Here is a 72089-nt window from a genome sequence, read left to right as displayed (position 1 = left end):
GTTGCAAATCCATCCCCCTACATGTGACATCAAGGCCAGGTGAACAAATTTAGCAACCCTTTTATTACCCAGAGAACACTCTCAACCCATGTCTCTTACACACATACACACACACACACACACACACACACACACACACACACACACACACACACACACACACATGCACGCGCACACACACACACACACACACACACACACACACACACACACACACACACACACACACACTTGCCTAGGCAACATGGTAGTACCCCGCATATTGCCCACTGATAGTAACCATGGTGTGATTCAAGTGAGCTACAGAGGGCATGGCATACTGTCCATCAGTCCAATAGGCACGTACATGCCAACAGTGCACCTTCTCTATGTTGCCTACTGGACACCTGCAACACCTGTGGTGCCATCAAATGTGACCCACAGAGGACATGTCATGCCTGTGAAACATGACCTGTATGGACAGATGTCACTGACACCAGGAAATACTGGTATCATGCTATCAATGTAGGTGCAGGGTCAACCTGCTGTCCATTAACAGTTCCTGCCACATGAGGCCAGGACTGGCACATCTAATGATAACAATCTATGTACACAACATGGGCCAGACACCCCAGGTACAGTTCCACATGTCACTGTACATGCATGTGTGAGGTGTGCACATCCCAGACACCATCCATGTCATGGACTAAGGAACACATATATGGCAAGCAATGCACAGCTTTGGCCACACGCAATAGTTACCCAGGTGACTGGATGGTGAATACAATACTCACCCATGTAGGCCTATCCAGACACTATACCCCTTAGCCACACTGCAGACCATTGTCAAGTTGCCTGATGCCAAAGTATACCCATCACCTAGCCTTGTATAGCCGTCTGGCACAGTCAAGCACTACACACCCATGAAGCAATGCACCCATGTATGTCAGTATTGGCACCCTATGTCTGTGTGTTGTATGATGCCTATGACCACATTGGCACTCAATACAACCACCATTGGCATACTGAAGCAACTGTCTGATGTCAGACACCTCCACATAAAACAAAAAATAAACTTGCAACCAAAAACAAAAACAGGCAGCAAGCTGTAGAATTCCAACCAGTTTATTGTTAGCGCTTTCATTCAGAAAATACATGAACTTCTTCAGACAAAGAAACCCCAAGAGTCCTCAGTTAAAACAATACTATCAATTAAGATGAGATAATTAATTATAAAACCAATTAACATAATTTAAGAAATTTAAACAGCCAGTGTTATACAAGGTAAAATGTATATGTGAATAAATATAAATGTTTTTTTAAAAATCAGCAACGATTTTAAAACCGCAACACCTCAGTGTTATTACTTATTTTCTTATGTGGATAAGTTAATCTAAATATTGTTAAATGCTAGATAACTTAAACAGCTCAAACAAGTGGAAATATAAAATTTGTATAAATGTATAAAGATAAATATGTATAAATAAATATTCATAAATTCATTTAACTAATAGAAAAGTTGTTATTCAACCAAATTTCATCTTGGAAGAACTTTCAATTTCAAAATACATTTTATCAAGTAGTATTCATTAAGCCCTGGTGGAACATGTGCATATGTTTTAATTTGCCAAACAAGTTCCTGTAATTCAAGTTTTAATTTCCTGGCCCACCTCTAATTTTCCTAACTATTTGTTGTAATATTGTAAACTAGAATTTATGTGCGGGGTGTTCTAAAATATGTTTAGCCAAAGCATTTGTGGTATTAATCCTACTAATTTGGTATTGGTGTTCATAAATTCTCTGCTTAAACATTCTTTCACTTTTACCAATATAGTAGCTTTGGCAACATTGGCATAAAGCAGCATATACTACTCCTGCTGTTTCACAGTTACATTTTCCATTAATTATGTAGATTTTATTACATATGCAAGCTTTATTAGTTACCATAATGTGCTGGCATTGCTGACATCTCCCACACTTTCTTATCCCCCAGTTGTTGGGGCATTTTTGATTGTTCCTTTCCAACAAATCTTTAAAATGTAGGCCTCTTCTATAGGTAATATGTGGTCTATCTCCCAATTTCATATTAATAACACTGTCTTCTGATATTATAGCCCAACTTTTATTCATAATATTCTTAATAGCATGTGCACCAATAGAGAAAGTAGTAAGAAAGCTTATTCTACCATCATAATTTCTAATACTATTCTCCCTATGCTCATCAGGGGGAGTCACACCTATTGTTTCTCCATAACCCCTGCATAGAATAGGTTTAGTAACAACTTCATCAAACAATTGTTGAAAAAGCTGTTCTGGGTAGACCCTTTCAGAAAACATGAATTTCAATATGTTACATTCAAACAGAAAGTCAGTCTCTGATGAGACCATTCTGGCTGCCCTAACCAGTTGGCCCTTAATAACCGCCCTTTTCTGGTGGAATGGGTGGCTACTACTAAAGTGTAGAAAAGTGTTTCAGTAAGTAGGTTTCCTGAAAATACTAGCCTTAAATCTATTATTGGCTTTATCTTTAGATAGTGACACATCCAGAAAATTAATGGAGATTGTGTTCAACTCAAAAGTGAAATCTATGAAGACTGTAAATTTGGATATTTCATTAATAAAAGTTGTTAGTGAATCTAGACTTCCTTTCCACATAAAAAAAAAACATGTCATCCTGATATCTAGTGTACCATTTTACATTTTCCTTAAAACTGGGGCTCTGAAATAGAAAATCTATTTCCCAAAATGCCATGACTGAATTTGCAAAACTGCCTCCAAAACTGGGAGCCCATGACTACCCCGTTTTTTTGCAAAAAATATTCTTTGTCAAAAAGCATAAAATTGTTATTCAAAACTAGATTTAACATGGACGCAATTACATTTATCTCTTGCTGGTCTGTTCCTTTCAAAAATAGGACTTCACTAACCCATTCAATGCCAACCTGTTGAGGTATGATGGTATACATTATCTCATCTTAATTGATAGTATGATTTTAACTGAGGACTTTTGGGGTTTCTTTGTCTGAAGAAGTTCATGTATTTTCTGAACGAAAGCACTAACAATAAACTGGTTGGAATTCTTGCTGCCTATTTTTGTTTTTAGACACCTCCACATACCCTTTGACCATATAACCTCCGTGACCCCTGTAGTGCATGTGATACCTGCACAGTACTGTTTTGTGGCAATCTCACTAGTGATGAGTTTTATTCCTGGCCCTACCAAGTGTGTCAATGTGTGTGCGTCCCTGTGAGAGTGTGGCTGTGTTGATGCTGACACCTGTTCATACAGACAGGCACATTTGCTACACCTACCGTATAGCTACCATATCGCTGTTGCAGATGTCACTCAACATCACATATACTTTTGGAGAGCTTCTCGACATGTAACCTATGTGGTGCATCCAATAACTGCATAGACATGTGATAGCACTACATAGTTGTCAGGGTTTGATACCCTGTACTGGTAGGTGTGTGACACAAACATGCTTAAGTTTTACTCTCCCACCCCTCCCTGACTTATCTTTGCCTCTGTCTGCCTCTCTCATTCCCTCTCTGGTGGATATGGAGACTTACACCTGCTTTACTCAGGCAGCAGCATGTGTATTGTAAATGATGCTCAGGATCAGCTGATGGCCTCTGCATGAATTGCAACCTTCCTCTAGCTGATTGCATGTGGAACAGCTGTAGTAACATTCCCATAGTCAATTGCATGGAAACACACTACAATATCTAGGAACATCATGTTGGTGTTGGGCCTTTTCATTTACTGTGAGCAGGAACTTGATCTGTTGTTTGGCAAACAACATCACAGATGGAGTGGGGATTTACCTCTAGCAACATACACTGTGGAAACAGGCCAACACACAGGAGGGGGATGTGCTTGACCTGACTACAGACTGTAAGTGCTGCTATATTGCATTTGGAGTAATGTTGGTTAATAGGGTGTGTGTGGATATGGCTGTCCTACATGTTATAATACCTGTTATGTCAGTGCTAGGTTTATGGGGAAACCCCCATCTGTAGGGTCATCTGTAGACTGGGCAGTGTATGGTGCCTTTTGTTTCATGTGTTACCCACAGAGGACCTATCTGTGAACTGCAGAGGATAGTGTGAGGATTGCAGTCTGTAGATGGTGACAGCCGTGAGAGTTACTAACTTCATATCCCTCACAGGAATTATGTTGCAACAGACCCTGTTACAACAGTAAATGTATGAGGTTATCACAGCAACATGTCAATATTGGCACTGTGTTTGTGCCTCCATCCACAAGTCTGTCAACCTTTGTACATATGTCAGGCAGTAAGAGGTGCATATGTGCTGTACACCATATTTAGTGACATCATATCTGATAACAAGTGTGTGAGATATCAGAATACTACACGTTATGTATAGTAGGGGTTATATGTGATGAAATAACCTGGACATTCTGTGCTTGTGTGTACAGTACTGAGGTCTGTGTACTTGTGGTGATTGTCGACAGTGTGTGTATTGTTAATATGTACCGTGTCCTATGTACAGACTGTGGTAGATGTCATTGTTCTTGGTCCTGTTCTATCGGATGCTACATGCTGCTCCACTGTATGTTACACTATCGGCTTACATGTTTGTAGGGCCAAACACACACATGTCCCATACCACAGACAGGCATTGAACCACACTGTGCAACAGCCCAGTATATGTAGGGTTAGTGTGTGAGTGGCATATATGAGGATGGTGTTGAACAGATAGTCCATATACTGTAATATTACACTAGCTTACCATATGTGGCTGTGGCTGTGTTCACAATGGTTGTGGTTATGCACTTTCACACAGGTGCCTGTTACTCTGTGCTGTGTCATGCCTGTTGAGCCTGCTATATATGCAGGTACATGTGTATTCCCACATAGAAAATGTAGGCCAGTGTTGCGCCAGTCTGCCGGTAGCCTGCACAGGGCTTTGTTACATGCCTAGCAGCTTAGTGTACTTACCCAGTGAGATGTCATGTCCAGATACTTGCCAAATGTACTGCTGCAAGGCCACCATAACAGTCATGTATGTTAGACAAAGCAGTGGGATGCTGCACAGATGTATGTCAATAACAAGTGGATAGTATGTGGCTATGGCACCTCTATACCAGTAGTTATTATGTGTCAGGACAGACAGGGGTGTGTGAATGCATAACCTATGGGGAAAAATGTATACCAGTAGTTACGTGTTATACCCATCTACATGGCTGTTAACATCCACATTCTCAGGCTTGCTCCACGTCTTGTACTAAGGGGTTCTGTGTATACCTCTGGACTGTCCAGAGTGTGTCAGACTGTACACATATATTGGACATATCTCTGCTGAAGTCCACAGGAGCATTACTGTGCTAGCAGTGGTACTGTACTATGATGTCCTTAGGATGTCTGTCAGTAGCCAATGGCGCACATGTTAAAAACAGATTTGACCTCCCACACACACCATGTCTGTGAAGACAATCCCTATTACAGTAGCAATAGTCTACAAATATACCTGCAATACATACTCGACATTACCTTGTACTATGAAGTTGGGATTATAGGGGCTCAGGTAGGGCTCCACTCCATGTTCAGGACATATGGTGAACATATATGTATATATAGTTGTCTAGATATCTATATAGATATATACACATATACATAGCGACATACATAGATGGATATGATATGTACACAGATATACATATAAACACTCAGATATATAAATATACAGAGCAATATATGTCTACACATATACAGATTGAGATACGTATGGATATCTGCATATATATTGACAGTAGTAGGTATATCAGAATAGATATGTATGCACATATAGTTTTAAATATATATATATATATATATATATATATATATATATATATATATATATATATATATATATATATATATATATATATATATACCTACCAACATAACTAACACATAGGATGTGCATACATATATATATATATACATATATATATATATATATATATATACATATATATATATATATATATATATATATAAAATATATATATATATATATATATATATATATAGCTATATATACATATATATATATATATGTATATATATATATATATATATATATATATATATATATATATATATATATATATTGCACTATACAGATGTGTATACAGACATATGTATGAGTATACATGTGTATGTACATGTAGACATATATAGGACTATTATATGTATATAACCATATTCCTGTCATGTGTAAACCTCACGATTGTGTATACTCTCCCAGATGTATCTCACTGTTTGTATCTGCTATGTGTACATTATGATAAAACAACATATGTAATGTAACAGTCATATTAATAACAAGGACTACACAATTTAAGATGTAAAAGCAATTGTTCAATACTACTCCATATGTGTATTGACAGATATTTTGGTAAAACAATAGCTGTCTTCATAGTGGTCATGGTGTAGTAGTTAAGTGTTGTGATTTTAGTGTACAGGGTCCTGGGTTCAAGACCTGCAAGGGCTGTTCATTTTGTTGCCGGGCAGAATAACGGCTGTCAGATACAGAGTGGTTAAGGCAGTTTTGAGCAGCTTTAAGTGGGTTTGCGTGGGGTTTGTGCAAAGCTAAGCAGTGCTAAGCTATGGGTAAACTTAAGGGCGCTTACACAGTGTAGGCTTTGCTTACCAGTGCACAAATCAGCTAAGCTGTTATACTGCAGCAATGCTGATACTTGCTAAGCATGGCTTAGCCCTGGTACCCAGGTCACATCACCCAGTCTGATAACATAGCAGGGTACTGACATCTGTAATATGTGAAAGTAATGCCATGTACAATACATGCACCTATGTGTTGTCATTACAGTAGCAAGGGGTGTGAGTGTCATGTGTGGGACACAGACATATATTAGGCCTGCACAGCACTGTTATTCATGTGAATGTGTTACATACAGGGGTATACATACACTGAGCTAATCAGAAAAAGTCGGAGGAAGGGCTCTGAGCTATATAATCTGTGGGTTTGTTTGTTCTGATTTCCTGCTAGGAATGTATCATATAATTTGCATTCTCTAGAGTCTCCTTGATCCTTTATCTGTTTAAACATTTCTGCAGTTTTTTTTTTCTACTTAGGTAGTGTTGGTAGTGTAGCATTGTCCATATTCAGGCTTGTATTTTGGGCCTAGTTGTTTGTTAGTAGAGGTTGTGTGTCTGAGCACATGTTACAGGCCATCATAGCTTAGCCAAAGCCAGTATAGCATTTCAGTGAGAGTGAATTGTTTGTGGTCATTGGCTGACTGGCATTGTCTGGACTACGCCTTGGAGTAAGCACCTCATTAGTTCTTTCAAGCTTTTTTAAAAGTTGTTTCAGGTTTCAGCTTTGTTACTTAAGAAGTTAACTTGTGAGTGTTTCTGCCATTTCACACTGAGCTAATCAGAGGAAGTCAGTGGAAGGGCTCTGAGCTAACTAATCTGTGATATATAACATTAAGTATCCTGCTTTTTGTTTATTTCTGAGTTATTTATAGCACTTTTATTGTCTGCATATACTTTGCTAGCTAGTTTCACTGTGTGTGAGGAATTAACTAGAATTTTCTACAATTGTTAAGCATCTTGTTGGGTTTATTTGTTCTAATTTTTGTTTACCACCCCCTCCGTATTGGTATCCTGTTTTTATACTTGGTGGCTTTGCAGTTGCCCGCCCCTACTGTAAATTTGATCTAGGACACTCCTCCCAGTCTAGTGTCATTACCTCATTCTACCTAATCCAGGGAGAACATTGGAGAAGGCCAACCCAGTTAGTTTCTGCTCCTCCTTTCCCCTTTCCACTTTACAAAAAAAAATTCTAATCTTGTTTCCTGCCTTTCCTGTAAGTCTAGTCCAGATACAGATTTGCTGTATCCAAGACTGTTTGTAAGCTTCTGAGCCCCCATGCCCTTCTGTGTTGGAGGGGAGCCTTCAAGCTTAATTTTGTTTCTTAAAACTAGCCAGTTTTCTAGTTTCAACACTCAAATCTGTTTCTTTGAGCTCAGCACTTGTTCAGAACTCATTGTAAGCACAAATTACTACAGCAATCAACTTTCCTCACTTGTCTAGAGGAAAACAGTTTTTAGTACTTAATAAATAAGCACCTATCCAGGCATGTCTAAGGGTCAGCTTCCAGTGTTTTCTCCTGTCTACCTGATGAATCTGGGCATCTTGTGGCAATGCAGCAATTGTCTCATGTACATAGACAGCCCTCTCCTCGTACCACCCATCACTACAACCTGTGAGAGATGCACTTATATAGCTAAACTGGAAGCAAAGCTCTCTTCACCCAAGACTGGACTAGACAGTCAAGAGGAGAAGGTAAACACTTGCACCACACCACACTCATCACATAGTCTTTCAAAACCTACACCACTAAAACACACACATAGAAATACAAACACACACCTACATTCGCGGAGGCTCTCAAAAAAAAAAATCTACCCAAGCAACAGGGACCACCAAAGCAGAAACGCAAGAAACCTCCATCCCCCCCCCCCAACACAACCCAAATGACACATAGCCCACAAACTCAGTGTGCCACTTAACCACAGCCCATAAGACATAACAACATACCCAACACTCTAGTCACAGGCGACACTATAGTCAGGTGCACTGATGTTCCACTCAACAGGATAAACAAGGAGAAAGTTACTGTCAGCTGCCTGTCAGGTGCCAGGATCTGCCACATAATGCATGCACTCAGGTCACTCCACAACACGTACAAATATGACTCTGTAATTGTCCATGTTGGTGTGAATGACCTGAGATGTACCTCCCTGGACTACATGAAAAGATACTTGGAGGGGCTGTCCAATCTTATAGCCCAGGCAGGTATGACCCTAGACCTGAGTAGCATGCTGTGTTCACCCAGAATGATACCATAGTACAAGGGCAAAATGATTGACTTCAACAATTGGCTAAGCTTCTGGTGTCATTCTAAGGGGATCCAGAATCTGTCTGCCTGGGATGACATGATTGACAAACCACGATGCTTTGCCAGAGATGGCCTGCACCTGCCACCCTTGGGATTCCGGATACTGGCTAAGGCTCTTGCCACCCCTATAGTGCCTTTTTTAGGCAAGATTCAAATGACAAATTTACCACCATAACAGGTACAAGCAAGCAAAATCTGAGGGTAATGCTACTTAAAGCTAGAAGTCTAAACCTCAAAATGCACTCACTCGAGGCATTCTTTAAAATAGGTTCATAGGTTCATAGGTTCATAGGTTCATAGATTAGTACTAAGCTAACTGCCCTTGCAAGCCATTTTAAGCCTAGCTAATTATCCCTTGTGAGACTCAAATCCTGCACTTTGTGCTTGTAAGGCAAACACCTTAACCATTAGGCCACCCTCCCAACCCACATGTAAAGGTTCACAGGTTCATAGATTAGTTCTAGCATAACTGCCCTTGTAGGCCATTCTAAGCCTAGCCAATTACCCCATGTGAGAATCAAATGCTGCACCTTTTGTCTGTGAAGTAAACATCTTAACCTTTATACAACCTCCAAATGGAGAACATCAACATCTGTGCAGTGACAGAGACCTGGTTCAAGGATCCAGAGAGCACCCCTGCATTACCAGGCTATAATTCATACCACACCATTCGGCCACCTAACATGGACCAAAGCACTAAAGGCGAAGGCGTGTCCATATTCATTAAGGCTATCCATACCTCCAGGCTAGTTGCTTAGCATAATGCATCTGAGATTATCAAAGTGCAACTAACTCTGGGCAAGATGGCAATTCAAATAGTAGCTTGCTACAGATCCCCCACCATGCCCCAGGATTCCCACTCTTCATTTCTTTATACACTGGAAAATATTAGGGTACAACCTAACACCCTATGAATGGGCAATTTCAACTACCCCAACATTAACTGGGAAAAATATTCATGTACCAACTCTTGTGCTCAACATTTTCTGGAATTAATGATTTCCAACACCTTGGATTGACTTATCCACACCCCCACCAGGGGCAGCAATATCCTCGACCTGGTCATTACCAACATGGGCACAGAGGTCAATTCCTCGTTGGTTAGATCCGACCACAAGCAAATCATCCTAGACATCCACATCCCACCCCCCACATTAGGGAAACCATCGTAAAAAATTTCTCCAAAGCCAACTTCATGCTTCTTAAGATAGAAGTGGCAAATTTCACGACACCCATGCTGATGGACAATAGAGATACAGCTGCTGAATCGTATACAATTGCACTTTATAGGCACATACAGGAGTGCATGGATCGTGCAATCCCTAGCAGAACCAAGATGCTTTCCTCCAAAAAAAAGGAAGCCAATCTGGTGGACCCTGCCACAAACAAACTCTACAACAGAAGAAAGAAACTGTTGCAAAAAAGAGTAAATTCCCATAATTGGAGGAACTCCATGGTCAGCCTCAGTAAGAAGTTGAAATCCCTCATAAAATCCTCCAAAGCTAGTTACGAAAACAAAATCGCCACGGATTCTAAAGACAACCACAAAGCATTCTATTGCTATGTCAAGAATCTCAATGGCAACACTCAGATCTGCTCTGAGTTACAGCACAATGGCACTAAATATACAGAACCAACTGATATTGCCAATATCCTGGCAGATAGGTACAGTGCTAACTTTACCCCTCTCTCATCCCCTAAAGGGCCCATCTCTATACCAGAAGACTACAATGTTCCTGTAATCATGGCTGCACAGGTAAAAAACACACTCTCCAAAGCCAAGAACACAGCATCCATGGGACCTGACAACATCCCAGGCTGCATTCTACATGAACTACAGAATGAACTGGCACCCCACCTAAGTACCATGTTCAATCATAGCCTCACCTCAGCGTTGTGCCCACTGAATGGCACACAGCAATGGTTATCCCACTCCACAAAGGGGGAGCCACCACAGACCCCAGGAACTACCACCCCATTAGCATGACGAGCCTGGCCTCCAAGGCTATGGAACTTATCATCATGGAACTTATAAACAATGACATTGGTAATCTCCAAACTCTGGACCCTACCCAGTTCGGGTTTGTAAAAGGCAGATCATGTCTCCTAAACCTGACAGACTTCTTTAAAGCAGTCACCAAAGCCGTAGATGAGGGTAAGGTGGTTCACACAGCCTATCTAGATCTCACCAAGGCTTTTGACACCATCCCCCACTCTGGGAATTATAGATAAACTGAAAAAAAATAGGTATAAATCCCAATGTCACAAGGTGGGTTGCCAACTGGCTCACTGACAGAACCCACCCTGTGAAAGTAGCAGACTCTAAATCCAACTTCAGACCAGTGACTAGTGGAGTACCACAGGGTTCAGTCCTAGGTCCTCTCCTGTTTGATATCTACTTCTCTGAAGTACTGGCTAACACAGAAGGTCTTTGGCTAATGAAGTTCGCAGATGACTGCAAACTAGGAGCCATAATTGAAACTCCTAACGATGTTGACATCCTACAAAAGGGCCTCACTGAGACAGATGCCTGGTATCAAAGCCATGGCTTCAAGCGCAATGTCAAAAAGTGCATTGTTATCCCTTTTGGTAAAAACTCTGTACCCCTGAACTACCACATAGGTGGTTGTCTACTTAACACCGAAAGTGTGGTAAGAGACCTTGGGACGCAGGTGGACAGTTGTCTCTTCTTTGATAATCGCATCGTCACAGTAGTCAGGAAATCCTTCTACATGGCACACCTCACCACAGAAGGTTTCTCATCCAGGATAAAAGAGGTCATTGTTCCCCTCTACTCATCACTCATTAGACCCATTATAGAGTAAAATGCCCCTTTTGGTATGTACCTCACAAGACATATACAACAACTGGAAAAGCCACAGAAATACCTCGCAAAGAGGATTACTGGCCTCAAACAGATGCCCTACACAGACCGTCTCAAAAAACTCCAGCCTTACTCTGTCGCATATCGCCTACTCAGAGGCAATCTCTGCCTAAAATACTAAGCTATGTCAAACCCAGAGCTGTTGGACATGCTCCATTTAAAGAAATCACAATCCATTCAAGCTACACACTCTATTTACATAAACCTTGTCACCACAATAAACAGAACATGCTGGAGGGATAGATTCTTGTCCCAGAGACTTCCCATACTCTGGAACAAGCTACCTATCTATATCAAACAAAGCTTCTCATTAGCACTCTTCAAGAAAAATCTTGATGATTGGATGGGAGAAAGGAAATTCACCCCAGGGATCACTTATGTGGCACTTTTCTTGGGTGGCAAAAAACAGGGTACTGTTTGGCTAGGCTTATATAGGCCCTAGGGCCAATAGCCTAGTACCTACCTATAAACCTATGAACCAATTAGGCCAGGGTATGTGCTGTCACACTGACATGTAGTGTATCATGGCAGTACTACTGTTGACAGTGCATACCCAGGCAAGAGCAGAGTGCTAAATGTAGTACTGACAACAGGCACACCTGCAAGCATAGCTGGACACTGAGGTCTCCCTTTTGTATCCCTGGAATGTGAGCTGTGTAACAGTATATACCCCTTACTGGGTAATGATCCAACATGTGGAATGTAACTGTAGACTACTGTCTGTACAACACATGTTAGTGAGGGCTTCTGTCATGTAGTTATGGCATACATATATTTGTCAAATGTTTATCTGTCAACACACTCATCCTACTGTATAGCTACTTGCCAAGCTGATGACTGTCAGTCCCTGTACAGATGTGCAGATGGCAGGTATCCAACTGGGATATGTACAGGCAACCTAAGCTTGATTGACACTGACATGTCTGCCCAGCTGTGTAAGAACTGGCACATATAGGAGATGTCACCTAGTACACACCAAATGACACGGGTACCTCCACTACACTACCACAATCAACAGAACATGCTTTGGTACAGGTCTCCATTACAGACACTAGCCATGTGTTGTAATGCATGTTGCATATATATCAACTTGATCACCTCAGTGGCCATGTGCAGGAGGCACCTGGAGGATTGGCTGATGCATGTCATTCTCACCCTTAGAGTCACCACAGTAGTGTCTGTTGATAGATTGCCTGCTGCCACCTTGCAGGTGGAAGGATACCACTGTACACACAACCCCTACACAATCCATCTCTTCTTGGACAATAGGTAGGTACACAACTACGACCACCTTCAGTGATGTGCCCCTGTATTGGCACATGTGTACATGTGCATGACTGAGTATAGCAGTGTCTGTGTGTTAGCACACCTGTACTTTGAAATTCCATGAGGGCCTTCACAACCAAAGCAACACCCATTGCCATAGTCAGCTGTGGCTGCTGCTGTATGGGACATTACATGTACCCTGTTAAGCTCCTCCCCATACTAGCTACATGAGCCTTGCTGTACCAGCACAACAGTGTTTTACAAATGGGTTGATAGGCATGGGATATCCATTGTGTCCTGACATGTGTGTGTGTTTGTGCATGTCTGTATATCTGTAGGGTACAGCATTCTGAGGCCACATACTCCTATTACAATATCCATTGCCACACAGTAGTACAGATAGTGTTGTTGCTGCCCATAGGTGAGGCAAGACAATGCAACATCCTACTACATGTGGCATGTGCATTAGATGCATATCCCTGTAGTACAACTGCTGGGGTATACTATGGGTTGTATTGCAGTCATGGTCAATGTGTGATGGTGGGTATGGCAGAGCATCATCATAAATTTTAGGGAGTACAATATCCACTGGGGGATGTGGGTGCTGTGTACACTGTCATTACACCAAGGTACACTCAGTATATGTCCCATGTACCACATTATGGTTACCACTGTCACCATCAACCATACAGGTAACTGATACCACAATCCAAGCCAGTTATGCATGTGCTGTGTGCAGCCTACCTGTAACACACTGGACACACAGTCAAGTTAGTTAGCAGCGATAGGCCCTGGTATCTCAGATGTACGTCTGCCTGTTATGTGTCTGTTAATGTGTATATGAAGGTATGATGTCACACTACATAGTGTCCATATATGCCCATTACATCCCCCATTAGCATGCTGTACATGTCTGGGGATGTTCTGCATGTAACCTGTAACCTGCAACACATCTCACCGTAAATGCTGTGTGGTTTGTGCACTGTAAGCCACACACTTCAGTATCACTACATAGCTAGGTAGGGATCTAATCCCAGTATTGCCAAGTAACAGAGTGCATGTATGTTGATGGGTCTACATCAGGTTGCAGGGTATACACACCTTAGCGGGTCACCTGTTCATGTGGCACAGGCAATAACCATATTAGTAACCTGTGACATGTGTTCAACTGTACCCCAGATATGTCACAGCCATGGTGTCACCACAGTGCCATACCCTGTTGTGGCATATGACTGCAGACCATCCTCGTGCTGACACATGTACACCTACAACACAAATGGCTAACATTATGGAGACCACAATCAACCAGTGTTACTAAGAGCTATAATGCATCATTGCTGGATGGCTACACTACCTGCCATATATGCATTACACTTTACTCCTTACATGTTACACTGTAGTACTGTGGTGCACTGTAGTACAGTCACTGTGTGTGTCAGAACCATATTAGCCTGTCCATGCATTGATGGTATGGATGACAGGGATGTGGCACAGGTATCAGCATATGCACAGGGTGTGATGTTGGTTTGCCAGAGGCTGAGGGTGGGCCATACATTTGACACCATGTGTGTGTGGGTGAGGGGTGTACTGTGGTGAGCTGGGCATGGTGCTATGGTGTGTGTAGGTATGGGGTTGCCCTAGGTGTGTTTGTATAGTGTGTGGGTATGCATGCACACAGTTCTGCTATATGGCTGCCCTACACAGGTGTTTATGGACAGCTGCAGACCATACCTGGCAGGGTGTGCAGTTTAATGTCTCCGGCCACTGACACATGGACTGTGCCTGCCAGGGGTTCCATGGGCATATCCAGGTACAGGCCTCGATGTATTACTCTCACCTGCTGATGACAGATGTCCGCTGGTACAAGGCCCCTCCTGGGACTGGCCAGTGCCATGTTCACGTGGCCTGCTGTGGTGTGGTGTGGACAGCACCCCCCTGCACTGCTGGGGATGGTACTGCCACTACGGGAGCCCCTTGATGTCCTAGCATGTCCATGTTGACTGCCAGCTGTTGGTGTTGCTGGCCTATGTCCACGCAGCCATTGCCACACTCCCACCACACATTCAAGCACAGTCAGACCACGTTGATGAGGGCCGTCATCTGACCTGACCGTATATTCATGAACTCAGTTAATGCACAGATCATACCTGCCAGTTCACAGACATTGTCACTTGCAGATGTGAGAGCAGCCCTCTGCAGCCTTAGGCCCTGTCTGGTGTAGCATTCTATACATGCCTGCACCTCCCTGACAGCCTGAAACATGTGCCTGCTGGTACCAGCTATGTTGCCTCTACCAGGAGCATGATGTCCAGTGACCCTACAATGAGTGCCCTTGGACATCTACTTATGTGGTGCCCTGCCAGACAGCCAGCTATGTCTGCTGTGACCAGACACTGTAGGCATGGTTACCACACTTCCCTGTGCACAGCCACCTAACTCCAGCTGTCTCTCCTTTATGGCCACTGATGATGGGATATGTATAGGCACTGAAACTGTGTGCGAGGGTGGGGTGGTTAAAAGGGGGATGTCAAATGATGGCACTTCTTCGGCCCCTGACAACCCCTCCTTTGCTTCAACAGTACTATCATCATCTTTGGTATCAGTATGGACTCTAACATCAGATTGCATGCAGGAGGGACCCTGACCCACCTCACCACCTGTGGTGGAAAACAATAAACACACTTTAAAACCTGTACAGCATTGCCTAATAGTATATACACACACACACACACACACACACACACACACACACACACACACACACACACACACACACACACACACACACACACACACACACACACACACACACACACACACACACACACACACACACACACTACAATAATACCTACCTGTCTGTGACTTTACAGACAGTCCCACATATATTTCCATCTGTTCCCCATCCTGCATTATGCATGGTAACATACACACAGTGTTACCACTCATTAACATATCAGTCCTCTAAATGCCTAGACAAGTGAGCACAACACAAGACCTGTTACCACATTACCTGCCTGGCCTGTGTGCAGTGGTGTTAGATGGCCTCACTGCTGTCATTCAGTGTTCACCCTTGGTATGTCCGGACATCATGAGCATGGCCCCTATATGTGGGCTACTATGTTCACTCCATAATATCATGCACTGGTGTGGCATGTGTATGTATTGTTCAGTACATGCCAGATATGCTGCTCAATCAGCCTATCATGTGACAACTGTAATTTATGGATACACTCCTGGTGTTGACTAGTACTTCCCCAATGCATCTGTAGTGCTGCATACATGGGTTGTAGGTCACCGCTCTGCTGAATTTGATATTAAGAGTATACCTGATATCTACCTTCCCTCAAAATGCCTGTTCCATGCTACAGGCCTTATTATATTATCAGCTGTCCTGTGATTACATACATGACAAGTATTCCTGGTGTGTAATGTGGCAGTCCATTTACATGTACTGCACGGTCCCAAAGGGAGGTATTGCTGCATGAACAACTCATATTCACACATGTGCATACATGGCCACCCACACAAACACACACACACATGCACACATGCATCCTACATGCATCAGCCTCCCTCCACTTCACCAGAGTGACCCTACAGACAAACTAACTAACCACCAGGATGTACACACACATACAGGTGAGGTTGCACAATGATAGTACACTAAGTCCTCCTATTACCCATCTGTCAACATGGAGAACATATGGTACACAACAGCATGCAGTGCAGCTATAGTCAGTCTATGCTAGTAACAGTATACATGTGTGTGATGCATGTGCTGTGTCACTAGGTGATGTTCCTTCCCCTGGATACCACTGCACACATGTATGCATTATTGCTGTGCTCCTATTCTGCACCCTGCCATGTACTGAGCACCACACCTCACAGGTGTACAACCCATTGTGTAATGTGTAGTACTGTGTCAGTTATGTCAGCTTTAATGCTCAAAGCCTCTATGTTTTTCAGCAACACATACCTGAGATGAAATGTGGACAGATGCCATTTGTGAATGGCTGATGTCTGATTTACAGCTCTCAACAGCAGCAGAGCCTGTATGACCAATCCAATACTCTTACACTAACAACCATCAGAGTATACAGTGGCTATGGGGGTGGGGGTGCACACACCCTTCTTGATATGATGCACCCATCCGTGATCTGCATTGGGACCACATCACTGCATATCTTAACAGTACATGAGCCCAATATGTGACATATGTATTGTACTTTCACATGCAGTGTCTATGGAATGTGTTAGGTGTGTGGATGCTGACTGTGATGCATACACTCCGTGTGGGCATATGTGTGCTTTGATGGTTTGTCGCACCTCTTGTTGTGAGTGCTAGAGCAGTCACTACTCCTGGCGGGGCTATACCAATGTGTGCCATCTGCAATTGCCAGTGCATGTTCAGTCTGCCCTACACATGTCCCTTAATCTGCATGATTGCAAGGTCTACTCATGTGCATATCCCTTGGTGTTCACACACTGCTATCACTATTGCTGTGGGGGTAAGGTTATGTCTGCCACAGGTCCTGAACCTGACTATGTGCAGATACAGTCATTCTTAGCATCCTTAGGATCCCTGCTGCAGTGCACTGGTGTGTCATGCTGACAACCTCCCCCTCCTTCGGCCTTTTTGCAGATGCATGACAAGTAAGCCCTACACATGTATGTCACTTTGCAGTGTCCCATACACTGAACACCACATTTTACAGCCTACTCCCAGCTGATAATGTAGACTACTGTAATGTTTTATGCCATAGTGTATCTCTGCAGCAGTTGCCATTATCCTACAGGTATATACACTGGTGTTGTACTGTATATGGGTGTTGTTCCAAACATGTCCCTACTGTAGGCCATGTCTCCCACCATTATGTTACTCCCTGTGGACACCTTCCACAATGAAAAGGATGTTAGTTAACATGCAGGTGTCTGACATACCCTTCCAATACCCCATCATGGTCACCCCTGTGATGCCGTGCATTTCACAGCAACAATGCCTGCACATATACAGCATGCATTCTGCATAAGTGTGTTATATGTGTGCATGAAATATACCATCACCATTACATGCCCGATGTGTTGGCAAGCATCTACATAAACCATACTCACCAGCTACAGGCTGCTGACTTGGTGGTATCGCAGAGGGACCTACATAAGAGGGTGAGAGATGCTATGTCAGTGGTCACACCTGTGGCAGTGCTACAGGGTGGGTGCAGTATTACAATACATCAATGGTACATTTCCACAATACTACCACATATGGACATCTGTTTACCACTACTATGCAGCAACACAATATATCTACGACATGTCAGATATGCATGATCTACCTGTACCAATGTGGATGCATATGTAACAGTGGTCTACTGATGTGCTCTGTGGACTTACCTGCATGCTCCATGGTGGGTGTGTGGGTGGCACCCCCCTCCACAAAGGTGTCATGCAGTTTATGGCTGGCCAGATGGGCAGGTGCCACGAGCCTGGCCAGGAGCTCCTCCAAATGTTTCATTGGGGGATGGATGGCATGGCCCCCTCTGTAATGAGGTGATCCCCCCAGACTGCAGCAGCATGCTGATGTGCATTGTTAACAGGTCAGATCAATGATGCAAGACCTGCTCATAAATGTAGTTGTGCAGTCCGACATCACTGACCCTGTGGTCTAGGTCATTCCACAGGGCAGTCCACTCTTGCTGCTCATGGGCAGCCTGACCAAACAGGACAGGGTAGTGCTGGATTAAATAGGTGAGCAGTACTTCATTTTCAGCAGCTGAATAAGTTGGTAGCCATGTATGTGACATCTTGGCTGAAAGACATAAAAATAGAAACAGGTCTGAGCAACTCATACAGCAAGTTTACCATAGTTCTTAATAAACATCTCTGTCACCCCACACCATATCAGTGACAACAAACTGTACACACAACTCATTAGGTATGGCTACAGCTTACCTATCAGTGGGACAGACATTGTATTGTACCACACTTTGTGCTATGTGTATGTAGCCATGTTCCCTGTGTGGACACCATCATTGCTGGCCTGTTACAAACTATTCACCTGCATTCCATTGTCAGTGGCACTATGGTTCCATATATGCCTGTGGTATGGCTGCTTTGTGATTGCTGAACATCTGACATTCTGTGTTATTGGGGATATCTATGCATGCTGTTGGACATGTTCCAGGATTGTGTAGACTATTACTACAAACATATGTTCTATAACAGTGATACAATAGCATGTATATACACTATTGCCCAGCAGAATCACCTCTCCAAACCCATCTGCCCATGTTACCTGGCCACATCACATGTGTGTCCCACTCTTGGGCCTCCTCATGTACTGATCCAGCAATACCGTCAGGTGTAACCAACCCAGGAGATGTTGTCCCCACAGGGGGCACACACAGACATGTATCTGTCCTGTGAGGTCAGGACCAGGGACTGTTCAATAATGGGCTCCACAGACACATGTGGGATGAGCTACATCACTCTGAGGCACCAAGTAGAGATTCACAGGGTTGACATGCTCCTCCTGCTCAGCCCCCAGGCCAAGCACCTTCAAGACATGGACTGCTGGTGTGAGTAGCAGTGGGTGGGAGGCTTGTTCCCATTGTGTCTATATTGGGGCCTTGGAGCATCCACATCACAGACCACAAAAACCATCCAGGGTGCTTACCCACCAAATGTGTCACATACCACCCCTGTAGAATGTCCTCTATATCTACCAACCCTGACCACCTCCACAACTATAACTGTCATACTTACCCATATTCCCATTCCATACTTCACAGAGAAGGGCAATGTGGTCCCACCAAGGGGTTCACATGTGATATACCCATCCATGTTGCACACACTGTAAGCTATAGATGTCTGTGTGTATTGCTACATGTATTTACATACATATATGTTTGTGTATGTGTTTGTATATATGTAGATATGTGCATATAGGTATGTATCTATATATGTGTAAATATATGTGATGTATATATGTGCTCATATATATATATATATATAGTTTTATATATGATATATGTGTACACATTTACACATAAACTGGAGAAGCAAAAAACAAACCAAAATGAAAACAAAAATGCAGAAAGGTAGCAGTCTGGCGATACAAATCCACAAAATGTGAAGAGGTTTGAACGCAAAATTAGTTTAATAAAGTAGCGTTTTCGCTGCTTGAAAAATCCGCAGCTTCTTCAGAAAAACTTAAAAACAAGCAGTGAAACTTTTTTTAAAAAGGTTTAGAGCTGCTTGTTTTTAAGTTTTTCTGAAGAAGCTTTGTGGATTTGTATCGCCAGACTGCTACCTTTCTGCATTTTTGTTTACATTTACACATATGCATACCTATATGTGGATTACATTAAGACATCAGGTCCGCAATTCCACAACACCTTCCTGCATAGCTGCACTGTTCTGCCTTGCTACAACACAGACAGGTGCCACATATGGACACAGTCTGATATTAGGGGGGTATATGTAGGACCAGATTGCAGGTAACCCTATTACACACCTATGGCATTCCTGCATGCTACATACAGATTAACCTGAGTATCCTGCAAGGGGTGGGCTGCGGTTCCCACATGTCCATCATAATGGCATTACTTCCACCACCAGCTATTGGCCACATAATATACATACTTCCCATTACACAACACTATGATGGCTTACAACTTGTCAGTCAGTGCTGACCTGCACAGTTGAAGATTATGGCCCACTACCCACAGGGACAGACACTATTATCCATAGCAGTTGTTCAATTGAACATCATTACAACAACACCTAATGGCACATATAAATCATGCCACATCATCTATCCCATTATTATGGACCAAGCCCTACATTCAATTACATGCATATGTACTTCACATACCTGTTGTGGGAATAATGTCTGTTCTGAATAGTTTGCTGATTTAATTATTTTCTTTGCTTTTTTTTTTTTTTTGCTTTGGCTTTCTCTTGCTCTCTCTCAATCTCCCCCCCCCCCTCTCTCTCTCTCTCCAGTAAATGGATTGAGCTGCTTTGAATAGATTGTAGCATGGATTTTGTAGGTGATGCGCATGATCAGGTGATGGCCTCTGCACCAATCAGTGTCCTCCACTTGCTATCTGCATGCAGCATACTGTGTTGTACTTCCAATTACCACTGTCAAGACAGCCACCTACTATAAATCCCTACATCATGTGGGTGTGGTCCCTTTACCTTTCCTGTATGATGGACATCCTTCCTGTGTCTGGGTATCAGTGTTACAGACATCAGGTAGCAATACCACATACAAGAGAACCTGCACTCTCAGGCCAGCTACATATTCGTAGGAGGTTCCAGAAATACAGACAGACTGTGAGTACAGTTATATGCATTGTATATCACTGGTTTTACAGGGTTTGTGTGTGCATACTAGTTTAACTTGGAATGCAGTCTGTCTGCATAGATCTCAACTGAGGGCCTATCCTCTTGATGTCCAGAGGTATGGCTATTATGTTTTGTCTGTCCACCACACAGGTCTTGTGTCAGATATATCACTGGCAGTGTGTGTGTTGAGTGCTATCAGTACACGGCTACATCCATTTCTGTTTCTAACTTCATATTCTTGACTAAGGGTATGTTGCAGACTATCCTGCAACACCAGCAACTTGCTTAGTGTATGACAACAGTTTTACACATATGGGCCTGTGTTCCAGCCTCTGTCCTCCACCCACATACCAGGCTTTGCACGTATGACATGCTGTCATGGATTGTTCTGCAGTGGACTGTGAGTATGTCATGCTACCATTCCTGTCATCAGTCCACTGCTGTTGTGGCTCCCACACATATTGTGGGGTTGGGGCCATATATGTGTGGGCTTCCCTACACAATACATGTGTGCCCTCCAGAGGCCAGTGTATGTAACAGTGGTATATGGCCCTGTATTATTGAGTCTAGGGGGGATGCACCATAACTAACCTAGGCTGTTACAACATGTGGGTGTATCAGGGGTAAGCTGTCTTAAGGTATCTGGATGTACATTACAATACAATCCACCTTGGGTAAATGCAGGCCTACTGCCTGCTGCCATACAGACTGTTCCGTTTGTCAGTGTGATTGTGATGGTGTCAGTTATACCTTGTTATGTAACAGTTACATCCCATTGTGTCAACTGAGGTCTTTACCCCCTAGGGAGTGTGTACAGAGTGTAGATAAAGGCTGCTGACCTATACATCTGCATTATTTACTGTTGATTGTTTGGTATCCTGTGGCCCAGTCTGCCTTTACTATTATACTACTTGAAGGCCTTGGCCTGGACAGCAACATATGTAAACCTTTCCAGACTAATGTATTAGTATAACTGTTTCACAGTTGCATTACTCTGTTTATATGGATGCCAGTGTCTAATCAGCTATATGACATGGCATATAGAACTATAATACTACACAAATAAAGCTTTCCCATGTATGTAAACCTGTGTGTGGTGTTTTATCCTTTGACCTCTCTGTGGGTATATGTTGCAGGCAACAATTGCCATTTGTATAGGTGGCTCATACAATGTCCAGTTGGTAAGGTGGTAACTGTAGGCATAGTGGCTGTTTCATACTTTGTTCATCTTCTACATATGTATCTTCCTATACTTATCTCTGTATGTGCATGTGTAGTTACATATACATCTATATCTGTATATATATATATATATATATATATATATATATATATATATATATATATATATATATATATATAAATATATATATGTTCTTGTTCTTTCGGCTTTTCCTGGTTAGGGGTCACCACAGCAGAACTCCAGTCCGCTAATGATTGGCAGTAGATTTTTATGGTGCCAAGGTGCCAGCTCGACGCCCAACCTTCAACGAAGGCACGCCCATTCTACGCATGTCTTTCAAATGCCACTCGACCCCGGGTAGGGCATGCAGACTTGACACAGAAGGCACTCCAGCTGAGAATCGAACAGGGGAACCTCTTGCTGTGAGGCAACAACGCTACTGTGGCACCACAGCGGCTATATATATATATATATATATATATATGTATGTATCTGCATATATGTGTCTGTGTATATCCTAGGGATGTTGATTGCTTCCACATTGTACATTCCCTGTGGGAGTCAGACTGTACTGCATGATATGGTACTGATACCAGCCTGACATCATACAAGTGGGATGGAGTACTGTTAACAACTTGTGCCCATGTCATGTCAAGTTCTGGTTATGGGATATAGTTCATACTTCATAGTTCAGTACTAAGCTAACTGCCCTTGGGAGCCATTTTAAGCCTAGCCAATTATCCCTTGTGAGACTCAAACCCTGCACCTTGTGTTAGTAAGGCAAACACCTTAGCCATTAAGCCATCCTCCCAACCCTGCATATGCAATAGTTGGTAGTCTATTGCAGGGCAGATGTGTTTGGCTGTGTGGGGGATACCTATTCGTACAAGACGTATGTTGTTTGGGGCCTCTCAACCCCATTAAAGGTGCATGTGGACATATATGTTTTTGTTATGTTCCCATTTTTATCTACATATGTATGTCTGTATATATATATATATATATATATATATATATATATATATATATATATATATATATATATATCTGCTTACATATATATATAAATTGATGTATATATATATATATATATATATATATATATATATATATATATATATATATATATATAGAGACATATAGATGTATACATATATATCTTTAGATGTATGCATATGTATGTATATACGTTTATATATATATATATATATATATATATATATATATATATATATATATAGATATGCTATATCTATTAAGAAATTAATGTATATATACACACACACATATTCATCTGCATGTTGAAATATATTCCCTGTACTGCTGAATGCCTGGGTTGGATTATATGTTTGTGAGAGCATCAGGGTTATGTATATCTGACATGGTTTTGTGGTAAATCACTTTGGCTATGGTGTGCAGGGTTCTCAGTTCAAGACTTGCAGAGGCTATTTTCTTTTTTTGTTTGGCAGAACAAGGGTCATTGGATGCAGAGTGATTAAGGCACTTTTGAGCAGTTGTAAGCGAGTTTTCCAGGTTTGTGTGGAGGTAAGCACTGCTAACTTCCGGTTACAGTTTCTTATACTCAGTTAGCTTTTCAATTGCTTTACCTGTGTAGGCATTGCTTGCACCCATGCAAACAGGCTTAAATCCGCTTACTGCTGCTTAAAAGTGCTTTCTCCTGTTTACCCCCATGCTAATTTCTTTAAAAGAAAAGAAAAAAGGGTTGATAGGAAAGTGGTGAAAAAGGGGCACAAAGCGGGAAAAACAGTAGGGAAAATAGCTAGGGATGTGCAGGAAGGGTGTAGAGAAGGTCCATAGCTGCTCATTTCTTCTACAGTAACAGCTGTGGATATACACTGACTTTAGGGGTAGATTTGGAAACTCAAACCCCTGAGAGAGGGGTGAGGACAACAATCATGTTTTATGATGCCAATTAGACTTGATTACATGTGTCCAGTGGACACGTGTGTGAAATGGACAGCTATGTATGGGGCGAGACTTTTTGGGGGGAACAGATTGCCCTTTTTTTTTCAGGTGAGAGTGGGATGTTGGGGAGGGACAGTAGGTAAATTTGGGGAGGTAGGTTGGGTAGGTTAACAGATAAGACAAACAAGGCTCATACAGGGGTGGTATATGACACATGTGGGGCTAGACACCTTGATGGGGAGGGGTGTTGGGACATCGGAAGCCCATGAGCCCCCTAGTTGAAACAGTGGGACTGTGATCCCCACCCATGGGCAGTCACCACTGAACCTTCACAGCCCCAAAGGTGGCTGTGTTGTGGGCTGAGTCGTAGAGCCAGGCCGACCCTCTAGTTGCAACACACGGCCCTCGAGCTGGTATAGCAGATCTCCGACCTCCCTGCAGAGCTCATCATGCACCACAACCCAGACCTGATGATGAGTGACAGGTTCCTGTCCGTGCCTGTTCTCAGGGGGGGCAAGCCCCATCCCCTGAGGTGGTTCCACCTGAAGGTGGTGCAGGACCAACAGACAAGGACGTCCCGGGCTGGGCCCCAGACGTGCTTTTGCCTGGTGGCATGGCCAGCTGAGGTGGGACAGGCCTTCCCAAATGTGCTATAGTGTTAAAATGTTATCTTCGTATGTGGGTAAGTAATAGTTAACACATTCCAGGGTTAAGGAATAACAGCATGCATAGATATTCCCATTAACCCGGACTCCAGATAAGGAACAGTTGCATAGAAAATGGAACACATGCATATATGGGACCACAGTGGCAATAACAACAGCATGCAGTTACACTGATGGCACCATGCCACCAATGTTGGAATATTTCAATATAGCACATGCATGGAAACAGATTTAAATATTTATCAACCAATAGGACATAATCTGAACACTGAAGTCATTACATACCAGTTGAGGTGGGTATGTAGTTTATTGTTGGAGATATGGTGGGTGGGGGGTGTCAATTAACAACTAGTATATTCCTGTAGTCCACATTAATTTCCTAGTCAGTGCTGTTATCTGTACCTTACAAGTATTACTTCAATACTTTATTGCCTTAGTTTGGACAGTGATATGGCTGTCATCATCGTTATACATTAACTGGTTTTACCTGCAGTTTGCACCTCTTACCTGGTATACCTGTGGAAAAAATGTTTGTTAACACTAACTGTTTCTACACATCCTCACAGATTCCAGGTTCATGTTGTGCACATAGCTGTCCATCTATTTCTGCACAGATTCTGGCCATGTCTTGACCACATGCAAGTGAACCGGGACATATCTAGACCATTGCCTTTTTCAACCTTTAGTGACTTACCACACTTGTATACAGGCTTTTCTACACAGTTATATTATGTAGCACAGTGTGGATGACAGTGATCAGTGATACCTTATTATTCAGAGCAACTGCAACACTCCATACAATACCAGAGTAAACAGTACCAGGACAGTCTATCAAGCTTTTTTTTTATCGGCGCAGTGTTTGTATCCGACGTACCTGTGGGAGAAATGTTTGTTAGCACTACCTGAATGTTGCCATACAAAGTACCAGATTACACATTAGTATTATGCACATGCATCTCACTCTGTTACTGTACACACTCTTGTTACAGCTTGACAACATGGGGGTATAGATAGGACATACTTGGCTTATTACTCTCATAACAGTTTCAGGAGTTGCTAGAGTGGCAGGTTTATTCTCATAGATGTGTGACAATCAGTTGTATTCCCTGTTTGCTTCCTAGACATCTGGAATCATCACACAGACTTCCCAGGGGGACAGGGTGACAGGCTGCAGATATGGGCCCATATACTGGACATTCTAGTCTTATCAGTACAGTTGCGGGGTATGATTCTGTATGCAGCCTACTTCCACTCCCAGTATTCAGACCATGGCTGTGTCTGCTACAACTTAAACACTGTCCATCAGAGTTGTGGGTGCTATATAGATATTGCTGCATATCTCCTATCTGCTTTCTGTCTTATAATTCTCCTGTGGTTTTGCATTCTGACCTTGTATTACAACACTCTTATACAAGATTTCCTAGACCGTTATATTTTGTAGGACAGTGTGGGTGACAGTGATGAGTAATACCTTATTATTTGGAGCAACTGCATCAGTCACAATGCCATAAAATTCCAAAGTAAACAGTACCAATACAGGCTATCATTCTTGTATATCTGGGCACAGTGTTGGTATCTGACAGACCTGTTGCAGAAATGTTTGTTAGCAGTACCTGAATGTTGCCACACACAGTACCAGATTCCATATTACTATTATACACATACATCTCACACTGTTACTGTACACACTCTGGCCACATCTTGACAACATGGGGGCGTAAATGGGACAGATGTGGCTTCTTACTGTTATAAGGTTTTGGGGAGTTGCTAGTGTGCCATCTTTGTTCTCATAGATGTGTGTCAATCAGTTATATTTCCTGTTTGCTGCCTATATGTCTGGGATCATCCCACTGATTTCCCAGGGGGACAGGTTGACAGGAAGCAGATATGGGCCACTTTACTAGACATTCTGGACATATCTGTACAGTTGTGGGGTATGATTCTGTATGCAGACTACTACCACTGCCAGGATTTGAACCATGGCTGTGTGTGCTAAAAATAAAGCAGTTCACTTCTCAGTTGCATGTGCTACTCAGATTTTGTTGTCTGCCTTTTCACTGTTTTCTGTCTATGTGTCACTCAGTTGTACTAATTGTCCTCTGGGGATTACACCAGTCATATACAGGCATTCCTACACATTCTATTTATGGTGCACAGTGTGGGTAACAGTGCTTAATACAAAAGTACTATTACGTGATTGCAGATCTACATTTCCATATGATACCAGAGTATACACATGCAGTCCAGCAGTTAGACTTTTATTGTAAGGCTAGTAAGCTTTTATTTGCATACAAACTATATGAGACTCCTCCTGCCATATTCTCCAATGTATGCAGTACTTGCCTTAAACAATATAGGGTTTAGAGAGGCAATTAATCTACTAATACTTTTAGATTTATTTCCTCTGGCAGTACATGCAAGAGTATTACTGACCTGCCTCACTTTGCAACCTCTCCTGGCAACTGCCGTGGGCCTCCTGGTTCATGGCATGCTCACTTGCAGCTGTGGAGGGCATAAGAGCAGTATTTAGCCACACCTATCAATGATATACATGAGCTGGTGATTATTACACACATAGAGGAGTGATACACACAGCTGGGACAGCCCCTGCTGTTCTAGCCTTTTGGATCCACTGCTCCAAGAGGTCCCTCTTACACTGCGTCAGGTCATCATAGTGATGCCTGACCTGCTCAACAGCTTGGATTATACCAGTGGCACTGGTGAGATCACGGGCGAGGTGACTCTAGGCTTCTGCCTTGTATTGGGAACCCTGGTACTGGCCCTGCAGCAGTCTCTGCTCATGGTCTTTGACAAGGAGTCCTGCCATGACTCTGAACTCCTGGATGCACCAGCGCTGCACCCAGAAGTGCACACCTTCTCCCCTTTCTGCCATAGTGCCTGCAAGGGGAAGCTACAACTAGTTATACGATGTGTTCCTGCCTGTTGGGTTTAAGTAGGGCTGATTTCCCATACTTTTCTGTGATCAGCCATTTTTGAAAAGGCTAGGCTATGGGCAAACCTGCTTATCTAAGGTTGGCATTGTTTAAAGGGATATTGTAACACTGGGCACATTGACTTAGTTGGCCTACACATTGATTACACCTCCTAGGCTGGCCTGTGCAATGCTTAGCATTGCTTACATTTGACTTTGCTTTATATTTTCTTTTTTGCATTGATTTCTTATGTATTACTTCTTAAAGGTTCATAGGTTCATAGGTAGGTACTAGGCTATCAGCCATGGGGCCTATACAAGCACAGCCAAAAAGGTAACCTGGCTTTTGCCATCCAAGAAAATTATTTCCTGTGCCACTGTCAAGCAGAACCACAGAAGTGATCACTGGGGTGAATTTCCTATTTCCCATGCAATCATCAAGATTTTTCTTGAAGAGTGGTAATGAGGAGCTTTGTTTGATATAGATAGGTAGTTTATTCCAGAGTATGGGAAGTTTCCAGGACAGGAATCTATCCATCCGGCATGTTCTGTTTATTGTGGTGACAAGGTTTAGGTCCCTATGGGTAGTTTATTCCAGAGTATGGGAAGTCTCCAGGACAGGAAGCTATCCCTCCGGCATGTTCTATTTATTGTGGTGACAAGGTTTAGGTCCCTAGAGCATGTAGCTCGGAGGGATTGGGATTTCTTTAAGTGGACCATGTCCAACAGCTCTGGGTTTGACATAGCTTTGTATGTTAGGCAGAGATCACCTCTGAGTAGGTGATATGCGATGGAGTAAAGCTGGTGTTTTTTGAGACGGTCTGCGTAGGGCATCTGTTTGAGGCCGGTAATCCTCTTTGTGAGGTATTTCTGAGGCCTTTCCAGTTGTTGTAGATGTCTTGTGAGGTACATACCAAAAGGGGCATTGTACTCTATAATGGGTCTAATGAGTGATGAGTAGAGGGGAACAATGGCCTCTTTTGTTCTGGATGAGAAACCTCTTGTGCTGAGGTGAGCCACGTAGAAGGATTTCCTGACTACTGTGGCAATGTGATTATCAAAGGTGAGATTATTGTCCACCTGTGTCCCAAGGTCTCATCACAATTTTGGTGTTAAGTATACTACCGCCTATGTTGTAGTTCATGGGTACAGAGTTTTTACCAAAAGGGATGACAATGCACTTTTTGGCACTGAGCTTGAGGCCATGGCTTTGACACCAGGCATCTGTCTCAGTGAGTCCTTTTTGTAGAATGTCCACGTAGTTAGGAGTTTCAATTATGGCTCCTAGTTTGCAGTCATCTGTGAACTTTGTTAGCCAAAGACCTTCTGTGTTAGCCTGTACTTCAGAGAAGTAGATACCAAACAGGAGATGACCAAGGACTGAACCCTGTGGTACGCCACTTGTCATTGGTCTGAAGTTGGATTCTGTCAGTGAGCCAGTTGGCAACCCATCTTTTGACATAGGGATTTATACCTAGTTTAGTGAGTTTATTTATAATTCCAGAGTGGGGGATGGTGTTGAAAGCCTTGGCAAGATCTAGATAGGCTGTGTGAACAACCTTACCCTTGTCTACAGCTTTGATGACTGCTTCAAAGACGTCTATCAGGTTTAGGAGACATGATCTGCCTTTTACACACCCAAACTGGGTGGGGTCCAGAGTTTGGAGATTACCAATGTCTTTGTTTATAAGTTCCATGATGATACGTTCCATGGCCTTGCAGACCAGGCTCGTCTGGCTAATGGGGCGGTAGTTCCTGGGGTCCATGGTGGCTCTCTCCTTGTGGAGTGGGATAACCATCGCTGTGCGCCATTCAGCAGGCACAAAGCCTGAGGTGAAGCTATGATTGAACATGGTACTTAGGTGGGGTGCCAGTTCATTCTGTAGCTCATGTAGAACGCAGCCTGGGATGTCGTCTGGTCCCATGAATGCTGTGTTCTTGGCTTTGGAGAGTGTGGTTTTTACCTGTGCAGCCATGATTACAGGAACTTTGCATTCTTCTGGTATAGAGATGGGCTCATTATCGGGTGAGAGAGTGGTAAAGTTGGCACTAAACCTATCTGCCAGGATGTTGGCAATATCAGTTGGGTCTGTATATTTACTGCCATATTGCTGTAACTCAGAGCATATCTGAGTGTTGTCATTGAGATTCTTGAGCTATAGAATGCATTGTGGTTGTCTTTAGAATCAGTGGTGATTTTGTTTTCATCACTAGCTTTGGAGGATTTTATCAGGTATCACAGCTTCTTACTGAGGCTGACCAGGGAGCTCCTCCACTCATGGGATTTTACTCTCTTTTACAACAGTTTCTTCCTTCTGTTGTACAGTTTGTTTATGGCAGGGGACCACCGGATTGGCTTCCTTTTTTTTTTGGATGATAGCGTCTTGGGTCTATTTGGGATAGCATGATCCATACACTCATGTAAGTGCTTATAAAATGCAATTGTGTAGGATTCAGTAGTCGTAACTGTATTGTCCATCTGCATGGGTGTCTTGAAATTCACCACTTCTGTCTTAAAAAGCATGAAGATGGCTTTGGAGAAATTTTTTACCATGGTTTCCTTAATGGAGGTGGGGGCAGGATGTGGCTATCTAGGGTAATTAGCTTATGGTCAGATCGGACCAATGAGGTGTTGACTTCAGGTGTGGAACAATGGTCAATCATGTTGGTAATGACTAGATCTAGGATACTGTTGCCCCTGGTATGGGTGTGGATAAGTTGATCCAGGACATTGGAGTTTATGAATTCCAGAAAGTGTTGCACGAAGGAGTTGGTACATGAGTAGTTTTCCCAGTTAATGGTGTGGTAGTTGAAATTATTAGGGTATTTGGCTGAACCATAATATTTTCCAGTACATGAAGAAAAGAGGAGTGTGAATCCTGGGGCATGGTGGGTGATTTGTAGCAGGCTAGAATTTGGATTGCAGTTTTGCCCAGAGTTAGTTGCACTTGGATAATCTCGGCTGCATTATGCTGAGCAACTAGCCTGGAGGTGTGGATATCCTTAATGAATATGGACACACCTCCATCTTTAGTGTTCCGGTCCATGTTACATGGCCGAAAAGTGTGGTATGAGTTATAGCCTGGTAGTGCAGGGGTGCTCTCTGGAGCCTTGAACAAGGTCTCAGTCACTGCACAGATATCAATGTTCTCCATTTTAAGGAGTGCCTCGAGTGAGTACATTTTGAGATTTAGACTTCTAGCATTGAGTAGCATCACCCTCAGTTTTTGCTTGCCTATTCCTGTTACAGTGGTGAATTTGTCATTTGAACCTTGCCTAAAAAAGGCACTATAGGGGCAACAAGAACCTTAGCCAGAATCTGGACCTTGTGTTTTATTGGGGACTTCAACACTCTATTACAATTACACCTCACATCTGAGCTTACTGCTGTACTCCAGTTCACATATTTATGTTATGAAGTGGGTTATAGAACATATGACTGTATACTGATTCCTTTCACAGGTTCAGTTTGATTTTACTATAGTGAGGACTTGCTTGGTGATACCTTATTCTTCTGTACTACTGTGAGGGCTTGGTGGTTAACTACTGTGACTATAGTTTATAGGGGCCTGTGTTCAAGACCTGTGAGGCTGTTTATTTTGTTGCTGGGCAGAACAAGGGGCATTGGATACAGAGTGATTAAGGCACTTTTGAGCAGTTGTATGTGGGTTTGCTTGGGTTTGCGTGAGGGCAAGCAATGCTAACCTCTGGTTAAGTATGCTTACAGGGAGTTAGCTTTAAAATTGCTTAACCTGTGTGCACATTGCTTACCCCCATGCAAACAGGCTTAAACTTGCTTACTAGTGCTTAAATATGCTTACTACTGCTTATTTTTGCTTACACTTGCTTACTAGTGCTTACTCCCACTTACAATTACACTGATTTAGACAGTACTATCTAATGGTTCTTGGGAAGGTGGGGGATTTGGAAGCTGTATGGTGCTGTCATTCATTACACATTTTACCTTCCATTTTGTATTCATGATTCCTGTGTACATATACTGTATGGGGCACATGTGCTTATCTGGGGACTTTGCAACATTATGACAGTGACACCTCACATGTGCATTTAATGAAGTACTCCAGTTCACAAATATATGTTTTTTAGTGGGTTATGCAACTAAAATATTGGGCATAATGTGATTTGCCATGGAAAATGAAGCGTGCTGAAATGGGACTCAAACCAGGAATGCCTGTTCGTAAGGCGAATGCTCTGCCCACGACACTATTGCTATACTTCTTCATTTGCATATATCTTCCTTGTTATCCTCTTCAGCCATTTAAGCTGCATTAACCATAGCTAAGCGATGGGCATGCCTGTGCACCTATGGTTAGCTTTAATCAGATTGTAATAAAAAAAAGTTTGTTTATTTGATTTGTATTTACTATTGCTGTTGTACATGTGAGGGAATGTTGCTAAGGATATGCGGACACCTATAAACAGTCTTGCTCATTCCTTTGGCCTTTCTGCAGTTCTTCATTGTGGGGGTGTGTATATTTTGAGAGCTCTGCTCTCATAAACACCCCCTGCACTCTAGTCCTGCAAAGTAAAATAGTAAATCCGGGGGTGTGGTTAAACTACTTGGGCAAGGACACGAAGCACTGGCAGGATAGTGATGGTGCTGAAGACCTTGGCTTGGACACTCAGCTGAGATCTCAAATCTATAGCTGTACCAGTTTTATTGGCGATCTGCAGAAAGGCAGAGGGACCAACCCCAGACTGATTGTGGTCGCTGTGTGTTCTTATGTGAAATTGCACTTGATGCAAAGAGCTGAATCTTGAAATACTGTGTGTGCACCTGTTATCCTCACAGTAATCATCCCCCCACAGGTACCAGTGGTGAGGACTGAGGCTCCATCATTACTGGTCCAGTAGTGGGTCATCACATATTAATTTATGGGCAGTGGTGGGTTATCCACATCACATATTAATTGGCTGGCAGTGGTGGAATCACCACATCTCCTACTTGGATTCAGTGGTGTTGATATTGAACTATTGAATATTATATTGATATTGTAGCCTGTAAACAATGGTCACTAAAGAAGGTGTTTGAACTCTCAAACAGCCACATGGTAGGCACTCAGAGTTGCATATCACAATAGCTGTATTTATTTTTTGTTAGCTTAGTTAGTCAGGCAGAGCAGACAAGGATGTCAGCAGAGGATTATGGCAAGCTGACAAGGAGCCAGTTGGCTGAGATGTGCCAAGCCAAAGGATTGCTGCATGCCAACCTGACTAAAGCTGAAACAATTGCAGTCTTATCCACAGCTGCAGCACAGAACACAACCAGGAAGACAAGCAGACTGGCCTTGTGGACGTACAGCTCTAAGAAAATGGACAGTTCAACTTTTCCTTGGAGGACTTAAAAATGCTTCTGGAGTTAAATAGACTTGAACTGGAGGCCAAACATTTGGAAATAGAATCAGCAGAGAGACTGGGTTGTCTGGAAGCTGAAGAAAATGAGAATCAGAGGCAACATGAAAAGGAAATACTGACTTTTCACCCGGGTCATGGAGATAACGGCGAATGGAGTAACCGAACCCCAGAAGCAATAAAGGTCAGTAAATCTCTTCCAGAATTTACAGAGGGTGGTAATTTTGATAGTTTCATTCATATGTTGGAAAAGGTATGTAAACAGTAGAATGTTGACCAAGGGCTCTGAGTACAGTTCCTGACCCCCGTACTCCATGGTAAAGCTATAACTGCTGTTTCTAAATTGTCTGATGCTGATTGCTTAAATTATAATACAGTTGAAAATTATTATTGGAATGCTTTAAGTTAACACCTGAAGCTTATAGAAAAACAATGTGTGAGCATAGATGTAAGGCAAAGGAGAGTGCGTGTGATTATATTACTGCATTAAGCACTTATTTTCATAGGTGGTGAGTGGGTATGAAGTCACAACTTTTGAAGGTCTGACAGACCATTTGGCGAGGGAAAAAGCCCTTGGTACTTTTTCTGAGGACATGAGAATCGGTTTGGCAGATAGAGAATGCAACACTGCCTATGAGTTAGGGAAAAAAGGAGACATATACCTAGCAAGCAGGGCATCACTGCACAGGAAAAGGATACCCAGTGCTGCACATGGGTCTATGGGAACCCATTGTAGGCAGCCTAAACTGCCCCAACAGAGTCTGCCAGTAACAGACAAAGCCATTAGTTCAGGTACATAGCCAGGATCAAGGGTTAAATGTTTTAAATGTAACCAGTGGGGCCATGTAGTATATAGATGTTCATGGAGGCAAGGCAAGGAACAAAAGGTGGTGGTGCCAGCAAGTGGGAATAGCAGAATGCCAGTTTTAAGTGGTCTGGAGACAACAAGGGTACCAAACTACCACAAGAGGCTATAGCCTATCTTAGTAGATGGGAAATAGGCCACTACTAAGAGAGACACAGCCTCTGACCTAACCATTGAGAAGCCTGCAATAGTTGAAGAGGAGCACTACTTGCATGGGCAGTCTACTCCAGTCAGAGGTTTAGGAGGGACCCCATTACAAATACCTTTGGATAGAGTTCACCTGGACTGAGAGGGTGGAAAAAGAAGCAAGTAGGTGTGTTTGATGATAACCCTGCTAATGTCCTGATAGAGAGTGACTTTAATAATGTATTAGCTTGTGTGCATGCAGTGACATACAGTCATGCTTGGAGACAGACTGTGGGTCTGGTAGCCTGTCTGGAATCCAGACAGACCACACATTTGAAGCCCAGACTGATGAGGTGGTTACTTCAGAGAAGGAGATACCCTGTAGCAGTAAGATTGATGGTGAGTCACAGCTGCTGGTGGGTACTGATGTTCCCTTTAACAGAGTGACTGCAAGGGCAGAGGTGAGTAGTAGTACCTAGGCTGACAGTAGGCACCAGTGTCAGAGGATACCAAACTTCCTGTAGAAGGGGAACTAGGAAGAGTTACAAAGAGAGAGTTGAGACAAGCTCAGTTCTCAGACTGTACATTACAAGGCTTGAGAGAGGTAGTTATGGAGGCACCTGATTTTCAAGGAAAGGGGGAATCTTTATACTGGTACAAAAGGGTTACTGTGTAGAGAGCGGACCCTGAGGAAGGACTAGAGGGTGAGAGAATACTGCAATTGGTAGTGCCCAGAACCTACCGTCTGGCACTTTTAGCCATAGCCCATGACATTCCCTTTGCAGGTCATATGGGCATAAAGCAGACAAAGAGCCATATTATGCAGAACTTTTATTGGCCTGGGATTTCCAGGGATGTAACAGAGTACTACCAGACCTGTGAGTAGTGCGACAAAGTAGACAAGGCAGGAGGCAAGGTCTAAGCTCCTTTTATGCCTTTGCCTGTGATTAAGGAGTCATTTCATATGGTAGCTATGAATATTGTGGGCCTCTGAGTACCCCAATTTCCACAGGAAAGAAGTATATCCTAGTGGTGGTAGATTACGCTACAAGATACCCTGAGGCAGTAGCTGTGTCCTCCATTGAGGCAGAAAAGGTGGTAAATGCTTTGTTAGATATTTTCAGCAGGGTAGGTTCCCCAAAGAAATACTGACTGACAGTGGTACCAATTTCATGTCAGACTAGCTTGTTTGTATGTGGAAGCACTGTGGGATGAAGCACCTAAAGACCACCCCCTACCATCACCTGACTTGTAGTCTTGGGGAGAGGTTAAACTCTACATTAAAGACCATGCTACAGGCATTTGCAGACCAGTTTAAGAGGGAGTGGAACATATATTTGCCCCATATGCTGTTTGCCTACAGAGATGTGCCCCAGGAATCCACAGATTTTTCACCCTTTGAATTGCTGTATGGGCATAGGGTGAGAGGACCTCTAGATTGGATTTGTGATGAGTGGGAGGGTGTATGTGTGAATCCCACAAGGAGTCTGTTGGGGTATATGTCCTAAATCTTAGGACAAGGCTCAGGGAACACATGGGAACCTGGCAGAATCCCAACATCAGTAAAAGGTCTGGCATAACAGGAATGCTCAAACGAGAGATATGCTGTGGGGCAGCACTTTGTGGTTCTCATTCCGATCAGACACAACAAGCTGGAAGCAGCTTTAGAGTGACCCTTCAAAGTGGTAAGGAAGGTCAATGATATTAACTATATGGTAGAACTACTAGGCAGGAGGCAGGGGCACAAACTATACCATGTTTACATGATGAAACCTTACCATGATAAAGAGACACTTGTGCTAAGTATTTGCAGTAGAGGGCAGAAGGAGTCCAAAGGGGATCTATGGCTTTAAGCCAGCCAGCAAAATCCCAAATTACTGTGGTGCAGCCTAGGGTTGCAGGCATATGATATGACAGTGCAGCACTGTAATGTGGTCAGCAATGCAAAGGCAGATGGAATCTCAAAACAGGGTATGGGGTAATACATTTCCAGATAGGCTTATCTCTCTCAAATAACATTTCCCAAGGTTCACTTGAAAAACTAGCTTGAGTCTTCAAAGGGAGGAAGAAGCGTGACAAAAGGAGGTACTGCCATCACAGCTAGCTGTAATTTTGTAAATAATTATGTTATTTGTGAATATCAAACTAATTTATGCAAGATGCTGGTGTTACAAATGTATTAGAACTGTATGTCATATAAGATACTTTTGTTACAAATGTATTCAAACTGCATGTCATACGTATATAAAACTACTGTGTGCATATACTTGTCTTGAAAAGGTATGTTTATAGTGCTAGTGTTTAAAATGTATCCAGAGTGTGCCCTACTGGAAGAGAACAGAAATGTATATGCACTATTGTAACTGTTTAACTGTATATGTTTTAACAGAGGAAACTGGAGGGTTAACCTCAGTCCAGCAAACTTTAGAAACATTTCTGAAATTAATTGAATTTATAGGCTAGGCCATAAAGATGCTTCAATGGAGCCAGAGACACAATGTTTGTACTAGTAAGCTTTCTGCATCTTTGGGATGAACTAACTGCATCTGGATCATGAAGGAATGCAATTGTTTTATGACTTCCAGTACCTGCTAAAGATCTGACCAAAAGCCCTTGTCTGGGTATTTTTACAGGTAGATGCTAAATACTTCCAGCTGCCAGCAATGGGGGTTTGCATGAGAGCTAGATGTCAGATAACCAGAAATGATGTCACTCTGCAAGCTATCACAGCAGTAATATTTTAGATATTATTCTGAGAAATCTCTCAGTGAGACAGAGCATTCTGTCTTTGACCTGACAACAACAAGAAGAATCATTCATCACATCTGCCTTACTCTAAGTAAGTTTTTAGGGTATAGTAACTCTCTTAGATACAGTCAGGAATATAGTGAAGCTTAGTTTGGATTTTATTTGTCTTTATGTGTGTGAGCCTGTACTGCAATGTTATTTTAAATATTTCCTGTGGTTTTGAACTCTGATGTCACTGTGAATATATATTTAGTATTGTCTTGTTCTTTTATTATTTATTATTAAATATATTTAAACCTTTCATTGTGTCTAATCTGCGTAGAGATATTTAAGTTTTGAGAATACTTGTGTATTTATTTTGATGACACTGTGTGGGCCACTCCTAGTAGCCTTGCTCTTGGTCAACCTACCATTTGCATTAGTATTAATATTACATAGTAAAATTGGACACCCTTTGTTGAGCAGCTTAAAGTAGCTATTAAGGAATGACTGGTGGCAGTGGTAACTACCTTATAGTCTGGGCAGACGGGGGCATATCAGGTAATCCTGTGTCAGCTTTTAACAGGTATATGTGCATAAATCAAATCTCAAAGAGTGTGTGTGTGTCAGCTGCTTGGGCAAGGACACAAAATACTGGTTGGACAGAGAGGGTGCTAGAGGTCTTGGTTTAGTCACTCAGCTGAGATCTCAGCAGGCTTTGAGCTCAGACAGGGCTTTGAGCTGGTCCATGGAGAATAAGTTCTTTAGGTGTTGTAGCCTTTTGGTAAGGTATCTTTGTGGCCATTACAGCTGCTGTATGTGCCTGGACAGATACATACCAAAAGGGGTATTATATTCAATGAATGGTCTAATGAGGGCTTAGTAAAGGGGGTAATGCCATCCCTAGATCTAGACACAGTCCCTTTGTTTATTAGCTGTGCAATATAGAAGGAGTTTCTTACAACAATGGATACATATTAGTCAAAACGTAGGTCACTGTCAACACAAGTTCCTAAATCCTAAACAACTGGGTTATGTCTTAGGGACATTTTGTCAATGTGTTAGTTCCTTGGGGTAGATGATACAATAATGACGTTTTTTTTTGGCATTTAATTTCAGTCCATGATTCTGGTACTAGTTATTTATTTGAGACAAACCTTCCTTCAGGATGGCTAAGTCATTTGGGGATTCAATGAGTGCTCCTAGCTTACAGTCATCTAGTCATCTACAAACGTAGTCAGCCAGAGTTCATTGCTACTGGCTTTTACTTCAGAAAAATAGATGACAAACTTGAGGGGTCCCAACACAGAATCCTGGAGACCTCACTGGTGGCTGTTCTCTTTGTAGAGGTAACTTCTACTGTTTTGATTATCTGCATCCTATCTCTGAGCCAGTTGGCAATCCAGTGGGTAACATAAAGGGTTATCCCCGGTTTATTTAGCTTTTCTATGATTCCTGAGTGGGAAATTGTATCAAATGTGTTGGCCAGGTCAAGGTATTAGGTGTGTACTGTTTTGCCATCATCTATTGCTTTGGTGACCTTTTCAAAAAAACTACACCACATTGAGTAAGCATGACATGCCCTTGATGCATCCAAACTGAGATGGGTCCAATGTTTCAGGTTCCCTATGTCCTGATTGATTAGTTCCATGATAAGGCTTACCATGGCTTTGCAAACTTACAAGGCTGTCCTGACTTAAGGTTCTGTAATTGCCTGGGTCTGTGGAAGGTTCTTCCTTATCAATGCTAGCTTAGGTCATGTTCTCTTTTCATTTGCTGCTATGCTTCTGAGGTTTTGTGGCTTACAAGTGGGCATTCCTGTAACTGTATTTATTCATTGCTTGTTGAGGAGTGCATTAGGACTTTGACTACTGGTTTTATTTTGTTACATTACAGCTATGTTAGTGTTGGAGGAAGTGCATTTTAGAACTGAATGTTGGTTGTATGCTTGTAGGTTGCAGCTCTGTCTGTGTTGTACTTGGGTAACACTGTGTAGACTCAACGAACGCTCCAAAGCCCAAGTCTCAATTCCACTGAGAATATAAAGTCCAACTCAATGTAAACAAAAAAATACAAATTTATTTTAAGCCGTTAAAACCATATGCTTTTCGTCGGCTAACAGTTCCACTTCTTCAGAAAGAACAAACAAGCAAACCAAACAAGCAAACAGTGCCTCACCTTCATTGAGAACATTTAAACAGTTCACTAACTGAGAATAACAAGTCACATGATTGAACCTCATCTGAATTAAAGTCCCAGCACTGAAAAAGCACTAGTGAAACAATGAACACCTAAATGCTCATGTAATGATAATACAATACAAAGATGTTGAAACCATATTACATGCAAAACAGATTGCCAGATAAAGCAGTGTGTGCATACACACTTAACAAATCTAAGACATGTGAATAAATAAATATTTTGATCATAAAAATTGAATATTTAAAAAAAGTTTAAAACATAAAAAACAGGCAGCTGTGTAAACCCCCACTGCCAAGTTTGGAAAGTGAAAAAGTTTTTTTTAAAGATTTAAAAAAACAGAACACACTGCCTATTGTTGAAATGGCCTGCAGGGCCAGAAAGCCTCACACCGAAAGAAGGTGGAAAAAACCTTCTCCTTTGGGATACAATCTGAAGTAATTTGTGTTTTTTTATTTACATTGAGTTGGACTTTATATTCTCAGTGGAATTGAGACTTGGGCTTCGGAATGTTCATTGAGTCTACACAGTGTTTCCCAGTTTTTTCAGGTTTGTACTTGGGTAAGCCATTAACTGAGGGCATATAGGTATACCATGCATTAATTGCTACATTTGGTATAATATCAGTGTAGTAACTTGTTATGATATTTGCTTTTTTATTCCATTACCAAAAGGGATATGGCTTTTAAGATTGCTAAAGGCACATCCTCATAGAAACCTAATGTGATAGTATAGTCCATCTATCTCCATGCTGGATGGCTTTTTAATATCAAAGCTCCAACAAGCCCTTCTATGACCATATCTGTTGGCAGGTGGCTGAGGCTGTGATTGCTGTCAGTGGTCATGGTGGTAAATACAAAATGATCTGATATAAAGCCACTGTGATACACTGATCCAAGGTCAGAGCAAAATACATGAGAGCAGGGAGTGACAGGTGATGGATCATCTACCACACCACCACTTATAGAGACAGATGAATATCACTCAGGGGTGAAGTTAGCTCCTCAGAGTTCCACAGTGAGGTGCTGGATGCTTGGACAGAGATGGACAGGCCCCATTTCCACTAGTGATGGCCCAGGTATGTCATTCCAATGTTATTATATACACCAGTTGCATTTGGTACTTATTGGAATAATTATCACATCTGTATCACCTATTGCTGCATCTAGGTACATCTGGTATTGATGTGCAATGACCACATGCACCTGATGTGGCCATGCTTAAATGTATTAGTTATGTGCATTGGTAATTCATATTATAACACTTGCATGTGTTGTTGTGCCATTTAGGCATAAGGACAGTCGGTATATTTATTGTTACTTTTTTGGTGTAGTCATAGATGAAACATTGCCTGGCATCAGAACTGTGGAACTACCTCTGCCTGATGTTGGTGAAACTTATCATCAGATAATGGTGCAGGGATTAGCAGGCACAGTCTGGGGCTGCAGATGGGGTGGTTGGTATGTGAGACACAGGGAGTCTGCCCTCCACAACCCCTCTTGGACAGCTTGATGGAAACACATTTGATCAGGGTAGTGTGGTGGCCTCACTCAAGGTAAAGACATGTGTGAATTTCCTTATAGCCATGGTCGCAGAAGGTGACATATGGGGGGGGTCATTAGAGGTGCTCAGAGAAGATATGCTTGTTGCCCTTCCACTATGGTTGATGTGCCAGAAGCTGCCATCCAACATATGTGCAGGGTCATCTTGAATGCACAGGTGAATTTCACCAGAACCACAGAAGATTTTGTGAGACTACTGCATGTTATGCTTGCAGATGTATTGGGCTGCATGAACCATGTTTGTGACTCCTTGGATGGGATTAATGACATAATAGACCAAGTAGTGTCTCTTCTGAGTCATCTCTTGAGGATGGGCTGACATTCACAAGGCCAGTCAATTGGTAAATTCTCAGATGTTAGCCAACAGCCTTCAATGTGATTGGACAACAGCTCATCCAGCAGACACTATTCACATTCAGGTAGTACACATGCTGAAGCTGTGTCCCAACACATACACGCATAAACCCACACTGACCATCACACACACACACACACACATGCACACAAACACACACACACACACACACACACACACACACACACACACACACACACACACACACACACACACACACACACACACACACACACACACATCATGCAAATGATGATAACTGCACCCTTCCCTTTTCTATGTGTGATACACAGACTGGCCAAGCAATGCATAGGTAAGTAAACTCTAGTTTTTCTGGAAATACATCATCATCTTAAATGTATCTTTGCTTAAGAGTTGTTGTAGTAGCAGTAGTAGCATAAGAAAGTTTGCTTACCACCATCATCCTCATCATCATAATCATTGTGACAATATCAAACTGACTTGTACAGATGCTTGTGTTGAAAATGTATTTGTAAAGTTGTTTACATTAAAAATGTATCAACAGTGTGTCCTGCTGGTCAAAAAATAAAATTACATTAATATCAGACTGTACTGCTGTAAATAGGTTACTGGAAGAGAAGTGGTTAATCTCTATCCAGCTAACTTTGAAAAATAGCAAGAAATTAAATTACTTAATTTAGGCCATAAAGATTGTATCTTACAGTTCTGACTGCAACCAGAGACAAAATGTATCTGCCAGAGAATGGTTTATTAGCTCCTGTAGGAAGAGTAGAAACATTTATTGTTTTATGACTTGCAGAAACTACAACAGATCTTACCAAAGCCCAATGTGTGTGTATTATTGACACATATGTCCTAAATCCTGACAGTTTCTAGTAATGAGGATACTATGGGAACCAGAAGTCAGATGACCAGATGTATGTGATGTCATTCTGTAATCCAGACTGAAATGATGTTTTAATACTACATGAGAGAGAAGTCTCAGGCACTCTGTATTAGGAAACTGACAAAGAATGTCCCCTCACCTACATCATCTTGTCTTACTGTAGTAAGTGACCAGGGAATAGTAATTCTTTAGATCCATCAGGAAAGTATAGTGAGATTAGTTGAGTACTGTTTTTCTGTATCTGTGTGAATCTATTCAGCTGTGTTATTTTAATATTTCCTGTGATTGAAACTCTGGTGTTTATTGTAAACAGATATTCCAAATTTTCATGTTCTTTTATTACATATTATTAAATAGTTTTAAACTTTTCATTGTCGCTGGTCATTTAATGAATATGTTAACCTTTAAGAGTACTTATATCTATTTGGTGACTCTGTGGCCACTCCTGAAATCCTTACTGCACTGGTCAAAACACTACCATTTGTATTAATATTAATTTCACTCATTAAAATTGGATACCCTTGTAAGAGCCTTAGAGTAGCTGGCTTTGGAGTGTCTGGTGGCAGCAACTACCATATAGTCTGGGCAGAAGGGGGCATAGCTAGTAAATCTGTGCCAGCCTTTCCCGTGTGTGTGTGTGTGTGTGTGTGTGTGTGTGTGTGTGTGTGTGTGTGAAAATCAAATCTCAAGGAGTGTGTGTGTGTCAGCTGTTTGGAGCAGGGACAGGAAGCAGTGATTTCACAGAGAGAATGCTGAAGATCTTGGCTTGGACACTCAGGTGAGGACTCAGTCCTACAGCTGTGCCAGTGTGAAGTCTTGCTGTGGACCTGGAGAGAGAGAGAGAGAGAGAGAAACCCAGACCCCGGGCTGAGTGTGTTCCCTGTGTGCTCTTAAGGGAAATTGTGCTTGATGCAGAGAGCTGCACCTGGAAATACTGTGTGCATCTATTTTCATTTCAAGTGAATGTCCCTTTCCAGTGTCAGTGGTGACGATTCAGGCTCCTTGATTAATGGCCCAAAGAGGTGTGTCACAATCATTATCCCCTTTTTTCATTTTCTACATGGAGTCCGGGTGTCATGTCAACTGTCACCATCTCTCTCTATTCAATGTCACTATCTTGCCTTCTTCACCACTCAAGCCTGACTGTTGCAGGTATTCTCTCAAACAATCCACCCATCTCTATGCTTCAGTCTCTATGTTAGATGCCCTTGTTTCCTCTTGCCTTCCTCCTGTGTCTTCCAAATCTTATTCACTAGATTGTCTTCTGCTTTTCTTCACATGTGCCTGAACTACAGTCATCTGTTTTCTTTGACCTTTTATGCAATTTGGAGCTACACTGGCTTCTCTTATGTCCTCATTTCTTGATCTGTCCTCTAGTGTGCATCCTACCACCTGTCTCAGGCACTTCAACTCCATCACCTCTAACTTACTCAACTGCTGTGCCTTTACTGCCAAGTTTTTCATGCCATACAGTAGCACTGGACACATCACTGTTTTGTACATCTTACCTTACAGCTTCTTTTACATACTCTGTCATATACAACATCTGGCACTCTGTGCCAGTTGGCTGCAGCCCTTTGATTCTAGCATTGACCTCCTGACAGAGCCTTCGTTGCTCCTCAACCATCCCTCTCAGATACTTGAAGCTGTTAATCTGTTCCACCATCTTACTTTCTATCTCAATTCTCAGTTTATTTTGAATTCCACCATTTGCTACCATTGCAATATCTTATCTGTACTTTGTTTCATTCCACGTGCCTTCACTTTTGCATTCTATTCCCCTATCCTTTGGTGAAGTTTTTCTCAGAATCTGCCTGTAATGCCATATCATCTGCATACAGCAACCTTGTTGATCTGTCCCCCCCAGCCTGTTTGCTAATGTAGTCCATCACCAGGATGAACAGCAGTGGGCTCAGAGCTGAATCCTGTTGCACACGCACTGCCACTGAGAATCCCTTTGTTAGAACAAACACTGTTCATACTTGAGTTATTGGGTCCTTGTACATAGCTTGCACTAATTCTATAAATGTTTCTGAGACCTTGAACAACTGCAAGACAGCTGAAATCAGCTTTCTTGAGACCTTGTCATATGCGTTCTCCAATGCCCAGTCAAATTCTTTCCTCATCTCCTCATCTTTAACTTTTTCTCAACTCTCTCACTATAAATATCAGATCAGTTGTGTTTTATCCTGAACTGAATTTAACTGCTCACATCCCATCTTACTTTCGACTACTGTGCAAATTTGTCTATCAATCACCCTCTCCAGAACTTTTCACAGGTGCTTGATACCTCTGTAATGCCCACAGTTGTGGATGCCCCTTTGTTCATGAGCACTGGCAGTAGTATGCTTATTCTACAGTCATCTAGAATACACCTTACTCTCCACACTGCTAGAGTACCCTTAAGAGCCATTTCTTCCCTATCTCACCCAGAATCTTTATCATATTTGATGTGACCTCATCTAAGCTTGGTGCGTTCCCTGACTTCATTTTCCTTAGTGCTAGTCTTACTTTTTCTGTGGAGAGCTCCTGTGCAAATGATTATGAGAGTGATCTGGTCTCTGTAAGAGTGTCTGATTTGAGTTGCTTATGTATGAGTCATATAGTGGCTAAGCAATGCATGGGTAAGCACAGTCTGTTTTGTATCTCTCCATCATTGTTACTGTCTGTATCTGCTGAGCTCATATATGTCTGTGTGGTCTGATTTCACTTGGAATACATCATATTTTTTAATATTTGCTTAATCTGTTTAGGTATTGTAATATTTGTTCAGGAATGTTTGCCTGTCACCTGACCTAAAGATAGTAAAGAGTGTCTTGTCACCACTAGAAATATCCAGGCTGTGGAACCATTACCTGAGCAGTCCAAACACATGCTCTGCAATGTTTCTAGTAGGTGCATGGGCATGGTTGTAACCTTGCTTTTAGGGGTTGTGTGGATTTCTCATTGGTGTCATGCACCAAGGTTCTATGACATATCCAGCACAACCCACTAGATGTCCCCTGTGTATAGTCACCCCTTGAAAACCTTTGGTATGGGTCACAGGAGTGCCATATGTGTGAATCATGGAAATTGTCTTGGTGGTTATACCTTGTGTATTACAGACCACCTGGCAGTTGACTGAGTAATACCCTTTACAGTCCATGTACCTCCTTCTCAGTTCAGCAGTTGGGGCCTTTATTTCCCGGAGGATTTAGTCTACTGCCGCCACTATCTCAGGGAAATGGGGTATAGTATAGGAGGCTTGTATAGCATTAGTTCTAACCTCTTAAGTATGTGGAAACCACATATGCTCCTCTACATGCTCCAGTTTAGCATCAAGGAACTGGTGGAATATTCTGGAAGGTAGAAGCTTGTGAAACCCCCCACTGTATCCATGTAGGTTACTGAAAGGACCTTTTATCGAAAATATGTAAAGCTACACATGCCTTAGCATCCACTGGGATGATTTCTCCATGATTCCATTGGGGCTTAAGACAAGGGTGATACATGTCCACTATTTGTTGCATGGTATCCCTGTCCATAACATAATGGTTCTTTATGTCTATTTCATGGAGGCCATGAAAAGTTAAGTGAGATCAGAAGACCCTATACCTTTGGGTGGGACATCTGGCACCATGAGTGGCAACAGCTTCTATAACAACCTCTTGCAGATGCAAGTTTGCAATGGCTGCAGCAACCCATAACATAGTTTAAAGTTTTTCACTGACTGAATGTGAGCATATGACTGAATTCATTGCTAACACAGGTACAATGTGTCTGCATATTTATTTCTGAATCACTTCTTCATGTTTTTTTTTTAATTCAGTAACATACAGCATGGCTCATTATACAGTCATTAGCACATATCTCTTCTAACCCCTGTTTTCTAGCCAGTCACATTATGTTATAATGTTTGCTGAATCTCACAGACCCTGTTTGTTTATGCTTATCACACAAACGTCCATAGTGTGACATGTTAGGTGATCATGAATCCCAGTTTAATTTCAAAGTTCAACCCAGCATAGCTAGGAGTTTCAAAGAATGATGTCTTCAAGAGTATTATTCCATGAATTCACAATGTATGTATGTGTGTGTGTGTGTGTGTGTGTGTGTGTGTGTGTGTGTGTGTGTGTGTGTGTATTCCATACCACTACCACTTGAAGAAGGGTAATTTCTGCCATAGCTGTATCTAAGTAAATTGATGAAATGCACAATCCCTTATCTGGTGTCCCCATACCAGAATTGAGGACCAAAATTATCCTTTAGGGTTGGATACCAACAACAACAAAAAAAACAGACATGCTGTGTTGAGCAAGGATCTATTTTGTTTTTACATGACAGTAGTTCTTTTGTTTTCTAAAATTTGTTTTAGAAACTGTCACAAAGAGCTACCTTGGCTGTTTCCTATAGCTCCTAATACATGCACAAATGCTGCAAATCATTTAAACTACCATGATTTGAGTCATAGTTGCTTAGACTTCTGATACTGCTCCAGTGCTCATCCACTCAGTGACTTAATTAGACCTCTAAACTGCAGACACCAATTGGCAACACTTCTACAGTGCCAATATTGCCTCATAACAGCTTGTGCTAGGGGCAGCTGTTCTTATCCCCACCCTAGCTACTGCACTGATCTCTGTATTCTGCTTCCACTCCTAATTTTAATAATCTCTTGTGTCAATCCAGCCACAACATTCTAATTTCTATTTAAACAACACTCATTTCTAGCCTAACATAGGACACTACCTTACTTGGACATTCTTGATTGCACCTTTACTGTAGAACGAGTACTATCAGAAGTAATGTCAGTTCATCTATAGTCACACATAGCCTGATTTTAAACTACATGGAGTGAGCAATGTGTTCAGAAGTTCTACTGCCAAGATTACAAGTGCAGACAATGTATGTAGTCAATATGTCAGAGGAGGGAAAACAATAATTAAAACTTGTAGCTATTTGAGTAACATTAGTCAGAACTTTCTCCTAGAACTCATGTCAGCTTTGCATTTTACTCCAGATAACTAGATCAGAAGAACAATAGGAGAACAGTCTAAAAACATGGCACTAGTAGACACCAGACTACATCTTCTGTACACATACTGCATTATCATTATTTCATGCTCAGTCTGCAAATCCTGCTGTTTTTCTCCCAGCTATTCTGGATGAAGAAGTCAGTAGAAGCTGCATGTCAAAGACTATCATTGTAGATCTCAATGTAGTTAACATAATGCTGTGCCATATCACAGGCAACATTAAATTCTTAAGTGTGGCATGCTTTTGGTTTGTCAGCCCACAATTGCCAACAAGAAATCATCAAATCTTAACCTAGCAAACCTCTGAAACTGGTGTGAAACATGGGCTTGCTCTCCAGTAGGGCTCATGTTAGCATTCATTTTGGAGGATTGATGAGATGTAACTCAATAACTTTCTTTTTAGGGTGTACAGGTCAGTAAACTTTCAAATTGGCTCTGTATTTTCTGTTCTTTTATTTGGGGAGCTTTTCTCCCCAGGCCCCTGCTGAAAACATACAATTTTGAAGTAAGACTTTTCTGGTAAACAAATGCCAATAAATAAATAAAATAAATAAAGTATCAATACTGACCAAATCTTCAGTTCTTTGCATTAACAGATGGGATAGAGTGAAATTTTGTTTTCACAATTTAGGAACCATTATTAAATTTATATGTTGCAATACGAATATTGTTACTACTGCTATTTAATTAATTTTCAAGTATGGAAGACTGTTCTCCAAAATGTTTAGAAATACAGGGCCGAATTCACGAAGGTTTGCACGGAGTCTAAGAGTAGAGTAAGACTCCATGCAGCCAACATGTCTGCCGAGCGATCCAGGAACAGCCAGCAGAGGAGTGCAAGAGGGCTCCTAAAACGACTCTTGCACAGACAGGGTTGAATTATAAAAATTACCTCATTTGTAGCTGAAAGCTATGCAAATGAGGTAAATTTGTGATCCAGGAAACACTAACCTGTCCGAGCAAGAGTAGTGTTATTTGCAGAAATGTACTCGGTCGGCAACTGAGTACCGTTCTGCAAATAGCAAAACAGAGCCATGACAGCTCCAAATAAAGGATGCATCCAGTTGAGGAAGCATGCCAATGGCCAAATATATGGCCATTGGCATTTATATGTGTTGCAAAAGAAAAAAAAAATGTTTTCCTTGATCTCCGATGTTTAATCATAGTGCAGCACCGTGCAAACGCTTGGCGCACTAAAAACCAGAAAAAACAAAAAATAAAAGCCACAAATAGGGATTTAATTCATAATATTAATCTGCCATGCAAGTGAATGGCAGGCTGAAGACAACATGGCTACTGAGTAGAGGTTGCTAAGGGGGGAAGCTTGGTCTAAGAGATGTAACCAAGCATTAGTAGGCAATCCTATGCAAATGAAGGTAAGGATAGTGAATCCCAATTTTACATGGCATATGAGCCAGGTCTGTGGAGTTTAAGAGTAGGATAAGGGGAGTATCAGAGTAGACATCATGAGGGGGGTATGTATGAAAGAATATAAGCTCATTGGAGCAGAATGGCATGTGTTTACTGTCAGTTACTCATCACTGGAAGAGGCGTGTCAACAGGTATCCTAGTTAAAGGCAAGAAATTGAAGGTGTATGCCGTGGATATCACTAAAGTTTCTTGTAAAAGTGCCTGCAACGTGTTTGCACTTGGGTGCACACCTGTACATCCGAGTAAGACTGTGTGCACGTGTTTAAGCTGGAGTAAGCATGTGTAAGGTTGTTGAAATCTGTGTAGGTGCGTTTGCGCCTGTGTGCGTGTGTTTAAGCAGGAGTACGTAAGTGTTAAGTTGTGGAAACCCATGTAAGCCCGTGTAAGTATGTGTGCACACGTGTGAGCTGGTGTGCGCGTGTTTTCATGCCACTGCCCCCTGTGGAAACAGAAAGGGAAAAGGAAGCACAGCAAATAGTAGGAAGTTAACCGAGGAGAACTAACAGAACAAGCAGGTGAAAACAATCAGAATCAGCCAGTTACACAGGCAGTACACTAGCCCACCCCAGCACTTAAAACTCTGCAAACAACATTCCACCATGTTTTTCTCAGAGACACTGCAACACTGCAGTATACTAAGAGAAGTGAAAACGTAAAAGCTTTATGGAGATAAAAATGTGTTAGGGGCTGCCATTGCTGTTATAAGGCAACATATGCAACATGCTGAGGGTGGTGACAATGCAAATGCTGCTGAGCAACCCACAGTGAGGAGATGGAGAAGAGTGTACAGGCTCAGCGTAACCTACCAGGGGCTACATGAGCTGGAGATAGTGGAGCGCTATAGAGAGGACAGAGACCTCCTGCAGCAAATTGTTGAGCTGTGCAGGCCACACCTCACACACAGAACCAACAGAAAGGAACCCATCCCAGTGGAAACCAAGGTATGTGTTGGCCTAAGAATACTAGCAACAGGTACCTTCCAGAGACTAACTGGTGATATGATGGGGATTTCACAGGCATCAGCATCCAGGGTACTGCACCAGTTCCTGGTTGCGATGTCAGCACATGTCGGTGATCATGTATATTTCCCCAATTCCCATGAGGTATTGGCCAGCAATATGCGTCTTTTCCAGCAAATACCGGAATACCCTGAGGTAGTGGGTGCAATAGACTGCACGCACATATGCATCAAAGCACCAGCTGGTGAGTGGGGTAGGGCCTACTTTAACCGTAAAGGCTTCCCCTCCATCAACTGCCAGTTCATGTGTGATGCCCAGGGCATAGTACTGAATGTGTGTGCTGGCTGCCCTGAAAGCTACCACAATTACCATATCTGGCATTTGACGCAGCTGTACCAGACATTTGCCAATGGGGACATCACTTATGGTCACCTAGTGGGGGATGCTGGATATGCACTGGAGCCATGGCTGATGACACCCATCAGAAATGCACACACACCCTAACAGGAACACCATAATGAGGCACTCACACAAACACGAAATGTAATCGAGCGTGTGTTTGGGCTGCTCAAGTCACGGCTCCAGTGCCTGGACACATCTGGTGGAGCCTTGCAGTACTCACCAACTACATGTACCCAAATTGTTATGGTATGTGCTATGCTACATAATATGATCCTGTGAAAACAGCTGCAGCAGGAGCAGCATAGGGCCGGGCCAAACAGCCCCCCACCATTGCCAAGGCCATCACAGGTGGACCGTGACTCGGAGGAGGAACAACCTGAGCCTGCCCCAGTAGGCAGAAGGAGGTATGCCCAGTATGCCTTGGCCTTGGCAGAGAGGCAACGCATAGCACATACACTGGCTCAGTAGGAACCCTGGAAATGATACCTCTCTCTGACTCGCACATATAGTAAAAGGGATGCCTAACTTGACACTACCTGTTTACAACCATGTATAGAGAGTGTACTATGTTCATCCAACATAGGCCGCCCTGCAGCACCACCTGAGGCATGATGCACCACCTGAGGCATGATTGCCATGTTTTAAGCAATATAAAGCAGTGCTAAACAGCTATTACCACCATTTAGTATATGTAAACAAAATTGCACACACTAACTAGCACAACTTTGGGCAATGTTGAGCAATATTGGGCAACATTCAGCAATGTTGGTTAACGCTGAGCAAGTTCGGACAAAGTTGGGCAAAAGCAGGTAAACATGCTCATATTTGCTTTACTGGTCCTTAAGCAGTCTGGTTTGCCCAGTATGAAAAATAAATGCAGTGACAGTCCTCAAACCCAGGATACCGTGCACTATAGTCACAATACTGAACCACTAAACCATGACAGTATTTCGCTGGTCAGCCTGTATGAAGAAATGTTGATAAGTCTATGCAAAGTGTCTCATGGAAACCCTGCAGGCACAGCATAATCCCTGTAGATTTATGACACAAAGGTGAGCCTGCAGTAAAAATACAACTTGATTGTCAACACACATATAGTATAAATTTTAATATTGGGTGTGTTCACACACGTCAACAAATGTAGTGAACCTCAGACAGCAACATGCTGAAAGGTCACACTGGGCATGCTCACACACTTAGGCTATGTCTGAGTACAGCAGTGGGTCACACATATCTGGCAGTTGCATGTGTTAACCCAGGAACCTCTCACTATTCACCAATCCTGCCGTGTGCACACAGTTATACGAAAACAGATACATATATATAATATATTGTAACCCTGCCTTAATCAAATATGTACTACAGATACGTAGGTTGTTCATACAAAGTAGAAAAGCAAAGAAGATGAAAAGTATCACCAATAAACAATGTGCATTCCAAACATTATATTTATTTATTTATTTTATTTATTGCAGTTGGTTTACCAGGATAGTCCATTGGGCCTTGAAGAACCCATTTTCAATGGAGTCCCAGGGAGAAAAGCTCCAAAAAAGAAATAAATGTACATTGACATTTGACAGTAATATCTAGATACATGCTAGTAAAAGAACATAAGCAAAAAACATAAATGTACATTAACATTTGACAGTAACAGCCTTGGTACATGCTATCAAAGGAACAAAAGTAAAACATAAATGCAGATTAATGAACAAACATAGTAGATGAATAAAGTAGGTTATGGTATTACAGGGCATTTAATAGAGTTGGTTATGTGGGGTGGGTGCAAGAGCATTCCCATTGAGATGCTAGGTGTAAGAAAAGTGACTTCTTGAAGGTAGAGTGGTTAGAGGTAATGCGGATGTTTGGTGGTAGAGAGTTCCAGAGGCGAGCAAGGCTGAAGAAAAGAAGGTTTTTGCCTGGGGGGTGAGTAGGTTTGTGCACTTCTAGTAGATTTTGATTATTAGACCTTAGAACTCTGTTTGGTAGGTGCATTTTAAGGGTAGAGGAAAGGGGGGGACAGTTGGAGGGGTTTAGAATAAGCTTGTGGGCTAGAGTTAGTTGAGTGTAAGTAAGATAGTTGGGAAGTTCTAACCATTTTAGTTTATGGAGGGAGAGACAGTGGTGAGTGGAAGACCTATGAGCGGTGGCAAATTTAGCAATTTTGTTATAGCAAGAGGTGAGCTGTTTTTTTAACAAGGGCTGAAGATTAGTAAGTAGTGGGGCACCATAGAGAAGGGAGGGGATAAGGAAGGAAGTAGCTAGAGTGATTTTAGTGGTGGATGTGAGGTACGCATTTTGTCTATACAGCATGCCAAGTTTTTGATGTGTTTTTTTGATGTTTTTTTGTAGGTGGGAATTAAATTTTAGTTGGTTGTCAATGTGGACCCCAAGTAGTTTGGTCTCTGACACTATTTCGAGAGGCGAGTTATTTTGACTAGTAACTAAGAATGAGTTCATGTTGGGAGGAGTGAGTTTGGAGGGAGTAAATAACATTAATTTGGTCTTGGTGGCATTGAGAGCTAGATGATTGCTTAGCATCCATTGCTCTGTGGAAGAGAAGGCGTCTTGAGTAAGATTTTGTAGTGTGGAGATAGAAGAGGCAGAGCAGATGATAGTAGAATCGTCTGCATATTGGATGATGCTAGAGAAAGGGATAGATTTGTGGAAGTCGTTAATAAAGATATTGAAGAGAAGAGGACCCAGTATGGAGCCTTGTGGAACTCCGGTAGGGGTACTTAGGAAGGAGGAAGTTGCTTTTTTCCATTTTACAGCTTGATTTCTGTTGGATAGATAGCTAGAGAACCAGTTCAGAGAGGAGGAGGATAGGTTGAGTTTGGAGAGTTTAGTTAAGAGCAGGCTGTGAGAGATAGTATCGAAGGCTTTGGAAAGATCAAGGAGTAAGGTGGAAACGATTTGTCCAGTGTCGCGGGCTTTATTGACGATTTCAAGGAAGGAGAGAAGGGCAGTCATGGTGCTATGATTAGGTCTGAAACCGTGTTGTGTGGGGGTAATAAGATTGTTGTCTAGGAGATGAGGAAGGAGTTGGAGTTGCACACATTTTTCAAGGATTTTTGAAATGGGGGACAGGATGGCTATGGGACGGAAATTAGTAATGCTGTTATTGTTACCACCTTTGTGTAATGGTATAATAAATGCTTGTTTCCAAATTTGGGGAACTGTGCCTTCTTGTAGGGAGCGGTTAATTAAGATGCTAAGGGGGTAGGCAAGACTTTCAGCAGCAATGCCAAGAAAGTAAGAAGGGATATTATCAAGGTTATGAAAAAATTATCTGCGAAGGAGTCCATACAGAACCATGACACTTCCTTCAGCTATGTCATAAATAGCAATGTTCACTCATATATGTCCTGAGTCAGGGCCAAGTGTAAATGACTGACAATGCCAACATCCTTTCAGACAGGCCCATACATACATACCCACCTCCCACTGACAAAAGGCCCTATCATCATACCAGGAGATATCACATGCAGAATGGGTAAACAGCTCCTCCCAAAGCCGAAAACATGGCATCAGTTGGATTACATTGTTTCCCTATATGTGTCATAAGTGAACTGCAGAACAAACAGACCCTGCACCTGAACAGTCTGTTGAGCCTCACCCCTCTACAGGATATGAAACTGTTGAATGGGTTACAGCAACATCTGGCACACTCCACAAGTGTTGGTGCACAACAGACTATGGGAACTATAGTCTTATAAGACTATGAAGTCTGATCTGCAAGACCATGGAGTCCATCATGATTGAAGTCATAAACAGAGCTATTGGAAGCCTACAAACACACAACCCTACCAACTTTGGTTTGGTCATGGGCAGATCATGGTTCCCAAACCTGCTAGACTGTTTGCAAGGCAGTCACCCAGGACATACATCAATGAAATGAGCTACACATGTCCCACATACACTTTGAATAGCCCTTTTCCAACATCCCAGACACATGTCGTATCCACAAAATCAACAACCTGTGCATAAATATGTATTGTCATCTGATGGATTGGCAACTGGGCCACAGATAGATCACACAAGGTAAGAATTGTGGAGTCTTGTTCAAGCTGGTAACACCTGTTGTCCCCCATGACTCAGTCCTGGGATTGCATAAAACAAAGTACACACACATTACCATGTCAAGTCTGATGATGTCAGCATCCCACAAGTATAGCAGGAGAAATGAAAACTCCCAGTAAAGCATATAGCATGTCATGTTAATGTGTATTTCTCCAGTATCATAACATAGTTAGATAGGCGTTTAAATCCTGCAATTGCTGTGTGTGTTTGTGTGTGTGTGTATGGGGGGGGGGTGTATGTTTGTATGTGATTTCCTTTGAGAGGAGTGCCCTTTTTGGAGATTAGGAAAACAACTTAAAAGTGGTATATTCATTTTTGGCAAGTCTGATGATGTCAGCAGCCTACAAATATATAAGTGGAAAGGGCAGCTCTCAGTAAAGCATCTAGTGCACCGTGTTAGTGCGTACTTCTCTAGTATCATAACAAAATTAGGTAGGAGTTTGAATCCTGTAATTGCTGAGTGTGTGTTTCTGTGTGATTTCCTTTGAGAGGAGTGCCCTTTTTGGAGAGTAGGAAAATGCCTTAAAAGTGGTATATTCATCTATGGCAGGTCTGATAATGTCAGTAGCCTACAAATATATAAGTGGAAATGACAACTTCCAATAAAGCCTATAGCGCATTGTGTTAATGTGTACTTCTCTAGTATCATAACAAAGTTAAGTAGGGGTTTGAATCCTGCAATTGCTGAGTGGGGATGTGTGTTTCTGTGGGATTTTCTTTGAGAAAAGTGCCTTTTTTGGAGACTAGGAAAACGCCTTAAAAGTGGTATATTCATCTGTGGCAAATCTGATGATGTCAGCATCCTACAAATATATAAGTGGAAATAACAAACCCCAGTAAAGCATATAGCACGTTGTGTTAATACGTATTTCTCTAGTATCATAACATAGTTAGGTAGCGGTTGGAATCCTGCAATTGCTGAGGGAGGGTGTGTGATTTCCATTGAGAGGGGTGCCCTTTTTGGAGACTAGGAATACGCCTTAAAAGTGGTATATTCATCTGTGGCAAGTCTGATGATGTCAGCATCCTACAAATATATAAGTGGAAATAGTAACTCCCAAAAAAGCATATAGCACGTCGTGTTAATGCGTACTTTTCTAGTATCATAACATAATTATGTAGGGGTTTGAATCCTGCAATTGCTGAGTGTGTGGGAGGGGGGTGTGATTTCCTTTGAGAGCAATGCTCTTTTTGGAGACTAGGAAAATGCCTTAAAAGTGGTATATTCATCTTTGGCAAGTCTGATGATGTCAGCATCCTATGAATATATAAGTGGAAATAACAGCTCCCAGTAAAGCATGTAGCGCATCATGTTAATGCGTATCGCTCTAGTATCAAAACATAATTAGGTAGGGGTTTGAATCCTGCACTTGCTGAGTGTGTGTGTTTCTGTGTGGTTTCCTTTGAGAGGAGTGCCCTTTTTGAAGACTAGGAAAATGCCTTAAAATTGGTATATTCATCTTTGGCAAGTCTAATGATGTCAGTAGCCTACAAATATAGCAGTGGAAATAAAAACTCCCAATAAAGCATATAGCGTGTCGTGTGAATGTGTACTTTTCTGGTATCATAATATAGTTAGGTAGGGGCTTGAATCCTACAATTGCTGAGTGTGTGTGTGTGTGACACTGTTGGTCAATGTGTTGTGGGTTTTGCTTTTAGTACTGTATGACATATCAGTATAACAACAGTATGTGCATTGCACACTTCAGGTATCTGTGTATAGAATAGTGTGAGTGAGGGTTCATGCCTGGGGTATATGTCAGACATGTTCAAAGACAACACAGTCTGTCAATAATGGACATTCATTATAGATGTACAACAACCTTTGTGGATATGCATATAGACCCCTTATTTCTTATGTGATACACCGAGGGACATCAGAATACCTTTGGAAATGTGAATACCAAAGGACAGATGACATAACACTTGGCTGTATGTATACATCAGTACCCATTTTACATGTTGGGGGCTACTACCTATGTGGAACTGTTGGGATACTATGTTTAGTAAATGTGGATGACTATGCAATAGTTGGCTTAAAGCTTTACAACATGGGTTGGACAACAGGTATCTGTCTGTATGATACCCTTGCGGAGGATAAGTGTTTCATCTGGAGAATGCATTGTAGGCCACTCTATGCATTTCCAGATGTGGACGGACATATCCCTAGTGTGTTTGCTTGTACCTAAGAGGGCTATATGTCAAACAGGATTGGTCCCAGGAACGGGTGGCAGTCAATACCACTGGTTACTGGTATAGTATAGTACCGGAGGGATCCAAATGTTACTGAGCTTCCTACATCTGTGTGTCAGTTGTCAAGACATCATCTAATGATTGGTTATAGTCAGGCTGTTGAGGTTGTGTATACTACCACAATGCAAACCAATGACAGATAGTACCAGTATCACACACAGCATAGTGTCAAACCATGTCATACACACATGTGTACCTAAGTTAAAACATATGTGTAGTAAAATGCATACTGGCCACCAATAGAAACTATGAGATTTTAACACTGTGTAATACAGGGCATGCCACCCTTCCCATGTGTCCACTATGCACGTAAATGCAGACAGTGCACCTCCACTGTGTTCACAAATTCACACCTGAAAATCTGTACTGCGCACATCACACACGTACTGTCCACTTACTAACACATGCTGCCAAACCTAACACACATCAGCCAAGTGGCACATGGGCAGACAATACATTGTTGGAATTAACAGTGGTGTAAACAATACTACATTGACAATCATAGCTTTAATGCATCATGCCTGCTCAGATATACTTACAAGGATATCATTACACTTTACTGTTGACTACATGCTAACGTTGCTACACTGCTGTAAAGTCACCCTGTGCATCAGCACCATGCTAGCCTGTTCCTGCATCAATGTTACAGATGACAGGAGGTGGCACAGTTTCATCATATGCACAGGGTGTGTTGTTGGTTTGCCAGACCCTGACATTGACCCATCCAAGCAACAAGTATGTGTGTGTGTGTGTGTGTGTGGGGGGGGGGGGCAACAGTACAGCATGGGCCAATGTTGATGTAAAGTGTGTGTGTATGTGTTAGCCCTAGGTGTTTGTCTTATGTGTGTGTGTCTGCATGCACACAGTTTCACCATGGGGCTGCCATATACGGGAGGTTGTGGGACAGCCACAGACTGTACCTGCCAGGCTGTACAGATCACCGTCTCTGGCCACGGACACAGTACCTGTGCCTGGCAGGGCTGCTACGGACAGTATCGTGTACTAAGCCAGACTGGGTACTATCATCAGAGGCAGAGGTATATCGACTGGACCCATGTCCCCGCTGAGACTGTCCAGAGCCACGTGCACGTGGTCTTTTAGGACAGTCTATTGACAGCCCAGCCCCAACATTGCTGGGGCTGGTACTGCCACTACAGGAGCGGCTGTGACTTGTGGGTCATCCGTGATGACTGACAGCCGATGATGTTGCTGGCATACATCCACATCGACATCTCAACCGTCTCACACTGTCCTGGCACATGGACATTACATTGTGGAGGACATCTTATGTCTCCCCCCAACGTCTATCAATGACCTCAGTGTAATTACGGATGGCACCGGCAAGGTCACGGATACTGTCATTGATAGCGGTGTTATGGTCCCTCTGCGCCCTTAGTCCCTGTCTGGTGTACTGTTCCATACATGCCTGTGGCTGCATTACAGCCTGGAACATACCTGAGGTTGTAAGACCTATAGGGGCATGTCTGCCAGGGGCATTACAACCAGCAGTGCTCCCACGAGAACCCCTGGACATCTGCCTATGTGGTACCGTTCCAAGAATGCGGGTATGGCTGCTGTGAGGGGATGCATGTGCCACCGATACCACACTATCCTGGTCAATGCCTACTGTATGCTGTCCCTCAGCTAAGGCCATTGGTGATGAGGGATGTATTGGCAGTATGAATGTGTGCATAGATGGGGTGGAAAGCTGTGTACTGTCAAATGGCGGCCCAACAACAGACCCTGTCAAAAATGCCTGTGCCACAACACATGTATCATCATTTCCACTATTTGTGGCAGTGACTTCAGGTTCCCTGCTGCACTCAACCAACCCAACCTCAGCACCTGTGAGAGGAAGACAGGAAACACACTTTACAATCTGTACATGATGTTAGCACACATGCACACATGAACACATGTACACATGAACATGTGAACACATGCACACATGCACACATTCACACATTCACACATGCACACATGCACACATGAACACATGAACACACATACACTACTCACTAAAGCAGACACACACACACACACACACACACACACACACACACACACACACACACACACACACACACAGACGCACATACCAACAGCAATCCAGAACATACTAATTAGTGGTTGATGGTGGAGTACAGTATCAGAAGACAAAGAGTCCTATCACATGTGTCAGCATACAGGATGTGTGTCGCTCAACAGCATGCAGTGCGAGTGTAGGGAGTCCTTGTTAATAACAGTATACATGTCTTTGATGCATGTGTGATGTTCAGTGATTGGCCTCACCCTGGAACAGAATGTGTACATGGACATAACACTGCTGTGCAAGTATTGAATGCTTTCCAATGTCCTGAGAATCATCACTCACAGGTATACATACCATGACTGGATGCACACAATCTTCAGGTGTATAGCAATGAATGCTATGTGTAGTACTGTAGTTACTGTAACTGGATGTAGTGTAGTACCATATGCCATCATCAGTCAGCATCATGTGGTCACTCAAGGCCACTAATGTGTGCCACACTGGCAGCTATCTTGCTGTACCTGAACTGCAGCACTGGGGCTACATTAACTATGTCACAGGCAGTTGTTACATGGGTATGTAAGGTGTTCAATAGGGAGCATTGCCTAACATGAATGTGTTGTGTGTTGAAGAGTGTTGCACCACCCCATTATAGGCCTCTACCCCTCAGGTATAGTATGTGTGCTGTGTGGATGACATTTAAGATATTGGAGTCTGACCTTACAGCAGGTGTCTAAATACGCCATGTGTATCATATGAACATGTACTGCGTATGACAAAGTGGTATATGCTGTGGGCATGTGTATTGACTCTGCCTATACAATGTCCACTACAGTGTACCACAATTGTTTGGGATGCTCTGTGTATTGCATGTGTTTGAGGCATCTACTCATGTTACTGGGATGTGCATAATCCCACAGGAAAACATGCACAGCATGCATTATGTGTAGGTGTTTTACATGTATATATGGCCTACAACTCACCTATGACATGCACATGTTATTTGCTATATGAAATGTAGAACACTCACCAGCATGGGTCAGCTGTCTTGCTGTCACACCAGAGGGACCTACAAGTATGTGAGACAGTTTGTCAGTGTCAACAACTATGGCATTGCTGCTGTGAGTTTGCAATTTTACAGTAGTACAACGGTTGACAGTCACAGGCATACAGATTATGTTCCAAATTATCAGTATTGCACAACACCAGGTTCCACATCTTCTAAATAGACAGTACATATCTGACATATGCATGTTCTAACAATCGAGCTAGCAGTAGTCTACAGATATGCCATGTTACCTGCATGCTCTGAGTCAACTTGCTGGGTGACTCCAGCCTCCATGATGACACATGTCTGTTGTAGTGGTTGGCCAGGAGCCACCACGCTGAGGAGCAGCTCCTCCACTCTGGTGAGGGGCGGATGTACTGCTGCACCATCACCTGTGGCAAGCTGTTGTCTGTGGAGATCGGAAGCATGCTGCCGGACATGTCTAATTAAATCACTTCAGTGATGGCATACCTGCTCATAAGTCCGGTTATGCATGCCTACGTCATTAACCCAATGGACAACATCTTGCCACAGTGCAGTGCACTCATGCTGGTCCTGGCTGGTTCTGTAGAACAGCAGGGTGTGATGTTGTACTAGTGTGGATATTATTATGTCTTCCTCTTCAGGGGAATACGCAGCATTTCTATGGTGAGACATGTCCCTGGAAGACAATAAAACAATAATTGTGAGCAAGTCATGTGGCACATTTAACATTCTAAAGTACAGATATCAATGAAATGCCATATATAGCAACCTAATGGTTGTCAGTAGATACACACTTTTAATACCACATATCAGTGCTCAGCCCACAACTGCCTGATAGTGCCTGGCACGTTCTATATATTAAACCATGTTCTGCACAACAACAAAGAGAAACCAGTATGTAAGACTATACAACAGTACATGGCACACTGTATGTGACACAATGCACCACCTAGCCACAGGAGGTATATATGAAGCTAATGCATACAGACATATTTCATCCATTGAAATTAATGTAAAGTACAGTTACAGTACTACCAGTACACCGCGCTACTTGTTGATAGCAAACCCCTAAGTAACATATGTGCACATCAGACATACCTACAAGACACAAAGGTATGGCAACCCAGATGAGTTTTACCTTTGTACCATACAGTACAGTGTGTCAGCACTTATAAAACCTTATGCCTGAGGTATGTAATGTGTGAGGACTACAGGTAACAAACAAAACAGTGTTTCCAAGCAAATGTGGATATACACCATACTGTGATGTTTAGGCCTACAGCTTCTGGTAGTACTACAGTTCATACGGGATTTGTATTCACTAGTGTTAACAATCAATAAGCATACATGTACTGCTTTAGCCTACAATGGCACACTCTAGTCAACACCATGGGCCTACATCACATTGTATGCCATACTGCTTTTCCTGCCTAGCAATAGCATACATATCATTTTCTGGGATCAGAGCTACAACACTACATACCATGATATAAACAGTTTTCCACTAGGCTATCACACATATACACAACTTTGACACATTCACCTACACATTCACCATCACACTCAGTCAACCTCACATAGCAAGTAATGCAACAAGTGCATGCGTGTGTGTATCTGATCCTAGGTAGCTAATAGGCTATTAGCCATAGGGCCTATGGAAGCCTAGCCATACAGTACCTTGCCCTTCAACACCCATGTAATTTAAGTTCATGTGCCCCTGTCATGCAGAGGCACAGAGTTGATTCCCGGGTTGTATTTCCTATCTCACATCCAATCATCATGATTATTCATGACAACTGCTAATGAGGACCTTTATTTGCTGTTGATAGATAGTTAGTTCCAGAGTATGGTATGTGTCTTAGATGAGAATGTACCACTCCAGCATGTTCTGCTTTTTGACGTTACAAGGTTTAGATCAGTACAGTGTGTAGCTTGTATGGATTTTAATCTGTTTAAATGGAACATGTCCAACACCTGTGGGTTTGGCATAGCTTTGTATGTTAGGCAGATGTTGCTTCTGGGCAGGCGGTATGCGACATAGTGTAGCTGTAGCTGTGGTTTTGTAAGACAGTCTGCATAGGGCATCTGTTTGAGTCTGGTAATACTCTTTGTGAGGTATGTGTCTGGCGTCTACAGTTGCTGCAGATGTCTTCTGAGGTACATACCAAAATGGCCATTGTACTCTATGGTGGGTTTTATGACTGATGAGTAGAGTGGAACACTGACCTTCTTTTCCATGGATGACACACCTTTTCTGATGACGTGGACCGTACACAGTTTACATGACTAGTGTGACACTGTGATTATCAAAAGGGACACTGCTGTCCACCTGTGTCCTGTGGTCTGTTATCACATTTTTGGTGTTGAGTAGACTACTACCTATGTGGTAGTTCATGGGTACAGGATTTTTAACAAATGGGATGGCAATACATTTACAACATTGAGCTTGAGCGTACATATAAACATCCATTGGTGTACATATAGATATAAATATAGGCACATATACAGTCCACCTTTCATGGTGGGAATATCAATTATGCAAAGGTTGAGAGGGATAAAGTTATGTAATAATATTGCACAGTCTTGTGCAGAATGCATGGAAGGTATTCTCAGCCCATGCATCTTTAGCAGGACCCCCTGTCTGGAAGACTAAAAACCTAAAAATCATACCCACAGTGTTTAAACACCACATGTCATATGCCAGCACTGTATGCTGTCTTGTTTGCCACACACTACAACCTACATAACAATATGCACATAACAACCTGCACCAACATATATATGTCCACCCTTCACAAACAGTTGCAGTATGTCCCTTGCTCTAGGCACATGTTAAGATGCTAATATATCGGACACATAAATATCCCTCCATATGTGTGTGACATACACACACAAGGTCCACACTGTTGTAAGTCCGTACACCTCAGGGATGACCTGTTGGGCCTTGCTACAACATGGACAGTTGTCGCATGTGTGCATACAGCAATAGTGCAGGGAGTATATATAGCTGTAAATTCTACATTACTATACTAGCCTGGTACAGCAGTTACCAATGCTAAGCTACACATTATGTGACTATCATGCATGTCTTACTCTGTCACATCCATGTTTATATAGGTGTTTGCACTACTCCCCCAAACTGCCATTATACACAGTACTGTACAGAACATAGATAACATGATCAGATGTTTGACATTTAATGCTGAGCTACATATGTCACAGTTATGTCCCACTGCACACAGCTACACACTACTTCGTCCATGGCAGTAGTTATGCACGGCATCAGTGCATAAATACCTACTGCTGCCACATATGCATGTTTCAGAGTATGTACAGTACTCTTTATAAACATCTACTACTTGCCGGTAACTACATATCTGTTACATACCTGTTTGTCACTTTGAGGACCATCTGTGTATGCTTTCACAATTATTTTTTAATTAATTAAGTAAAGTTATTTTTTACTTAATTGTTATTTTTGGTTATTAATTATTTTTTTTTCTTAATTAATTTATTTTCTTAGTAATTAAGTTTTTTTTTTACTTAATTAAATATTTTTTTATTAAGTAATAGTTTTCTTTCACTACTCTCCAGGAGTTATATAGTCTGTAACACATGCAATGTAATGATTGCATGTGGGGATAGCAAGTACAGTCTGCTTTTATAGGTATCTGCGCATGTGCATGTGATGCCCTCTACACCAATTGGTGCCCAGCATTTGGTAAATGCATACAGCCTGCTGTGTGGTAATTGCAGTGCTCGCTGTCATAGCAACCCAATGCTATAAATTGCTAAACTCTCCTTGTTAACAAGGAGAAATTAATAGTAGGCACTAAACAGCCTATAATTGCAAAGTACCTTGCTAAGGAAACAGCTCCTATACTTTACAAAGAAAAAAAAAGCCCCAAACCAGGCATGTCCAAGGGTCAGCTTCCAGTGATTTCTCCTGTCCACCTGGTGAATCTGGGCATACTGGGGCAATGCAGCAATTGCCTCATGTACACAGACAACCTTCTCCTCCTACCACCCAACACTACAACCTGTGAGAGATGCACTTACATAGCCAAAATGGAAGCAAAGCTCTCTCCACCCAAGATTGTGCTAAACCGTCAAGAGGAGAAGGTTAACACCCACACTACACCTCAAGCAACACATAGCCCTTCTAAACCCGCACCGCCAACACCCACATATAGCAACACTAAATCCACATATGCAGAGGCCCTTAACTGTAACCTGCCCAAGCAACAAAGACCTCTGAAGCTGAAACGCAAACAAACACCAATCACAACCAATGTGTCACATAGTTCACAATACCAGTGTGCCACCCAGCAACAGCCCCTAATGCAAGACAATGTATCTAACACTTTAGTCATAGGTGACTCTATAGTCCGGCACACTGATGTCCCTCTCACCAGGTCGAATAAGGAGAAAATTACAGTCAGCTGCCTGTCGGGTGCCAGGATCCACCACATAACGCATGCACTCAAGTCACTCCACAACAAGTACAAATATGACTCTGTCATTGTCCATGTTGGAGTGAATGACTTGAGACATACCTCCCTGGACTACATGAAAAGAGACATGGAAGAGCTCTCGGATCATGTGGCCCAGGCAGGTATGACCCTAGCCCTGAGTAGCATCCTGCCTTTGCCCAGAATGATACCACAATATAAGGATAAAATGATTGACTTCAACAATTGGCTAAGCTTATGGTGTCATTCAAAGGGGATCCAGTATCTGTCTGCCTGGGATGACATGATTGACAGACCACGATGCTTTGCCAGAGATGGTCTGCACCTTTCACCCCTGGGATTCAGGTTACTGGCTAAGGCTCTTGCCACCTCTATAGTGCCTTTTTTAGGCAAACTTCAAAGGACAAAACCACCACCATAACAGGTACAAGCATGCAAAATCTGAAGGTAATGCTACTCGATGCTAGAAGTCTAAACCTCAAAATGCACTCTCTCGGGGCACTCCTAAAAATGGAGAACATCGATATCTGTGCAGTAACTGAGACCTGGTTCAAGGCTCCAGAGAGCACCCCTGCAATACCAGGCTACAACTCTTACCACACTTTTCGGCCACCAAACCAGGACCGAAACACTAAAGGTGGAGGAGTGTCAATATTCACCAAGGATATTCACACCACCAGGCTAGTTGGCCAACACAATGTGTTTGAAATTCTCCAAGTGCAACTAACACTAGGTAAGACTGCAATCCAAATTGTAACTTGCTACAGATCCCCCACCATACCCCAAGATTCTCACTACACCTTTCTAAACATACTGGAAAATATTAAGATAGAACCAAACACCCTAATACTGGGTGATTTTAACTACCTTGCCATTAACTGGGAAAACTACTCATGTCCCAACACCTTTGCACAACGGTACTTGGAATTCATAAATTCCAACGCCATGGATCAACTAATCCATAGTCCCACCAGGGGCTCCAATATCCTAGACCTGGTCTTTACCAACATGGGAAATCAATGCTTCATACCTATGGTCACTCCCTCGTTAGTCAGGTCTGACCATAAGCTAATCACCCTTAACATCCACATCCCACCCCCACCCTCCAGTAAAGAAACTACCATAAAAAACTTCTCCAAAGTCAACTTCATGCTACTCAAGTCAGAAGTGACAAACTTCATGACACCCATGCAGACGGGAACTGAATGTTCAACTGCTGAATCCTACACTAAGGCACTGTACGAGCACATCCACTCATGCATGAATTGTGCCATCCCAAATAGAACCAAAATGCTCTCATCCAAAAAAAGGAAGCCAATCTGGTGATCCCCTGCCATAAACAAACTTTACAACAAAAGGAAGAAACTTTTGCAGAAAAGAGGAAAATCCCAGGATGCAAAAAACTCCCTTACTAGCCTCAGTAACTAACTGAGATGCCTCATAAAATCCTCCAAAGCTAGTTATGAAAATAAAATTGCCAAAGATTCCAAAGACAACCACAAAGCATTCTATAACTATGTCAAGAATCTAAATGGCAATGCTCAGATCTGCTCTGAGCTAAAACAGAATGGCATTAAATATACTGATCCGAAGGATATTGCCAATATCCTGGCAGATCGATTCAGTGCCAACTTCACCCCTCTCTCACCCCCTAAATGGCCCATCTCAATACCGGAAGATTTCCAAATTCCAGTAATAACGGCCACACAGGTACAAAATGCACTCTCTAAAGCCAAGAATACAGCATCCATGGGACCAGATGACATCCCGGGCTGTGTACTACATGAACTACAATATGAACTGGCACCTCACCTAAGTATCATGTTTAATCATAGTCTCAACTCAGGTTTTGTGCCCACTGAGTGGCACAGAGCTACAGTTATCCCAATCCACAAGGGGGGATCCACCTTGGATCCCGGAAACTACCGTCCCATCAGTCTGACAAGCCTTATCTGCAAGGCCATGGAGCGTATTATCATGGAACTTATAAACAAAGACATTGGCAACTTTCAAACACTGGACCCCACCCAGTTTGGGTTTGTGAAGGGCCGATCTTGTCTCCTGAACCTGATTGACTTCTTTGAATCAGTCTCCAGAGCCATGGACAAGGGTAAGGTGGTCCACACAGCCTATCTAGACCTTGCCAAGGCCTTTGACACCATCCCCCACTCTGGAATCATAGATAAACTTACTAAGTTGGGCATTAATCCCTATGTCACCCAATGGGTTGCTAAATGGCTTACTGATAGAACCCACACTGTACAAGTAGCCAACTCCAAATCCAGCTCCAGACAAGTGACAAGTGGAGTACCTCAGGGTTCAGTCCTGGGGCCGCTCTTGTTTGGCATCTACTTCTCTGAAGTAAAGGGTCAACACTAAGGGACTCTGGCTAACAAAGTTTGCAGATGACTGCAAACTGGGAGCCATTATTGAATCCCCAAATGATGTGGATACTCTACAAAAGGGCCTTACAGAAACATATGCTTGGTGCCAGAGCCATGGGCTCAAGCTCAATGCCAAGAAATGTATTGTTATCCCCTTTGGGAAAAAACATGTATCCATGAATTACCATATAGGTGGCAGTACACTAAACACAGAAAGTGTGATAAGAGACTTAGGGACACAGGTGGACAGTGGTCTCACCTTCGATAACCACATCGCCACAACAGTCAAGAAATCCTTCTATGTGGCACACCTCATCACGAAGGGCTTTTCATCCAGAAAAAAGGAGGTCATTGTCCCACTGTACTCATCCCTCATTAGACCCATTATAGAATACAACACCCCATTTGGTATGTACCTCTCAAGACATCTGCAACAACTGGAAAGGCCTCAGAAATACCTCACTAAAAGAATCACAGGCCTAAAGCAGATGCCCTATGCTGACCGCCTTAAAAAACTCCAGCTATACTCTGTCACATATCATCTACTCAGAGGCGATCTCTGCTTAACATACAAAGCCATGTCAAACCCAGAGCTGTTGGACATGCTACACTTAAAGAAATCCCAATCCCTCTGAGCTACATGCTCCAGGGATCTAAACCTTGTCATCACAATAAACAAAATATGCTGGAGGGATAGGTTCCTGACCCAGAGACTCCCCAGACTCTGGAATAGATTGCCCATACATGTCAAGCAGAGTGCCTCTTTGGACCTCTTCAAGAGGAACCTTGACAATTGGATGGGAGAAAGGAAATTCACCCCAGGGATCACGTCAGTCACCCTGCTAGACAGGGGTCCAGGAAAATAAATAATGTGGGAAGAAATAGCCAGGGAATTGTTATGGCTAGGCTTGTATAGTCCCTAGGGCTGATAGCCTAGTACCAGCCTATGAACCTATGAACCTAAGATATGTAGATGTAGCCCTTTCAGATTTCCAGAGTGGGGCCCATGCTTGTTTGCTGTGGACATTGTTGTGTAAGTCAGAAGGTTGGTATACTTCTTATATTTGAAGCTAGAGGTGTAGACAGTGATGTACATCTTGTACTCAGACCTGACTGTTGCCACTTCCAGTACAGAGCTATCAGTGTAGAGTTTAACTCACCCCTACAAATGCTTACACAAGATATATGTCAGTATGTAGTTTATTTTCTACTCATATAATTAACTGACATAGAAAAGTAGTTATTGAGAAGTATTCTTTTGGCACATGAACTGTTTGTGAACTGTTATACTGTGAATATTGATGTACTCACTTCTGCAGGGTTTGTGTTTTTTTATTGTTGACATTAGCACATGATTCTCAGGTAAACTGGACAATTCCAGTACTGAGTATGCCTACCTACATCCTTGGTAGACCCTAAACACACAAGTATATTTTAATTGTGGGGGGGATGCAGATATACAGAGAGAATTATGTATTATTGTGTGAATGTTATCTTACTGGACTTAAAGGATTGGTGTGTACCTGTTAGTTTATCAAGGCAAGTGGTCTGTCTGCATAGTTCCCAACTGTGAACCTATTCAGATGGTAGCCAGATGTTACACTGTTATTCTTTGTCTGTGCAACCCTCAGGTGTTTTGAGCCCTGGTACAATGGCATTGTTACAGTCAGTTGCTACCAGTACATGTCTACATCGTTTGGTATTTCTGTGTTGTACTCCTACATAAAGGTATGGTTGTGGAAGTCCTACCAATGCTATTTGCAGAGTGTGTAACAGCAGAATAGCTGATATGCCTGTGTGATTCTGCCTCTGCCAGGCCTATGAAACACTCAGATACATCTTTGCATGGACACAGGGATAGGTAGTTAAAAGTGAGGTACACCTTACACATAATAGAGACAGTAAGTGTAGACTTGAGGGAACCAGTGCATATGGATTAGTACACCTTTTATGAAGTACAAGTGGTGTCTACTGTTATCGTTGTAAGTATTCATTGTGTAATACCCCACCTTTCTGACTGATGTCAGTACTTTTCAGAGGAATTCAGAAGGACACAGCTAAAATATGTTTCACAATCAGGGACATCCCTGAAAAGTAGTCACAGTTAGGAAGTATGACCTCTGCCCTAATCACATATGCCAGTGTTTGTCCTGCTATGATACTGTGTGGGGGTTGTAAAGTGCCTCTGTAACATGATTTGCTGCTAGAATGGCTGCTTCTCTTATCAAACTCATGTAATGCAATTCCACAACAATTGCTGGTAAAGATCCACAGAAGAAGCTTTGTGTTATGGCCTTCCTATTTTTCCTTTACATTCACTCATTGTAATGCATGATATATTTATTTCAACACCAAGTTATTGTATATCTGCTGTGGCTTAGTAGTACTTCATGCAGTCTAGTGTGTCCAAGGTCTGGGGTTCGAGACGGACAGATGGGTTTTATTTTGCTGCTGAGCAGAACAAAGGCCCTGGCATACAGAGTGACTAAGGCACTTTTAAGCAGTTGTAAGCGGGTTTGCACAGGTTTGCGTGATGCTTAGCTATACATAGCTAAACGTACACATGCGCACATTCGTGCAAACCTACTTACTACTGCTTAAAAGTGCTTACTCCCGCTAACCCCCGCGCTAATTTCTTTGAAAGAAAAGAAAATGGGGAGATGGGAAAGTGGTGAAAAAGGGGGCACAAAGAGGGAAAGACAGTAGAAAAACCATCTCGAGATGTGCAGGATGGGTGTAGGGAAGGTCCATAGCTTCCCATTTCTTTACCAGCAGCAGCTGTGCATATGTTAGAAATTTGGAGTGAAATTTGAAACCTTCCACTCCTTAGAGAGGGGTGAGGACAACAGAGTATGTTGTACTGCTAATTATAATTATCAGTTTACATGTCCAGCGGACATGTGTGTGAAATATGCAGCTATGTATGGGGCGTAATTTTTTTGTGGGAACAGATTTCCCTTTTCTTTATTTTTTTTTCAGGTGAGAGTGGAAAGTGAGGTAGAGGAAGTAAGTATATTTGGGGAGGTAGGTTGGGGAGGTAAACAGACAAGACAAACAAGACGCATACAGGGGCAGAATATGACACATGGGGTGGGTGTACACAATTGATGGGAACGGATGTTTGGAAATCACAGGCCCATGAGCCCACAGATGGTAACAGTGGAACTAAGATCCCCACCCATGGGCAGTCACCACTGCACCTTCACAGGCCTGAGAGTGGCTGTGCTGGGGGCTGTGTAGGAGGGGCAGGCTCATCAGTGAGTTGCGCCACTCTCTCCTCGAGCTGGCATACGGGATCAGCAACTGAATGCTGGATCTCCCTACGCACCACAGCCTGGACCCTTCAGAGGGTGACAGGTGGCCCTTCTCTGCCCAGGCTTGCATGGGGGGTGAGCCCCATCCCCTGCATCGCTTCCACCCAAAGGTGGCAGAGGACCAGTGGAGGAGGGGAGCCCGGGCTGGGCACCGGACCTGCTGGTGCCAGGTACAATCGCCAGCTGAGGAGGGACAGGCGGGTCCGCTGGGACCGGCCTTCCCATACGTTCTGTGTTTAGGTGTGTTTAATTACAACATAGACAACAGCATTCCAAATTAGTTGTAACAGCATGCAGTAATATTCCCATTAACCCAACACACCAAGGTTCCAATAGTTGAACAGCAAGCATAACACATGCATATATTGAATGACAGTGGACATTCCAACAGCAGGCAAGGATGTTTGGTGGCAACAGGCCACCAAGATTGGGGTGTTTGAACAGGGCACATGCATCAAAGTTCATGCAGATATTTATTGAACAATAGGACATATGTTCCAACAAATGTTGTCAGATTAGACATACCCATTGAGGTGTGGAATTGCATTGTGTATGCACATACAGTAGGGTGTAAAAAGATCCCTCCATTAACATCTTATAAGTACTTTTAGTCTACACTACATTCCTATTGACTGCAGGTGTATATCCCCTACATGTATTATTACACTAGGCAGCGTGCATTAGGTTGTGTAATGGGTTTGGCTAGTTCATTATATAACTGACCTATATCTGACATAATAACTGTCCTAGATGCAGATGTTACTGCTACATACTTATATATTTTATGTATATTTATATATCTACATATCTGGATGTGTTCACATGACATTTTGTGTTACATTTCTATAGAAACCTACATTTCATGTAGCAGACTCACATTTCTGGGGTGCACATTAACAAGCTACTCATGTGCCAGATTTACCTATGCATTCCAGCCAATAACCAACTGTTGAGGACTGTATATATGCTTCACAACTACTGGCACTTCCTTCATCCACTTTATATGGGACTGCCCAACTGTGGGTTGACAGCACTTAATATAACAGTACTATTTATAAAATGCAAGGGTACAACAACATTTCAAAGTAAGTGACACAAAACACTCCAAGTATTATACCTTTATTAATTACATTACACACTTTTCTACAGGCTCTCTCGTTTATTTGATATTACAGTGCATACAGAAGACTTATTCAAGATGTATTATACCTTTATTAATAGGTTACAACACTCTTTTTCAGGCTCACTCACTTATGTTATGTAACAGTACATGCAGAGATATTATTCCGGACTAATTTTACCTTTATTATTGGGTTACTACACTCTTTTTCTGGCTCTCTGACTTATTTTATATAACAGTACATGCAGATAAATTATTCAGGGCATTTTATGGCTTTATTATTGGGCTACAACACTTTTTTTAGGCTCTCTCACCTATTTTATATAACAATACATGCAGAATAGTTACTAACCTGCCTGGTGGCGCAGCCTTAGCAGCCTATCTGCATAGGCTTGAGGATTCACAGCACGAACACCTGCAGCTGTGATGTAAATGAAGGGATATTGAGACATACCTATCCATTATATAGACTAAATTAGCATGTCTTACATACTTCATTGCATGGCACACTACTCAGTAGTGTGGTATCTTGCATGTCACTGGCCTCCTGGATCCATTGGTTCAGTAGGTCCTGCTTCCATCTCTTCAGGTCTGCATGGTGGTGACAGATCTGCTCACCAGTCTGAGGGATGCCTGTGGCACTGGTGAGATCATGAGCTAACCGATTCCAAGCCTCTGCTTTGTACTCTGTCCCTTGGAACTGGCCCTGTAGGAGTCTTGACTCATGACGGTGGACAAGGAGCCAAAACATGTATTTCGACTCCTTGATGCCCCAGCGTTGCGCACGAAAGTGACTACCCTCTCCAGTACCAGACATTTTGACTGCAAATGGGAGCCACAATCAGTAATGGCGAGTATTCCCACCTATGGAGCTTAAATATTATGCATTTCCCACACTTTTTTGTGATTGGCCGTGTTTGAAATTTCTCGGCTGACTGCAGACATGCTTAGCAATGGTTAATCTTCCATTTATAAGTATATGTATGTTAAAACTGCATGTTTTTTCCTAAGCAGTCATGGCTTAATGGTTCAGTACTTTGATTATTGTGCACAGTGTCCTGAGTTCGAACCTTGTCATTGCTTTTGATTTTGCTACTGTCCAGACAAGCTAGGGGATGTGGCTGTATTTAGGCGACTTTGCTCTATGTTGCCCCACGTTACCCTACGGTGCGCTGGTTAGCATGGTGCGCAGCTCTGCACAAACCTATTGTGCTAGGTAGAGCACTGCTTAGCTATGGGCAACTATATTGCGCTGGGTAAAGTGATGCTTAGCTATGGACAACTATATTGCGCTGGGTAAAGCGTTGCTTAGCTACGGCAATTATATGTCTGGATCCTTCTTATATTTATATATATACATTTTGTTCACTGATACATAGGCCATTTCAA

This window comes from Protopterus annectens, chromosome 5.part0 (assembly GCF_019279795.1).
Source record: "Protopterus annectens isolate FY-2018-M chromosome 5.part0, PAN1.0, whole genome shotgun sequence".
Classification (NCBI taxonomy): Eukaryota; Metazoa; Chordata; order Ceratodontiformes; family Protopteridae; genus Protopterus; species Protopterus annectens.
This window is presented reverse-complemented; position numbering follows the sequence as displayed.